The 72,089-nt window shown below is 42.1% G+C and overlaps 1 pseudogene; it reads left to right on the top strand.

Annotated features, from left to right (window-relative positions):
* Positions 1–35,848: 35,848 nt before the first annotated feature.
* Positions 35,849–35,966, top strand: LOC126163509 (5S ribosomal RNA; annotated as a pseudogene).
* The last annotated feature ends 36,123 nt before the right edge of the window (positions 35,967–72,089 follow it).

Here is a 72,089-nt window from a genome sequence, read left to right as displayed (position 1 = left end):
CAGATAAACTCAAGTGGAAGACTCTGAAGGAGAGACGCTCAATAGCTCAGTACGAGCTTTTGTTGAAGTTTCGAGAACATACCTTCACCGAGGAGTCAAGCAGTATACTGCTCCCTCCTACGTATATCTCGCGAAGAGACCATGAGGATAAAATCAGAGAGATTAGAGCCCACACAGAGGCATACCGACAATCCTTCTTTCCACGAACAATACGAGACTGGAATAGAAGGGAGAACCGATAGAGGTACTCAAGGTACCCTCCGCCACACATTGTCAGGTGGCTTGTGGAGTATGGATGTAGATGTAGACAAGAAATTTGTGGCACAGCTTGACCCAAAGAAGGGATCGGTTCATAAGACACGTTCTGAGACACTAAGGTATTACCAATTTAATACTGGAGGGAAGTGTGAGGGGTAAAAATCTTAAGAGAGAGGCCGAGAGATGAATTCAATAAACAGATTCAGAAACATGTAGGTTGCAGTAGTTATTCGGAGAAGATGAAGCTCGCTTCAACAAACCAGTCTTCGCACTGACGACAAGAACAACGAACAACAATGACGAATACTCTGTTCAAGAATCAGAAGATGGAAAAGAACCGGAGGTACAGGAAGATTCGAGCTATGTTTTATCATGGTCAACCAGGCACTCATAAATCAGACGGATGGTAAGGCCTACACAGGAGCACACGCAGACCTTAACGGTAATTTAGTAATCATGGAAAGTACACTGAAGTTAAAGAGAATAGTATGGAAGAGACAGTATGGTTCAAATGGCTCTGAGCACTATGGGACTTAACATCTGAGGTCCTCAGTACCGTAGAACTTAGAACTACTTAAAACTATCTAACCTAAGGACATCACACACATCCATGCCTGAAGCAGGATTCGAACCTGCGACCATAGCAGTCGCGCGGAGAGACAGTATGGGAGGAAGTGGCATACTGAAGTAGTGAATAAGGATGAGACGCGCTGAGGAAGTGGTTCTCTTGAAGAGGAGTAAACATCTGTAAAGAGGGCAATCACAGGCGTTCGACAGTCAGACATTAGCACAAGGAAGACAACAATGAAGAAACATTAGGTAACAACCAGCCTGTGTGGCCGAGCGGTTCTAGGCGCTTCAGTTTGGAACAGCGTGACAGCTACGGTCGTAGGTTCGAATACTGCTTCTAGCATGGATGTGTGTGATGTCCTTAGGTTAGTTAGGTTTAAGTAGTTCTAAATTCTAGGGGACTGATGACCTCAGAAGTTAAGTCCCATAGTGCTCAGAGCCATTTGAACCATTAGGTAACAGAAAAAATACTTCAACTGATAGACGAAAGAAGAAGGTACAAAAAATTTCAGGGAAGGATACAGCGAAGATAAATAAGATAAATCACTTTGGAATGAAATAAATAGGAGATGCAGGGCAGCCAAGTCCAAATGGCTGCGGAAAAAGTGTGAAGAAAGAGAGAAAGAAATGATCGTCGGAAGGACTGATCTAGCATATAGAAAGTCAAAACATCCTTTGATGAAACTAAAAGCAAGGATGCTAACATCAAGAGTGCAAAGCGTACGAGCAATCCACTGTTAAACGCACGGAACAGAGCGGACAGGTAAAAAGAGTACATTCAAGGCCTCTATGAAGGGGAGGACCAGAGGACCTGTCTGGTGAGATGACAGACGTTAGTTGGTTGCGTGTTCCATTGATCAATCACACGGTACGGTACCCGTTATGATGTGGAACGTGTCAAGCGCACAAGAAATGCACATATGAAATAAGATTTATATATATATATATATATATATATATATATATATATATATATATATGTGTGTGTGTGTGTGTGTGTGTGTGTGTGTGTGTGTGTGTGTGTGTGTACGGTACAGTGTTAAAGATTAATATTTCTTTTATTAACCCCATTCCCTTAAATGGTACAACATGCATATACTATATTTATAGATTTATTTATTGCTATTCAAGAATTCATCTGTGGTATAGAAGGAGTTGTCAATGAAATATGATTTCAATTTATTTTTGAAGCTATTACTGTTGTTTGTCAGAAATTTTATTTCATGTGGTAATTTGTCAAAAATTTTTGTAGCAGCATATTTTACCCCTTTCTGTGCCAAAGATATGTTGAGTAAGGGATAGTGTAAGTCTTTCTTTTTTCTGGAATTATACTGATGAATGTCACTTTTGTTTTTAAACTGGTCCAGGTTGTTGAGAACGAATTTCATTAGTGAGTAAATGTACTGTGAGGCAGTTGTAAGAATTCCCGATCTTTTAAAAAGATGCCTACAAGATGCGCGTCTATGAACCCCGCACATTATTCTAACCACTTTCTTTTGAGCAGTGAATACTTTTTACCTAAGTGTTGAGTTACCCCAAAATATTATTCCTTACGACATCCGAGAGTGAAAGTATGCGAAGTAGGTTCGCTTACTAATTTCAAAATTGGAAATTACTATGATTGCAAAAGTTGCTGAACCTTGTCGCTTTAGAATCTCCAAAATATGAATTTTCCAATTAAGATTCTCATCTATATTTACACCAAAAAAATGCCCTACCCTGTCTACTGACTTCCGTTGATGTGCTATATTTATTGAAGAAACTGTACTTTCTGCAGCAGAAAATTGGACGTACTGTGTTTTTTCAAAGTTTAAAGCAAGCCCATTTTCAGAAAACGAATTAATGACTTTTCCAAAGACCTTATTTGTATCATTTTCAATTGGAGTTTATTTTACTGGATTAATAATGATGCTTGTATCATCAGCAAACAGTGTCAGCTCAGCTTCTTGTTTCAGATAAGAAGGGAGGTCGTTCACATATATCAAGAGAAAACTGGTGTCGATAAGGAAGATTTCGGGGATTCAGTATTAGAATCACAATTTAAAAGAGCTCTAGAATACTTGAGACCAAATAATGCAGAACGGATAAATAACATTCCATCGAAGTTTTTGAAGTCACTGATGTAAGTGGAAACAAATGGACTGTTCACAGTGGTGTGTAAAATGTATCAAACTGGAAGTATACCACTAGACTTTCGGAAAAACTCATCTATACAGGAACCGACAAATGTGAGATTATCGTACAACAGGCTTAACAACTACCTCATTCAAGTTGGTGACGAGAATAATATACAGAAGAATGGGAAAAAATTGGTGATCTGCCAGATGACGACCCGTTCGGCTTTAGGAAATGTGGAGGTGTTTAATGATGGGAACATGACTGCAGAAAATCAAGATACACTCATACGAATTGTCGACCTAGTAACAACGTTCACCAGTGTAAAATGGTGCAAGCTGTTTGAAAACCTGAGAAAATCAGGGGTAAGCTGAAAGGGATCACGGAGATATGGAATATGCACCAGAAATAAACTGAAAATCCAAGCACGAAGAGCTCGGATTAAAAAAAGGTGTAGGAGAGGTATGTTGTCTTTCGCTCCTGCTGTTCAATATATACATCGAAGAAGCAATGACGGAAATAAAAGAAAAACTCCAGAGCGGGATTAAAGTTTAGGGTGAAAGGATATCACTGATTAGATTGGCTGATGACATTGCTATCATCTGTGCAAGTGAAGCAGAAGCACAGGACCTGTAGAACGGAATAAAGATTTTAACGAGCACAGAATATGAACTGAGAGTAATCCGGAAGAAGACAAAAGCAATGAGAAGTAGCAGATATACAAATAGCGAGAAATTTGACATCAAAATTGGTCGTCACAAAGCAGACGAAATTAAGGAGTTCTACTGAATTGGAAGCAAAGTAACCCATGGAGGATACAAAAAGCAGGATAGCACAGAAAAATATTGCATTCCTGGCCTAGAGAAGCCTACTGATAACAAACATTGCGTTTAATATGATGAAGAAATTTCCGAGAACATACGTTTGGAGCACAACAGACGCTGGGAAAACCAGAAAACAAGAGAAGTGAAGCGTCTGAGACGTGGTACTACAGACGAACGTTGTAAATTAGTTGGACTGGTAAGATACGGAATGAGGCGGCTCTCTGCAGAATGGGATAAGTAAGGAACATATGTAAAATACTTACACAAAAGAAGCGACAGGATGATAGCACGTGTTAAGACATTAGTGAATAACCTCCGTTATACTAGAGGGAACTGTAGGCGGTAGAAATCGTAGTGGGAGTCAGAGATTGGAAGACACCGAGCAAATTACTGAAGAACTGAGGTGCAACTGCTACTCTGAATTGGAAAGGCTAGCGCAGGAGGACCGCATCAAACCAGTCAGAAAACTGATTCGAAAAAGAAGGTTTTGTTCTAAATAACGCACATATTTAACGTTTGAAGATGTTGCTGCACTAGAGACAAATGGTTCAAATGGGTCTGAGCACTATGGGACTTAACATCTGTGGTCATCAGACCCCGAGAACTTAGAACTACTTAAACCTAACTAACCTAAGGACATCACACAACACCCAGTCATCACGAGGCAGAGAAAATCCCTGACCCCGCTGGGAATCGAACCCGGGAACCCGGGCGCGGGAAACGAGAACGCTACCGCACGACCACGAACTGCGGACACTAGAGACACAATGCGAGGGACAATAAACTTTGGCACTTCGCCTAACAACATCAGTTCAATTTAATCCTCTGTTCCTCTCCTCTTTATTTTTGGAGAAACGGTAATGAAGCGCTTCATGAAGAGTTGTCTGGTGTTAAACGAAGACCTGTTGACTCGGACGCAGTTGAAGAACAAGATAGTCAAAATTAAGAAAGACATTTACGACAACCTTCCGTCACTGTTTCTGCTCTCCACTTACCTGTAAATTCTGTTCGCACAACACACAAGACTATCACTTGAACATCTATAAAGAGGTACGCGAAACATAAAACCAAGTAGCAGTAGCCAAAATGCTACTGGGTTTCATTGTTAATATATTTCAACAGACTTAATGATACAAAAGTTTATTGTACACAGTCTAAATCGCAATTATTTCATATTTGTAAGGCTTTTGTTTTTCATAAACCATATTCAGATATGGTTAATACAGAAATTCACCAGCGCTTTATCTACGTAACTAAACATGTCTTTACTTTGGTCCGTCATAATTCTTAAACAGTTTATAATAAAAGTTTATTTTTATAAACAATTGTTATTGTTCCAAAAGACTTTATGTTTAAATCTATTACCGTTCAAGATAATTACAACAAGAAGAAATCGCGGATGTGAACGAAATTGCTACCACACACAGCTCAGCGGTCTAAGTAACAAATTTATGTGCGTTAAAGTGGCCATGTACCATGCTGCACTGGTGGTAGTCGTATTGCGGGAAATGTTAACCTTGTTTTCCCGAAACCGGAGAACTGGCTGAGCTATTTAAAGACTTGAAAAAGTTGGTTGCGATCATTGTGTGTGTAAAATGTTAAATTATACCTTCTCCCAGATTCCACATTATAGTCTACTCCAGTTTGCTGAGTGGCAAGAAAAGTTTCGAGGCTATTTAGAGTATAACACCAACTTTGAGATTTTCCCTCTCGTCCATCAAGACGATGGCATGAAATAAAAGTAGTCACGATTAAGTTAAAAATATCACTGTTAGTAAATACCTCTGCGCACTGTGGTAGCAGAAAATACAGTAGGCGGCTTCTAGCAAAACAGGCCAAGCCGCGCTCTGTAGAATTTCCAGGTAACGTCCGGCATTCAGCAAAACTTTTCCGTTGAACGAGTTCCTTGAACTGTCCACTGACCGGTGAATTCTCAGAAATCTTAATTGAGCGACACGCTTGGTAAATTGGTAGGCAAAGTAAGAGGCTTCTGTTGAGCTGTTACGTAGTCTTGAATATTTCTTGCTACACATGGACAAGCATTCTTGCCTTCCTACTCCAGGGGTCACGTTTGAGAAGCATTCGTAATCAAAAATGACAGCCAGTATGTGACAGGTTATCACGCAATATGTCTGCGCGAAATAACATTGTGTAACACGCAATGGACGATAGTGTTATCTTTAAAGCGTCTCAAAATTACTCGTCCCGTAAGTGACATGCACATAGAGGCCACCATTACTATTTCTACACTGCCGTCTGTTGCTAAATCACTTTAGCATCACGTTAGTGGTATCTTGGACAACGGCCTACAGTGCACATCAGAAAGCAGACCAGACTGGTGTATGCCAGTGCACACAGAGATCTACAACGTTGTGCCCTCACAGGGTTACGAATTAAGTATCTATAATCCTTGCTGACTTCATACTTCGTCGCCTACTGTCTTAGGCTCTTTAATTGTATCCCGTTTCTATGAAAAAGAGTAGATTTTCCTTCAATAATATCTTCTCAGAAAGAAGCCTACCATTTATTCTTTATCGTCACTGGAAATACATCTAAACTTTCTGAAATAATACGCTGGGTCTTCTTCTAACTTCTAAGTAATTAAGAACTGGCCACATAATTCATAAGTGACTGTACATTTCTAGAAATGTATGCACGGGAATACATCGCAAATTTGCAATTATTGATGAAGTCACTGACTGAGGGAACGCTATATTATTGTTCAGTTCCTTCGAAGTTTCTAATCTCAGCACAGGAATTGTGGCGAACACATGACTACTAAAGTTACTATTGTAAGGTAACAGGTTATTACTGAAGCTGTCATAGTTTCCTTTACATAACTGTCTCAGTTAAACATTATTAGATTATGAATGTTCGCCTGTGATTTTTCCTCTTAGTTCCGTTGCTCACAACAGACAAAAAAATGTTTTTTCTGAGTAATGATAGAATTTTACAGTTTAAAGCACTATTCCTATATCTGGCACGCGTCCATCCCACGGACGCTGACGTTTCACCTGACGAAGCCAACTGTGATTGTCAACAGACCAATAGTGCATGTTTCGGCGGTTTGCCTGGCCGTGATTGGTAAATGTGACTTCATCTCTAAACAAGATACATTATGCTTTATCACTACTAAACAGGATACATAATACATCTGGAGTACCCGGTCTTAATGACAATGTACAGAAGGTAATATGGTTCTTATAATCATTTCCAAGTAGCTCTTGATGGAGAGATATGTGACAGGGCTGGAACCTATGTCGATGGAGAATGCTTAGGACAATTTTCTGACTCATGCCACTTCCTCGTGCGACTGCGCGCTAGTTAAAGTGCGGATCAACTGCAGCAGCAGTAAGAACATCCATTTCCCTCTCATCTGTAGTCACTTGTTTCCCACCGTTACGTTGTCTACGTGTTATGCTGACACTTCTAATTAACTTGTTGAAGAGGTTGGTAAATAACTGCCGATATGGTTGACGCCTGTTGGGATATATTGCCGCATACACTGCACAGGAACGAACTCCACTCTTCGTACACGTTCCATACACCATGAGCAGGTCGGTTTCTTCTGCGTTGGTAGATCTCATCGTTCACTCACTGCCTACTGCTGGGACTGTTAGACACTGGTTAGCAAGTCGCAACGCATTCAAGGAACATCCAGGCACACTGTAAGCAAAGATAACGACATCGTACGTAGCAGCTACGAGGGCTGAAAGGCACAGAAAAGGGTCGGTGCGGAAACTTTTCAAAATACGAAACCTCGAATATGGCTGACACTAGAATCCTGCAATTAACGCCACTGACATTCTAATTTACCCTACGTTTACTTTACTAATGTAATTAGGCATTGTTGCACTTAAAAGTGTATGTTTTCTCAAAATAAACACCTTCTAATTATTATTACAATCTATTTATTGGCTAAAAATGCGGGTCCCTGACTGACAATCCACTCCGTGAAACCGCACATCAATAGCACTTTCCATCTCTGCAATATTTGCGGTGCAAGTATTAGGTGATTCACCCTGTATAATGGTCAACTCCCACGCATTTCTTCTCTACGTCCTGAAACCTTTTGCTTCCATCCGCTTTAACCACTTCTTGGTTCTCATCACAGTAACTTTGTGTGACTTCAAATTGTTGCCTTACAAAGATTCTAGCGTCTATACAGTGCTTGGCTAACTCTTTAGTCTTGTCATGACAATAATTGACGATCTCCTCTGTAACACAGGTTACTTTTTCTGTTGATGCCTTCAAAACATTCAAACATTCTTGAATCCGATCTGACAGTATTCAGCTCCATTTTAAAAGATTTCGTCTCATATTTAACTGAGTCCACACCGGTTTTCATACCAAATTAAACTGCATTTAATTCACATTTAACTGTACTTACTTCACATTTAACTCGAGGTGTCTGTTGCCCAATATTATCAAACAACTCTATCAACACTTGGGAATCACTTATACTTCCGCACCCTACACCCAGTTCTTCTCGTGCAATCGCTTAAACACTATCATCTCCATTACGCTCAAAACTGACATCTTTACAGATTCTTGTTTAATTACCTCTTTTCTTGGTCCGTCCTATCCGCACAAAAACTTTCAGATACATGTTCACCAGTTTCACGTCACAGATGCACCCAAAATACCTCTATGCTGCACTGTGTCTTCTCTATTGTTTGTTTACTGCCGACCCGTCGCATCAGCCAGCTAGTACAAACGACTGTAGTCGAGATGGAGGCAACAGACAAAAGCCGGCCGGACTTGCCGAGCGGTTCTAGGCGCATCAGTCTGGAACCGCGCGACCGCTGCAGTCGCAGGTTCAAATGCTGCCTCGGGCATGGATGTGTGTGTTGTCCTTAGGTTAATCATCATCATCAGTTATCTGCTATATTAGCAGGTCCTTTACCTCTCCATTTTCTGCGATCCATTGCTTCCTTCTTAAGGCTGCTGTATGTTATACCGACCATCACGTGATCCAGTATCTGGAATCTCTTCCTTCCTCTCTTCCTTTTCCCTTCTACATAACCTTCTAAAATTGTTTTTATCAGTCCGTCATTCTTTCTTAATATATGCCCAATCCAATTTCTTTTCCTTCTCTTTATTACATCTAGTAACTCTCTTTTCTCTCCCACTCTTCTCAGTACCTCTTCATTTTTTACTCTGTCCATCCAACTTATTCTTTCCATCCTCCGCCATGTCCAGATCTCAAAAGCCTCCAGCCTTTCTCTGTCTTTCTTCCCTCTTAGGTTAGTTAGGTTTAAGTAGTTCTAAGTTCTAGGGGACTGATGAGCTCAGATGTTAAGTCCCATAGTGCTCAGAGCCATTTGAAATGGCTTCGTCGTCGTGCGTGCACTGTCGACACACCCGTACTGCCTGACAAATTTCCAAGAGGGCTGCAAGCTTGTTCAGCGACTCTTGTGACGTCATTTGATGCCATCACAGTCTCTGGTCACGTAACTGGGCTGTATATCCCGTTTTTAAGTGATTTAATAAATCAAAGAGCTTCAGCCTGGACTTTCTGCACCAGACTTTACTAAAACTATCTTACATTCCTTTACATAGTAGTCGCAGTTCACACCGTTATTAGACGACAGAACGTTCGCTGCAATTTTGCTCCATCGGCCATTTGCTCGCACAGGATGACAAAGAAGTTTCTTCGCAGTAATGATGAATTTTTGCAGTTTAAAGTGATTTTGGCAGTCCTGTCACGCACTGATTCACCAATCACCACGTAGAACAATACTGAATGTATGAGCGCAATTTCAGATTACACTGTTTAACATGAACACTTTATTGGCTAGTTTCAGCAACACAAGGCCACATTTTGAAAGGCTCTCGGAATAACGTACTTTCTGACAAAAACTTTCCGTAACTGACCACGCCACGTGCAAGCTACAATTCTCTGTACTTTCACGCTAATCTGACAATAATACTCATGCGATGAAGGGGCACCAACGAAACAAAAGGACTGTTGAAACATATCGACTTCAAAGATACACTACTTAAAATAACCCTAGCGATGTTTGAGTGTGTAAAATCTTTGTGGGGACATATCATCGCTTTTTTGGAAAAAATGAAATGATCGTATAGCACTGTTGGCCGGAGGCCCCATTCGGGTTCGGCCGCCTAGTGTAAGTCTTATTTCAGTCGACGCCATATTGGGCGACTTGCGTGCCCATGATGAAGATGAAATGATGACTGTCGTTCACTCAATCCTGAGGGTTTCAAAGGCAAAATAACATGAGAACTGTCACACAATTACATTTTGGCCCATACATCCAAGTTGCGAACAAAATTAGTATACAGAAGAATGGTGCGATAGGATTTGTGAATTATTCGAAAACGTAAAACATTGAAAGATATTCTAAAATCTCAGGAATGTAGAAATAAGCTAAAGAGAAATATACAACACGTTCCGGAACCAAGAGGAAATAATAAGAGCGGAAGAACAAGAAAGTAGTGGTCACACTAAAAAAAGAGGCTTGAGGTAGGGGGCAGGCTTTCTGTCCCACCGTTCAACTTGACAATCGTAGAAGAGAAATTAAAAGAATCAGGAGTGGGATTAAGATTAATTGGTTAAATGATGTCACTGATCAGATTCACTGACAATATTGCTATCATTAGTGAAACTGTTGAATAACTACATGACCTATTGAATGGAACGAAATCTGTTAAGCACAAAAACGAACTGAGAGTAGACCACAGAAAAATTAATAAGGAGAAGGAAAAATTAGAACAGCGATAAACTTTACTGAAAAATCCGGTGCCAGGTACTAAACGAAATGAAGGAATTCTGCTACCTTGTAAGCTGAATAACGCATGGCAGACGAAGCAAGGATGACATGAGAAGCATACCAGCACACGAAAAGCGAGTATTCAGAGCTGAAAGAAGTATTCTGGTACTAAAATTCGAACTTAAATTGAGGAAAATTTTTGAGAATATGCGTTTGAAGCATAGCGTTGTATGGAACTGAATCAAAGTCTGAGAGAAATTTGGTCTTCTTCCTCACGAACAATAAGGGAATTAACTTACCCCACTACCTGTCAGACGATGGATGGCGCAATGTTCTTGCACCAAGCTGTAGAGCATTCGAATAACGAATTTTTAATAATTGAGGAAGTAAACCATTCAAATACTCCAACTCGTGTACTCCATTTAACTGCTTACAGAAATTTGCATCTATCTCCTGTTAAAATGTTGGATAATCCCCTAAAAATGAGAGTAAGTGTTCTAGAAAAAGACTGAGGCAGTCTTCAGAAAAACAAAATGAAAACAATGAAGAACGAAGACTGCAACTTCTTCGCTAAACCGGCAATATTTTCCAATGCAGATATTTTATGTTCAAAAAGGTAACAAATATATCTAGGTATACGAAAATGACCTAATAATGAAATTTTATTATAGTTCAAAAAAATTAGTGTTTCAGGTATTATAGTCACTTAAAAGATTCACACCAACTTCAGTCTCATGATCGAAGCAAATCAGCAAATCTTGTTGACCAAGAAGATAAAAACCTGGAAAGAAATCAAAACTGTAAAAGAAAAAGTGTCACCTACATCAGAACGATGTATCTGTTGATGAGAGTACCTTGGTAATGGAAACAAAGCGATTTGATGGGCTAGACGCCGATGTTGATTACATTTTTCTATCCTCAGATTCCACTGATTTTCGTATAGAAAGAAATTTAAGGATGAAAATATGCCTCCGGTGATAACGCTCTGGAAGCCATAGATATGTATTTTGCAGAACTTCCAGAACCGGTATTCTTTCGTGGAACCAAATCTGTGCAAAATAGCTGCACTAACTGCATTGACACAAAAAGCAGTTATGTTGGAAAATCCAAATAGTTCGTACCGGCAAATGATAATTTTTCACTCGGGCGCTGTTGAAAGACAGCTATTATTTATTCGAACACCTGCACCTGCCTGGAAACGGCAAAACCGATTTGATCGCTTTGCAGCACAGTTTCTCTAGAAACCTGTCTTTCAGATTCGCTTTAACACACAGACGGCAAGACATTGGCGGCAAAAGAAAGTCTGCGAGTCGGCTTTTTTGCCCTTTCCTCTCCGGCGACCACACGCCGAGGCGGCTAATTAAATTCCGCGGAATGTAGTCCCTGCCGGAGACCAGCACGCTGCCGATAGCGTATCCCGAGAGAGTAATTAGGCGGGCGCTGCCCAACAGGTGTTTGTTTGTGTCATTCATTAGGGGCCGATCGCCCGCCGCCTGCCGCCTTGTATTTGTGCTTCCCGCCACGCACCTCGCCTCCAGACAATGGCCGCGCCGCGCCAGGCCGTGCGAAGCAATCAAGCACCGGCTAAGTACCTGCATATTCTCGATTAGCGGTACGTCCAGCACAAAAGGCTGCTCCATTTCTTCCGACCGCTCCGGCTTCATTTTATTGCACTACGCTTCCAGAGAGCTTCCTGTTCTCTGTAGAAACAACAAAGACGAGTGGAGACTATAGTCTGACAAACTGCACAGTTCATGCCTTAACAAGAAGAAACTGTGAGTGACAACACTCGCACACACACACACAAACTGGCACAAACACACATACACACATACACACACACACACACTCAAAGAAAATACAGGCGCTAGAAAAAATTCGGAACCACCAGAAACAAAATACATTTCCGTCCCCAATAAGGTGTAGGAAAGTCGTTGCCAATCAAAGTGGCTTCCAGACGCCTCAGAATGGGTAAATATAGATCCTGCACGGTTTTCAGCGGAATCGTGTACTTTTGTCCCTGTAAAATAGTCCCAAGCTCTGGTAACGACGATGAAGGTGGACAACGATTACGTGCTCTACTCTCCGAAGTATACCTCAGAGATTCAGTAATATTGAGATCAGATGACGGTTTTGGCGAAGGGAAACACGGAAATTCATTCTCGTGAAGTCTAGTTTTGGGATTCCACGTCGCCCTGCAATGTTCAGCTTACGGAGCTCCCTTCGTGTTGTTTTGGTACTGACATTCAGTTCTGCAGTCATTTCAGCAGGTTTGTGACTTAGCGGATGATGCTTTTTTTTTCTTTACGTGTACCCGGCATAAACCTTCGATACAGCGCTTCTTGAAATACCAAACATTTCGGCTTCTTTCTTTACGGAAGGTCCCACCATACGGGCACCAACAATTTGTCCTCGTTAGAGTTCATTTAGCTCCGCCATGATGCACTCGCATTTACGTAGAACGCTGTTGTCAACACTACTTACACTTGCAACGTATTGATCACGACGCACAGTTTCCGTTCGTGGTCAAACACAACAGCACGACGTTAAGACTAGGCTAGCTCCTGTATTTCTGTTCAAGGATGCAATTCCCGTGGTGCTTCCGCGTTTTCGTCCAGCCCAGGTATATGTGGACCACTAAGTGACAATGTCTTCTTATTACTAAAAGATGGTATTGTCGTTGAGGCAGAGGGCAATTTCCCTTTTGTTTACTTGCATATTTGAGTTGTGAGCTTTTCCTTTTTTAGAATCAGTAAGTAAATCAAAGTTACAAGCACAACTAATAGCAAACAGAGCGTTTACTTGGAAATTATAACGGTTTCTCCGCCAGTTCTTACGAAACAAAATTATGTCTGTGAAAAAATTAGTATCTAACAGAGAGTTCTTTCGTGTGTGTTCACTCATTCTTATGAAACAGTATGATGTTGGAGGTGGACTTTTACTACAGACCCTTCTGTGGCAAATACCTAAGCACGACAGCGTTCTTCTAAATTTTTCTTTTGGCTGCGACGCGACGTGCCATTTTTCCTTCCTTTACCGCTATTTTACTCTCTGCCTGGCTGGCGTAATGCCTTTTTAATCACAAACCCAACAAACTACGGGACATGCCTTAGTGCATGGAGTGTAGTGACCGGGTAAATTACACTGCATGTTTTTCGCATAGGTCCTTGGTCTCTTTCTGAATACTACGACATCTAACACCAACATTAAAGGAAAACTAGGGAAAAGTCAAGCAAAAGGATGTACCCCACGAATGAAAATTAAAATAGAGGCTGCCACTTACATATCTTGTTGTCCTGATAATTCCTTAGCACCCTATCATCCTTCGGAAGCGTGCTGCTACAGAACCGCGGTAAAGGCTGCTGCCTCCTGGTTGCCTTTCTTCATCTCCATCTTCAGCACTCCTCCTGACGCATATTGTAACAGGAGAAAATTTGGAGGCCTTTGAGTGTGGTTCCAAGTCGAACATGGGATTGAAATGCACAGCAAAAGAAGGGGCTGGAGAGAACAGAATAATTTTTTTATTAATTTATGCAACCTGACTTCACCATGTACCTAGAGGTGGACAGGCACCAGGATAAATATAAACAATTCTTTACTTAATCACCTACTTTAACAATCATTCGTGTGCGTTGCTGTCGTCACATAATATTCTGGCGTTGTAGCAGCAGGCATAGCGATGGCCAAAGGCGCTGGGACGCAAGCTCCTTACACGGTGGTATGCCGACTCGAATGCTGACTTGGTGGCTACGGACCAGGGCAGCACACGTGACTCACCTATGGCGCGGGACGAGGCAGCCGGCAGCGTCTTCTGTCAACTGACACCCCTCTGCCTCCAGATGTGTCACTTAACATCCCTTTGAGCTTCATTAGTATCAGGTTTGGAATGACCCAAAACAATGTAATATAATTATTCTGTCCCATTTTTCATGTTTTAAATTACTCACACACATAGCTTCCATTGATTATACATACAATATAATAGAGTGGAACAGGCAAATGAATAAAGAATGTTACACAAAGAAGCATAAGTTTCGAAGCAAACTCTTAGCACATACATATAAAAATACTCTCATTTGGTTTTACTATAGGAAATATCTAAGCTGAGATCCGCATAGCATCATCAGAAGGTCGTGTGCCTGGCCCTCCACTTGCAACTGATGTCCTATAGGGCTTCGAAACAGGTTTTTCGTTTTGTGCTTTAGATTTGTATAGCGTGGATGGTAAGTTTGAGGCATAGAAGTCACTGGTGCAGATTATCATGTTACTTTTTTATGACAGCAAGTGACAGTACATTCAACTGTACTATCGTTGAGCTTAGGCATCCTGGGCTTGATCGTCAGTTGAATCATAGTTCATGTCACCATTGAGGGTAGACTTACAAAGTATTCCATCAGAAGGAGCCTGAAATCAGGAGCTTGTACTCAGTGGTCTTCAGTAAGATGTGATTTACCATATTAATCTACAATTTAATGACGCTTCTATTCTTGTTCTGGCCCTCTCCGTAGTCAGTAAAGGCAATGAGAGTGAATGTCATTACAGACTGAGGAAATTACAGTACATAGTTCAGCAGACTATAACTACACTCCTGGAAATGGAAAAAAGAACACATTGACACCGGTGTGTCAGACCCACCATACTTGCTCCGGACACTGCGAGAGGGCTGTACAAGCAATGATCACACGCACGGCACAGCGGACACACCAAGAACCACGGTGTTGGCCGTCGAATGGCGCTAGCTGCGCAGCATTTGTGCACCGCCGCCGTCAGTGTCAGCCAGTTTGCCGTGGCATACGGAGCTCCATCGCAGTCTTTAACACTGGTAGCATGCCGCGACAGCGTGGACGTGAACCGTATGTGCAGTTGACGGACTTTGAGCGAGGGCGTATAGTGGGCATGCGGGAGGCCGGGTGGACGTACCGCCGAATTGCTCAACACGTGGGGCGTGAGGTCTCCACAGTACATCGATGTTGTCGCCAGTGGTCGGCGGAAGGTGCACGTGCCCGTCGACCTGGGACCGGACCGCAGCGACGCACGGATGCACGCCAAGACCGTAGGATCCTACGCAGTGCCGTAGGGGACCGCACCGCCACTTCCCAGCAAATTAGGGACACTGTTGCTCCTGGGGTATCGGCGAGGACCATTCGCAACCGTCTCCATGAAGCTGGGCTACGGTCCCGCACACCGTTAGGCCGTCTTCCGCTCACGCCCCAACATCGTGCAGCCCGCCTCCAGTGGTGTCGCGACAGGCGTGAAGGGAGGGACGAATGGAGACGTGTCGTCTTCAGCGATGAGAGTCGCTTCTGCCTTGGTGCCAATGATGGTCGTATGCGTGTTTGGCGCCGTGCAGGTGAGCGCCACAATCAGGACTGCATACGACCGAGGCACACAGGGCCAACACCCGGCATCATGGTGTGAGGAGCGATCTCCTACACTGGCCGTACACCACTGGTGATCGTCGAGGGGACACTGAATAGTGCACGGTACATCCAAACCGTCATCGAACCCATCGTTCTACCATTCCTAGACCGGCAAGGGAACTTGCTGTTCCAACAGGACAATGCACGTCCGCATGTATCCTGTGCCACCCAACGTGCTCTGGAAGGTGTAAGTCAACTACCCTGGCCAGCAAGATCTCCGGATCTGTCCCCCGTTGAGCATGTTTGGGACTGGATGAAGCGTCGTCCCACGCGGTCTGCACGTCCAGCACGAACGCTGGTCCAACTGAGGCGCCAGGTGGAAATGGCATGGCAAGCCGTTCCACAGGACTACATCCAGCATCTCTACGATCGTCTCCATGGGAGAATAGCAGCCTGCATTGCTGCGAAAGGTGGATATACACTGTACTAGTGCCGACATTGTGCATGCTCTGTTGCCTGTGTCTATGTGCCTGTGGTTCTGTCAGTGTAATCATGTGATGTATCTGACCCCAGGAATGTGTCAATAAAGTTTCCCCTTCCTGGGACAATGAATTCACGGTGTTCTTATTTCAATTTCCAGGAGTGTATTACCATTTTCACTGCCTGTCTGTCTTCTTAATACGTTCACCTTCTTTCATCCTATTTTTCTGTTTTGAATGCAAAAACTGCTTCTAAACTGCACAATCCTAATTCACGAAGTCCCCTGATCACGACTGTTTACAAAACGTTTGGAACCAAAGAGATGTAAGCGCACTTGCATCTCTTTGCATCCAAAGAGAAAACACTGCCCGTTAAGCAGTTTTTCAAATAACTGCTAGGAAGCAGTTTAGAACAATATACACACTTTTATATCTTTCCGACCTAATATATTGGTTCTTAAACTACAATATGGTGCACATATGTCCAAATATTCAGTGTAACACTTACACTCTTTTGCTGCTAACAGTCACAGTTAAGATGGCACTAGGGTAACGTAAGGCGCTCTTCTGTTCACCTAATCTGAGAAATAAATGCGCTCTCGAACACTAGGATAGTCCATGGTTATTCTGAATCGGAAAATAAATCATCTCTCTGGGGAGTACCTTGCTTTCTGATAAGAAACTGAAGCGACACTATTTTTCTGTACAGTCTGCGGCTGCAATACGAGGGCAACCCTCATAGGAAGCCCCATATGGCGGACACACATGCTGCCGATGTTGTTTCGGGTACGCTGTAGAAGATTCGCTGGGAAGCCCTCACACATTCTCCGTGGAATCCCGATCTCTCCCTACGCGATTTCCTTGTTTTTGATGCCATGAAGAGAGACATTAGTGGGCTATCGTTTGCTTCGGACAAATATATGCACGCCTGGTAGAGTCATGGTTCCGTAGGCAGCCGGAAACTTTTTTCTATGTACGCGTTGTTCGTATTTTCTCACAATGGGATACATGCGATTGCTTTTGATATAATAAACAGTGTGCTTATTTTTTTTTCTTTCCGTCTCGTTTTATTTGACGACCCCTTATAGAAAGGTCAGCAAATCAAGATCCGTTACCTTAAAAGGAATCAACGAAAGGAAAGCGTTCAGCAATATTCGTATAAACCGAGTAGATCAGGTCTCTAAAGCTGTCCACTGCAGCGTTAATATACGCAAATGCTGTTCTTTCGTTCTTAAAATTAGTTCCGTAGTTGAGGTCACTTTCCCGTTGTGTGCGGACCAGCAATTTACTGATTGGGCCGATATTTGACCTCACCTGCAGCGGTCTGCAGCGGTGTTCATGCACCGTGGAACGCCCCACAGGCCTAACTGTCTGCTAATAATCACTGTGCAAGGCGTCCGGCTGCTGGGGCGGAACGATCTCCGGACGCAGTTTCACCTCGACCTGTGGCCGCGCTCCTTCTCAGACGAGCCGTGACGAGATCGGGTAACACTTGAGCCCACCACGAGCTACTGCACGTCGTCCTGTGTGGACCGAAGCTTTTTTCTGTTTAATACCAGTTGAGTATAAAATTATAACCAAGAGGAGACCAAACTTGGCTTGATTCTTCGCGGTTAACAATTTCGGTTGGCCGTCTCAGGCAAAATCACTAGCTCTTAATGCTCACGTAACCAGATAGAATTTCAGTCCCTGCTCAGACAGTAAACGTTGGTAACAATTCGGACATTCCGGAGGGCCGTCTTGAGTAATTTCGCAGAGGAGATGGCTTCCCACTGCAGTCCTGCAGCCTGTAATGAGGCGTATCTTGTTGTCAGTATCTTTATGTAGGAGTATAGAGAGAAGACCAGAGATAGTGTGAAACACAATGGCAACGCCTACTCTAGTCCCCCAGAATGGTGCGAAGCAGTGAGTCCACTTTATGTATCCATCAACCTTACACATTGTCATCTCTCCCTAGTTAGGGAGGCAGAGATGAGGGCCCTTTTCTTGCCAGTTAAGCACTAGTGCGGAATATCTCTCCTGCCACCAGTATTCAACCAGGAATCGAGAGCCATCGCACCAACGTACATTGGCGGTCACACCTACTGAGGCTAAAACGAAAATAATTTTTATCGGCGGAATTCGGCCACCGAGCAAGGAACTCCTGATCATAGAATACTTCGTATGTGAAACTTCCTAGCAGATGAAAACAATGTGCCGAATTGGGATTTGAACCTGAGACCTCTGCCTTTCGCAGGCAAGTGTTTCGTCAAGTGTGTTGGCCGAGCACGACTGATGCCCCCCCCCCCCTCCCCTGAGAGCTGTCTTTTCGCAAGTACCTTATCTCATACCTTCCAAACTTCACAGAAGGCACAAGGTCTTCTGCATATCTTTCGGAACTAGCACCCCTGGAAGAAAAGATAATCCGGGTACGCTGATTAATCACAGCCTTGGGGAATGTTTCCAGAATGAATCCGGCACACAGTTTTAATATGGCAGAGGTTCCATTATCAGTGCACAATTCACTACAAAGTGAAAATTCATTCTGAGGATTACATATGTATCCACATCTATTCATAGGTATATACAGAAAGCCAGGTGTACAGGTATCGCGAAGGATACTTCATTCCAAACCTAACAACATACGCCCTACTTCGTCCATGTATGGTACGAAGGAAAATTCTCCACGGCCGGTACGCGAGATTTTCCACGGAGCCGGTCATGGCAAACCGAACACCACAGCGTTTCGTGTGAGCAACTCGTCTTTGTTGTCAGGGCCGGTTCAAGGTCATGGGGAGGCCGCGGCATTGGTGGACTACGGGGCCCCGGCTGGGGTGGCCGAGCGGTTCTAGGCGCTGCAGTCTGGAACCGCGCGATCGCTACGGTCGCAGGTTCGAATCCTGCCTCGGGCATGGATGTGTGTGATGTCCTTAGGTTAGTTAGGTTTAAGTAGTTCTAAGTTCTAGGGGACTGATGACCTCAGAAGTTAAGTTCCATAGTGCTCAGAGCCATTTTGAACAGAAAGAGAAATATAGAAAAGAAATTATTGACGATGTCGATTCTTGGACATTAAGCTGGAAGGTCTTTTGGAACCAACTGAAGTGGAAGGGGGCATGTATGACGGTAAGACAATTCACTACCTCTCTTCCTTTCAGTTTTGAATTACCTTCGTGAACAACACAGAGGAATAATTTAGCAGTAAGAGTCCTCGTTTAGCGGTGTATCGGTCAATACACTTATGTCGCCATGTTGTATGTTTTCGGTTTGTTTATTTGTGTTTCCTAGAAGCAATTTTATTAGGAATTCCAAATTTGTGCTGTTTGGTAGTATCTACATTTTCATGACGTTGTAAACTTTTGGTAAGTGGAAGATTTAAAATGACTGTAATAAATTCCAAAAGACTTCCGTCAGTTCGTTGTGTTTACAAGAAATGTTTGCTACACGGATTATTTTCACGCCATCATTGGCGCTCACATAGTTTTATGCAGTATGATTATTGTAACAGATTAGATGGGAGCCAGGTGGCAGATGGAGTTGTTACTGGAAGACATGTATAGTGAAAAACCGAAATAAACGTCATATTTGCTGAGAATTTAACTAAAAACTATTCTTACTACTTGTATCGAAAATATAAACACATCCTGATACAATGATTTTGCAAAGAATCCGAGGTATCTAAGGAGTGTGCTCAACAACTTTGCAACGTACAGAGTTATTTAGGGTAACAAATAAGTCAACTAAATTAATCGTCAAATGGAACTAATTTGTTGCTCCCTAACCACCGGAGGGCGAGACTCAAACATACGTTAAATTAATGACTCTACTGCTAAAATAGGGGATTTGGTTGTGTGCTATTTCATTATGCCCTAGTAGAACGTTTGAAATCATGAGAGCCCTGCCTAAGGAAAATCAATGAATAAGTTGAAAAGCAGAAATCAACAAGATGGTATTAAACAAGATGATATAGTAATTGTCCGTTTGGACAAGGAAGTATCCTGACGACAGTATTAAGATGTACTCTCAGTTATATTTAGCTCAATGAAGTTTCACACCGGCCGGTATTATACACAGTGAAAACCAGATACGATTTGAGGTAAATGACCGAGAGCTGAGCAAGCAGGTAACGACTAAGGTGTCCCAAAGGGATTGTTCACGGCACCTGGACAATTTCTTGACAATTAACCAGGTTCAAAATGGTTCAAATGGCTCCGAGCACTATGGGACTTAACATCTACGGTCATCAGTCCCCTAGAACTTAGAACTACTTAAACCTAACTAACTTAAGGACATCACACAACACCCAGTCATCACAAGGCAGAGAAAATCCCTGACCCCGCCGGGAACCGAACCCGAGAACCCGGGCGCTGGAAGCGAGAACGCTACCGCACGACCACGAGATGCAGACAATTAACCAGGTAACTCAAGTCTATTCACAGTCACAAATTCTTTATAATACAGTTGAGTAACAATCTTCTATACTGGCTCTTAGTGATTACACATTCCCAAAGCACGAAAGTATGGACCTGAAAATGAAATGCCCACCACGGAGGAGGAGGAGATTAGTGTTTAACGTCCCGTCGACAACGAGGTCATTAGAGACGGAGCGCAAGCTCGGGTGAGGGAAGGATGGGGAAGGAAATCGGCCGTGCCCTTTCAAAGGAACCGTCCCGGGATTTGCCTGAAGCGATTTAGGGAAATCACGGAAAACCTAAATCAGGATGGCCGGAGACGGGATTGAACCGTCGTCCTCCCGAATGCGAGTGCCCACCACGATATGACTTACACGACACATGCAGATCACAGCTGCACAGTGCCTTACTAACCTCAACCTGTCAGCTACGAAAAGAAGAAGCCCCTTAAACCTACTCTGCTTATTCCACCCACCAGTTTACCACGTGATCGACTATGCAGGTAAAAATAATATCTGCATGCATGACCACCATTCTCTTAGACATACGTTCTTACAACTTTTAAAATACTACTAATAAGTGCATGATGTACGTCTGGATAACTGCACTTGAATATCATTTCATTGCAAATATTAACATGTAATTAATTTCCCATTGGATTTTGTACACTGTGTGAATCGGAACAGCAATGCAACTCCATTCTCTCTTGCCTGTACCTCACTATATTTCGAGAAACATACACATTAATTCGCAAATTTCTGATTAAATACACATAAACAATTAGAACCTAAACAATTCATATGGAGGATAACATTTTCGTGTAACTGTTTTGGCACTCAGTAATAATGCGGTAATATTTTATTTATAACTAATTATTGGTCTGTTTATGAGTATGTCAAACACACGGTCCAGTAACACTCATGTGAGAGGCTGTCGAAAGCCTTTCGCAGCGCGGAGAGTGAGTGAGGTTCTGGAAGGTACCGAAAGGGTTGTGGGGTCGTTCACTTGGCCAGGCCAGCTGCGGTGGGCTTCGCGCTTGAGGATCCAAGGCGCTAACAGCCCACAGATTCTCGATTGGGTTTAAATCCGGTGAGTTTGGTGGCTAGGAGTCTTCGGTAAAATCGTCGTGCTGCTCTTCGAACGATACATGTGAAATCTTCCCGTCTCCTCTATACCTCTTTTGTTATTACGCAATAACCGTCTCCTCTATATCTCTCTTGTTACGAAACCTTCCCTTTTACAATAACCTATGTAACCTGCCCTTAGGATTTCTATCTTTTGCTTAGTAATAACAAATGAAATCTTCCCTTTGAAATTTATTCTCTTTCTGAATCTTCGCATACAAATTTAATTGCTGCTTATTAAAAGTGATTTTCTGATTATTTCGACGAAACATAGAATGTGTCGTCGTCGCGGCCCTCAGTCATTATCTGCAATAACCCAAAACTGTTCCTTACCTTTTTTTTTTTTTTACTGTTACTGGAAAATCTGACTGCTACATCTAACTGCGAGATGAATATACTTACTCTGGTTTACTATACTCTATTAACTTCTGGTGGGCTGTCATAATAAGTGGCTGTATTTATTACCAAAGCTGACGTTATTCTTTAATAGCAAAGCTGACGTTATTCTTTAATTAATTTGACTGAAGTTACGTAATTCGTAGTTACACTTTTTCTTGACAGTAATAAAATTTTTGCAAAGTTTTATGTTGATGGTTTTTGGGATGGTTTATAATCAGTAATGCAACATTGCTGGCAAAAATTAATTATATTCTGAAAACGTTTCTTCAAATATTTACTGCTGGTAATGAAATGATTTTACAAACGTTCAAATGGGACATACTTTTTAGAATAATCTTACGACTAGCATTGCGCAAACATACCTTCAGTAGTCTTGAGTTTCTCAAAAAAATAATTCAATAATATTAGTTCCTCTTATGATAATAGTTAGCTGATGTCTCTGTACATCCGTTTATAATCTCTTGTAAATCATAGCTGGTGGCTGGCAGGCACACCGCTTCTCTCAACCTCTCGCTTCAGACCTGCTACCGACTCGCTTCACTTGAAGCTTACTACTGACTTCTTACGAACGCTAAAGTGCGGTCTCTCCTGCCAGCAATGGGTTCTGGTGCAGACAGTCCCTGCTACCATTACAAAATGTATCAATGCGCGGTCTTTCCCGCTCTTTTCTTAAAATGTATCCATACGCGGGTTCTCCCATCCTTTTTAAAATTATATCAATTTTCGGTCTCTCTCTTGTCAACAATCCTTTGGTGCAGACATTCCCTGCTACCACAATTATTTGCAACGTGACAAATATTAATTATTCCTACTTAATCCTATTAATAAAATATAAACATCTGTCATAAATTGTGGTTTGACAATAGACAATAGAAATATACACGTCTTACACATGCACAGTGTCAGACCGACCAAATTACCCAGGGAATGCCACGAAAACGTTCCCCACACCGTGACGCTCCTTCTCCGGCCTGGACCGTTCCGCCGACGATTGTTCCAGGACCGAACGCGCCAGCGGCGACTGTCTGACGGAGCACAGAACGTGACACATGTCGCCTCTCGGTGGACTTCCAGTTGCGGAGTTGGGGTGCAAATCCCAGCCTCCATCGCCGGTGAACAGCAGTCAGCGTGGATGACTCAACAACGCGCCTGCTGCGGAGGCCCATATACGTCAACATTGTGCTGAACGGTCGTTGAGGAGACACTCCCGGTGCCCCTTCGTTCACCTGGGCGGTCAGTTGTTCAACAGCTGCGCGTCTGTTCGCCCGTACGCGTTTTCGCAGCCATCGTTCACCGCTGTCACCTGTGGCTCAGGATGCACCACAGTCGCCTCGGCACTGGTTTTGGACAGGGCACTTCTGCCAAGCAAGTTTCACTTAGACTCGCTTAATCCTAAAACATGAGCATATAAGTTGAACAATGCAATAAACTTTTCATATTAATTTCCTCGGCTAGTCAGTTCACTTTAAAGCAAAAAATCTTTAGTTATTAATTTTAATTGCGGCCCACACAAGCGCGAGTGAATTTTGTTACCTCCATTAACGATTGTATTCTAGTCGGAGTCCTGGCTCTGGTTCTCGGCTATGGTACTGAAAATAAGAATCTTAAAGCTACGTATTTTCTGCAACGTCGGGCGGCTGTGGAGAAAAATTAATATTATGTTAATAGCGGGCGAGTATTTCGCTTCCGCTAATTTCTCATAAGTTAATATCGCCACGTAATGGCGTCGTTGGCTGCATCGGCCGCTGCGATTGTTGAACTGTAAATTACTGGAATTCAGGATAATTCAAGTACGGCGGACATGAAATCGGGATCACCTCTTACAAATTAAAAGTGCACAGTAATATTAAATCAGTATATTATCTGCTTAATTCATAGAGCTTACATTTGCCAGCACTCGCAAGATGTCCGTCTACACGCAATCAAGACAAGAGAAGAAGTGAAGACGACTAAAAAATTAACAAGACAGAGTATCTTGTCGTCTCTTTAGATCATTTTCTTATATTTCTTTGCCCTTACTTACACAGAGAAATTATTATAATACGGATAAATGAGTAAATGTATATTACCCAATTTTTAAATGTCTCTTCTTTATAAATACTGTCTTTTAATTCTTTTATTATTGTTATTTCGCTGAGGACGCTATATTGTCTTCGAGTTTTGTGAGCTGTATTTACTACTATTATCACAAGTGTAAGGCATTTATGTTTACGGTAACATTAAAAAATTAGCTAAAATTTAAAGACGTCTGTATTACCATTTTACTTTCTTTCCTGGTGAAACAAATGTATGGTAGACGTATTTCGCAGTTCCTTGACCGGTGGTGCCAATTATATGTGCTTAGGGACTCTAAAGGTACATTTGTTTCGGACCATCTGTCTTTCTGTCAATCTGCTTTCCAACACTAACATTTTCGCGCCGGTACTAAACACACAGAACTTCTGAAATTTGAGAAAAACTGCCATGAAACGACAAATTCGGCAAGTACTTGCAACAAGCTGAAAGAAACTAGAACGAATTTTCACGCTGCAGTGCGCTCTAATCTGAAACTTCCTGACAAATTAAAGCTGTGTGCCCGACCGAGATCCGAACCTGGAAACCCGGTCTGGCACACAGTTCCAGGCAAGAAGTTGTTTCCACCAACATGCGACCTTCTTGAAGTTGATGAAACTAGTGGACGTCGACGGGAAGGAGAGGGATGGAGGGGGGGAGGGGGGGGAGGAAGGGGTTGTAGGTATTCTGCTTCCTAATATTCCGTCCAATTCTGTGATTGTATGGATAATGCGCCACACTACAGCATGATTTTCTTGATTGCAAGATTACAGTGTTAGAGTGGTTGCGAGACAGGCAAATAAATTGCTACAACTGATTGAGGAAGACTGAAGTGTTGATCAAAATACAGGAAAAACAAACAAGCCGTCAGAGTGTACGTCGTGGATAAAATCAGTGTGAGCAGACACAACGCAGAGTCCGTTTACCGCGCTACAACTGCGATCTACATCCGACAGAACTGAGATGGGCCAAAATAAAACACAGTTCAAATGGTTCAAATGGCTCTGAGCACTGTAGGACTTAACTGCTGAGGTCATCAGTCCCCTAGCACTTAGAACTACTTAAACCTAACTAACCTAAAGACATCACACACATCCATGCCCGAGGCAGGAGTCGAAACTGCCACTGTAGCGGTCGAGTGGTTCCAGATTGTAGCGCCTAGAAACGCTCGGTCACGCCGGCCGGCCACAGTTCCAGGGGGAACAAGTCACTGATGACATGTCGAAGGAATGATCTACATCTACTACGTCTACAGCTATACTCCGCAAGCCACCCAACGGTGTGTGGCGGAGGGCACTTTACGTGCCACTGTCATTACCTCCCTTTCCTGTTCCAGTCGCGTATGGTTCGCGGGAAGAACGACTGCCGAAAAACCTCCGTGCGCACTCGAATCTCTCTAATTTTACATTCGTGATCTCCTCGGGAGTTATAAGTAGGGGGAAGCAATATATTCGATACCTCATCCAGAAACGCACACTCTCGAAACCTGGCGAGCAAGCTACACCGCGATGCAGAGCGCCTCTCTTGCAGAGTCTGCCACTTGAGTTTGCTAAACATCTCCGTGACGCTATCACGCTTACCAAATAATCCTGTGACGAAACGCGCCGCTCTTCTTTGGATCTTCTCTACCTCCTCCGACAACCCGATCTGGTACGGATCCCACACTGATGAGCAATACTCAAGTATAGGTCGAACGAGTGTTTTGTAAGCCACCTCCTTTGTTGATGGTCTACATTTTCTAAGGACTCTCCCAATGATACTCAACCTGGCACCCGCCTTACCAACAATTAATTTTATATAATCATTCCACTTCAAATCGTTCCGTACGCATACTCGCAGATATTTTACAGAAGTGACTGCTACCAGTGTTTGTTGCGCTATCGTATAATCATACAGTAAAGGATCCTTTTTTCTATGTATTCGCAATACATTACATTTGTCTATGTCAAGGGTCAGTAACCACTCCCTGCACCAAGTGCCTATCCGTTGCAGATCTTCCTGCTTTTCGCTGCAATTTACTAATACTGCAACTTCTCTGTATACTACAGCATCATCCGCGAAAAGCCGCATGAAACTTCCGACATTGCACGAAATGCTCGTTTTCTTTCAGTTTCTCCAGAGGACTGGTATGGTAAGTGCAGCAACGTGCAGCAGTTGGAACAAGGGTACTGGACATGAGATGGAGTAACGATTATGGCCATCGATGAATTTATGATCAATATTACACTGTCCAACGAAGGTAATGATTATCTTGAATCGAGCAGAAATGCCAGTGTCCTTTCGTGAACATCGTTTTGACAATTATTTCAGGCAGAGCTAATAACACTTTGTAAACATTTCTGCTGTGCTGTGTTTAATAACTTTTATTTTCCATTATTTTAGATGAATATATAATACACAAGCTGTAGGTAAAAGTCTCGAACATGAATATGTTAACAAATTGGGTGATTTCCGATCTGCCGGAAATGTCACTTAGGCAGGCAATACCCACGAGTGCCGCCTCTGATATTGTGTTAAGCACAAAACGAGAGTAGTGGCGCCAGCACTGCTGGAAGCCCTCGCCTCTGCTGTCCCTTGGGAGCAGAAATACGGGGCCACGGCCGTTCCCAACAGCCACCTCGCCAATCGTCAACTTATGGCAGACAAACAGTACTGTCAAGGAATATGTGATCATTTTAGCCGATCAAAAATGCACGCCCTTGGTACAATGTTTGTTCCTAACTGATGACGCCCTGTTCGAAGGCGACAGGGCGCCTCAGCTCTCATTGTGCAGGCTTAGTTTTGTGGGCATGAGGATGAATTGTCGCATCCCACCATAGTACCAGATCTCAATATTATTGAGCCTTCGCGGTCTACTTTGGAGAGAAGTGTATGCTGCTCCACCATCGTTACCTTCACTTTGCACTTTTTGGAAGTAGGAAAATGTAAAATTCACTAGCAAACCATAAAGGACCTGCATTTATCGATTTCGAGACGACTAGAAGCTTTTCCTACACCGTATTAGGTTGGTTAGTTTTTGGCGATGGAAGGGGGTAATTATCGAGGTCATCAGTCGCCAGTTCCAAACAGACATACGTGTAAAAGGCCTATACAGTAAAAGCGTAACCTCTGCACCCAGAGGGGGGGGGGGGGGGTGAACACCAAGGGGTACAGAGCTAAAATGAACACTGCAATAGCCGGCCTGTGTGGCTGAGCGGTTCTAGGCGCTTCAGTCTGGAACCGCGCGGTCGCTACAGTCGCAGGTTGGAATCCTGCCTCGGGCATGGCTGTGTGTGATGTCCTTAGGTTAGTTAGGTTTAAGTAGTTCTAAGTTCTAGGGGACTGATGATCTCAGATGTTAAGTCCCATAGTGCTCAGAGCCATTTGAACCATTTGAACACTGCAATAACACAAGATACAGGACACTTAGAAGGAGCAGAGAGACTAGAGAGACTAGAGTAAAACAGACTACAGTGGTTGATGGATCAGGTGGAAAGTCAACCACCCAACTACAAACGAAGAACCTCCAGCTGGAAAGCGTTGATAGAGGTACCAACACCACTTGTTACCATAAAAGAACTATTTTGGTATCCAAGTCACAATTAAAAGTCGCTGGAGTGGGTGTAGCCTGAGAAATGATGCGAGCGCCCACACTAGAGCGAGTGATAAAACCCAGCTGCACGGATAAAACGTAAAGCTCACCGCATTAGGCATGGTAACGTGTTATGGTTCTGGCGTTGCCTAAACTCTGCAGCTCTTGTCAGATCTTCCTGGGAGACTTTCACATATGAGACGTTATTCATTATCTGAGGTATGTAAGGCAGACGTATCTTTACTACGAACTATTTGAAATGCACATCGTTGTTACGCTGTGGCCGTCCTGCAGGACATAGGCACACAGCGGTAGTTACCTATGTATTGTAACGGTAGAAGCAGTCAAGAACGGTGGCAAACAGAAGCCTCCGCAAGCAAGTCGCCAACTTTCGTTTTCTTAAATAGATGCAGATACTATTCCAGCGCACTTTACTTTATGGTCGGATCGTGAGGCGACAACAATTATGTTGTTAGACGTAAAGCGACTCGCCGGCCGAAAGACGGAATTAATGCGGGGGCGCGCGGCCGGCGGCTGCGATGCATTACTTTCGCTGCGCCCGCGGGCCGCGCCGGCCGTGCAGTGCCACTGTGGAGCGCGACCCCTGGAGGCGGGCGTGGGGCGCGGGGCATGCAAATGGCTTCCGCGCCAGATAGCATCGGCCGTCATTAGCATCGATATACATGCAAATGCGCTGCACCGACAGCGTCCGGCTTCCCGACGCCTCGGCCGCCAGGCCTCGCAGGCTCCTCCTCGCTTCGACGTTTCTCTGACTGACACGCGGTTCTTCGGAAGTAAATGTGGTAAGCGACTAGCTCCTCGTCTGGACAACGTTGACGTACGAGGGCAAGGTGGTCATGTTGTCAGCCCAGCACAGAGAACATGTACATATGAATGACTTCATTTTTCTAATGCCAGGACCATACTCTACTAAGCATTATCCCAGCTTATTCTTTTGTATGCAATAGATTGTAGGCAGTTGATTTAATAGAGGTATTTGATTGTGTGGACCATGTAACAATTTTGCATAAGTTGGAAGTTATGGAATTAGGGAAATAGCTCAAAGCTCAACATTGAAACCATATACACGGTGGTCCACTGATCGTGACCGGGCCAAATATCTCACGAAATAAACGTCAAACGGAAAACCTACAACGAACGAAACTCGTCTACCTTGAAGGGGGAAACCAGATGGCGCTATGGTTGGCCCGCTGGATGACGCTGCCATAGGTCAAACGAATATCAACTGCGTTTTTTTAAATAGGAACCACCATTTTTATTACATATTCGTGTAGTACGTACAGAAATATGAACGTTTAAGTTGGACCACTTTTTTCGCTTTGTGATAGATGGCGCTGTAATAGTCGCAAACGTATAACTACGTGGCATCACGTAACATTCCGCCAGTGCGGACTTTATTTGCTTCGTGATACATTACCCGTGTTAAAATGGACCGTTTACCAATTGTGGAAAAGGTCGATATCGTGTTGCTGTATGGATATTGTCATCAAACTGCCCAACGGGCGTGTGCTATGTGTGCGGCTCGGTATCCTGGACGACATCATCCATGTGTCCGGACCGTTCGCCGGATAGTTACGTTATTTGAGGAACCAGGAAGTGTTCAGCCGCATGTGAAACGTCAACCACGACCTGCAACAAATGATGACGCCAAAGTACGTGTTTTAGCTGTTGTCGCGGTTAATCCGCACATCAGTAGCAGACAAATTGCGCGAGAATCGGGAATCTCAAAAACGTCGGTGTTGAGAATGCTACATCCACATCGATTGCACCGGTTCCATATTTCTATGCACCAGGAATTCCATGGCGACGACTTTGAACGTCGTGTACAGTTCTGCCACTGGGCACGAGAGAAATTATGGGACGATGACAGATTTTCTGCACGCGTTCTATTTAGCAACGAAGCGTCATTCACCAACAGCGGTAACGTAATCCGGCATAATATGCACTATTGGGCAACGGAAAATCCACTATGGCTGCGACAAGTGGAACATCAGCAACCTTGGAGGGTTGATGTATGGTGCGGCATTATGGGAGGAAGGATAATTGGCCCTCATTTTATCGATGCCAATCTAAATGCTGCTGTGTATCCTAATTTCGTACGTAATGTTCTACCGATGTTATTACAAGATGTTTCACTGCATGACAGAATGGCGATGTACTTCCAACATGATGGAAGTCCGGCGGCACGTAGCTCACGTGCCTTTGAAGCGGTATTGAATAGCATGTTTCATGACAGGTCTGTTGGCCGTCGAAGCACCATACCATGGCCCCCAAGTTCACCGGATCTCACGTCCCCGGATATCTTTCTGTGGGGAAAGCTGAAGGATATTTGCTATCGTGATCCACCGACAACGCATGCGTCAGCGCATTGTCAATGCATGTGCGAAAATTACGAAAGGCCAACTACTCGCTCTTAACAAGAATGTCGTTATACATATTTCCAAATGCACTGAGATTGACGGAAATCATTTTGAGCATTTATTGCATTAATGTGGTATTTACAGGTAATCAAGCTGTAACAGCATGCATTCCCAGAAATAATAAGTTTACAAAGGTGCATGTATCACATTGGAACAACCGAAATAAAATGTTCAAACGTACCTACGTTCTGTATTTTAATTTAAAAAACCTACCTGTTACCAACTAATCGTCTAAAATTGTGAGCCATATGTTTGTGACTATTAGAGCGACATCTATCACAGAGCGAAAAAAGTGGTCCAACTAAAACATTCATATTTCTTTACGTACTACATGAATATGTAATAAAATGGGGTTTCCTATTTAAAGAAAACGCAGTTGATATGCGTTTGACCTATGGCAGCGCCATCTAGCGGGCCAACCATAGCGCCATCTGGTTTCCCCCTTCAAGCTAGACAAGTTTCGTTCGTTGTAGGTTTTCCGTTTGACGTTTATTTCGTGAGATATTTGACCCGGTCACGATCAATGGACCACCCTGTATATCTGTAGAGTAAGAAGCAGAAAGGTGCCCCATTGTGTCAAAGAAGAGGGAAGAAATATAAATGTGAATCGGTTACTGTAAAGAAGGATGACGTCATGAGAGATGGGAAAGAGGCTAGCCACAGGGTTTTGCTGTAGGTCTGTGCCTCTTCTTGATATACGAAAGGCGTTCAATAAGTAATGCAACACTTTTTTCGTCAGCCAGTTTAGGTTGAAAAAATTTGCAACATGTTGTGGGATGTCGTGGAATATTGCTGCTTCAACCCATAGCTGGTGGTGCTACACGTAGCCTCCAAAATGATGTCTGTGACGGAGGTGGGATCCAAGCAGGGAGCTGTCACTGAGTTTCTTTCGGCGACAAACCGGAGCATCGCAGATACTCATAGGCGCTTCCAGAATATCTACGGAGACCTGGCGGTGAAAAAAAAGCACGGTGTGTCGTTGGGCGAGGCGCCTGTCACCATCTCAAAAAGGTCGCGCAAACCTCTAGGACCTTCCGCGTGTCGGCCGCCCTCACAGAGTTGTGACTCCAGCAATGCTAGAACGTGCGGACACTCTCATTAGAGGTGATCGCCGAATCACGATCAGACTCCCCGCTGCACAATCTGACTTGCTACTGCCGACGCAATCGTCCAACAGTACTCAAAGGTGTGTACACTGGTTTCCTAGCTGCCTGACGTAAGACAATAAAAGGAACGAAGCACCATCTGTGCGGAATTTCTTGCACTTTACAGTATTTGTTTGGTCGAACATCATCACAGGCGATGATAAACAGGTTCATCACTTCGAACCGAAAACAAACCGGCAGTCTGTAGGGTTGTGTCACACCACCCCTCCTCCGAACAGAAAGTTCAAACCTTCACCCTTACCCGGTAAAGTAATGGCGACGGTCTTGTCGGATTCTGCAGGGGTTATTCTGTTTGATGTCCTCCCTCATGGTGCAACGAGCAACTACCCTCGGGAAACTGAAGAAACAGCTTCAGTGGGTTCGTCGCCACAAAAATGCAAACGATCTCCTTTTCCCTGACAACGCAAGGCCTCACACAATTCCGCACACCCGAGTGGAGTACACAAAATTTCACTGGACTGTCCTTCCTCATCCACACTACAACCCGAATCTCGCACCCTCCGACTTCCTCAGTGTTGTCCAAAGAAGGCTGTACTCCGCGACGAGCAGTACGTGGGTGATGGGGAGGTTCCTGGTGCAGCACGACGCTACTCCGACATCGACCAGTAGGGTGGTGCCATGCTGGCATATGGGCCCTTCTGGTAATGTTGCTTAACGCCGCCGCAGTGAACGGAGATTATGTTGAAAAATAGGGTTTTGTAACCAAAAGAGTGTTAAAATCCTCAATAAATCCAGGCTGCTTTCAGAAGAATTGCGTTGCATTACGTGTTGAAAGCCACTGGTACATGTACAGAGTCTAACGGTTGTAAGTGCACATAATTTTATATGAAGTACCTTAATGTGCACATATATCACTGCGCTGGTTGCTTTTCTTTACGTCGAAGAAGCTTCCACGAACACGTAACACGTCACAAACTTTGTGAGCTGCTGTTTTCTGCATGGTCGTAACTGCACCACTAAGTGAATTGCACTTGCCAGTACAATGTAACCGTTTTGCGTCCAATCTTTTAACAACGGACCTGTGAACCAAGGGAAGTATTAGGATACTACTTGTAATATCTGTAATTATTAGTATGGAAATGACGTAAATAATGCGTCCTCAGTAACCAATAAAAATATCTGCACTCATACCCTTTGCGGCATGTATACGTATAGCAATGATGTACCTGTAAATTTGACAGACGCTACAAATTTTTTAAGTTTCCAAATTATACTAGTATTGTTGTGAAAAACGTGAAACATAATGTAAATGATCTGGCTTACAAAATACACGTTCTACTAACACTTGAATACTGCTCGTCAATCTGCGATCTGTACTACATAGGATCAATAGAGGAAATAGACAAGATTTAAAGAAGGTCAGCTCGTTACGTTACAGGTTTATTCAGTACGCGCGAAAGCGTCACGGAGGTTCAAAAATGGTTCAAATGACTCTGAGCACTATGCGACTTAACTTCTGAGATCATCAGTCGCCTTGAACTTAGGACTAATTGAACCTAACTTACCTAAGGACATAAAACACATCCATGCCCGAGGCAGGATTCGAACCTGCGACCGTAGCGGTCGCTCCGTAACGAAGGTGCTCAAACAACTCCAGTGGCAAGACGCTGCAAGAGAGATATTCTGGATTGCGATATGTTGTACTATTAAAGTACCGAAAGCGTATGTTCCTAGAAGTTCAACCAGTGTATTGCTTCGTCCTACGTATATCTCCTGGAGAGACCGTGAAGATTAAATTTGAGAAATGCAAGCCCACACAGACGCTTACCCGCAACCGTTCTTCCCGCGAATCATTCGCGATTGGAACAAGAAAAAGGCGGAAGTAACACAAGTACACAAGGCACCCTCAGCCTCACACCGTAAGCTGGCGTGCGAAGTATAGATGTAGGATGCAGATGTGAACAGCGTAATTGGTAGCTTTCAGAGAACAGCCTAACGGTTAACTGCAACAAAACGCAAAGCATACAGTTTTCGTTCCGTTCGCTTCTGTAGTGAGAAAATGCTTAAACGCTTCAGAGCCCGCAGTAATCGCCGGCCGGTGTGGCCGAGCGGTTGTAGGCGCTTCAGTCTGGAACCGCGCGACTGCTACGGTCGCAGGTTTGAATCCTGCCTCGGGCATGGATGTGTGTGATGTCCTTAGGTTAGTTAGGTTTAAGTAGTTCTAGTTTCTAGGGGACTGATGAGCTCAGATGTTATGTCCCATAGTGGTCAGAGCCATTTGAACCCCCTGTAATCAGCCTGCTATTGTCATTACATTCGCTAAGGATCCGATACGTGCAGGACAGCAGTATATTTATATATTTCACGTTTTATATTGGTTCTTGAAATCTTGTTAGTAGGCTTTCGCAGGATAACCATGTACACTCTCAAGTGTCTGCCAATTCAACTGTGTCGGCGTTCCCTTCACGCTCTCCTGTTGAGTCGAATAAGTCACGATTCGTGCAGCCCTTCTTTGAATACATTCAATAATTTAGCATACACATAAATTGTCACGCCAAGGTATTTGTGTAGGTTCACCAATTCCATTTGTGACTCATATCCACTGTAGTAGTAGGATACATCTCTGAGATTTATGAAGTGCACGTAATTACATTTCTGAACACTTAAAGCATGTTTATAATCTTTGCCCAACTTTGAAAGTGCATCAAGCTATAACTTCATATTTCTGTATTTTTTTCAGATAGTAGTTCAACTACATCAATTGCGAAAGGTCAGAGGTGAATGTTTCATGAAAACAACTATCTGTCAGCTTCATCTGGGGTACAGCTTTGTTTCCACGGCTATTTAAAGGGATTGTTTATGTTTTGTTGAAAAGGGTAAGCTGGTGTAGAGTATCATCATAAAATTACATATTTTATCGCCAGCCGATATTCAGTAAAGATAGTAAGGGATTGTTAGAGGCTTATTCTTCAATTTCATCAGTTAACAATTAGTTTTCTGAATTGAAATATGGTGTTACCTATCTTCAAAACCATCTACGTCAAGAACATACTAAAACTAGCATCAGAAATGAATACGTAAATAAAGAACAAATTGTAGGATTAGTTTATCAACAGTTAATGTTCTGTGAAACAAATGACATCATACGTCTATTTCAAGGAGAACTGTATAGCATTTTACATGAGATCTTAGTTACCTCGCTAATTTAGAATATCTCCAGAATCAATCTCAGAGACAGACGTCGATTTCATACAATTATTCGTTGTAGTTTCTTGTGCAGGATGGTTAGAAAGAGTCTGAATAGCTTGCAAGGGTGTTGCGGGGTAGGTTGTACTGAAAAACAATTGTTAAGAAGAAACTGGATACCTCGTGGCGTTTCCGTGTTAATTAGCATTGAAGTTAACCAATCAGGCCGTTGCGGACGCAAATTTAAGCGGCCCTATAGGTACGTTAAGTGTCACTTGTTCTCAAACTACAGATGTTATCGGACGGAACTGGTTAGCGTTTGTCATGGGTTCGATCTTTACCACCGTACCATGTACAATTTTTGTATCGATCTCTTGTTTGGCTTTATGAAACCAAACGAAGAGCATGTTTGGCGTCAGCGTCTCTGACAGGACGATTGAATTTGCACGCGCAAAGGCCTGATTGGCTAATTTCAATGCCAATCAACTCGGAAACAGAGCAACGTATCGAATTTTTTCTTAATAATTGTCTTTCTGCACAACCGAAACTCCAACGCCCTCGCAAGCTTTAGAGACTGTTTCAGACCACCATTTATTGCATTTGTCGTTATGCTCCGTGACACACAAGAGTTCCTTTGTCTTTGGTTATAAAATTTCTTGGGAGTGGTTGCATCCATTTCCTGTCAGTCTGAAAGTGTCTGAATCAGATGTAAACTCCCAGACAAATACGCTTCATATATATATGACACAGTGTGATGCTTCTCGATGTATATCCGCAAGGGTATGTGCAAGCACTTGCGCATAACGATACGTTGATGTTTAGACAGAGTTAATCCGCTACAGCCTTTCCAGTCACACTGTACGTCGTAGCCTGCGTGAGGGATGATGTAAAACTGGAGACTCTCTGTGTGCTGAAAACATCTTTTGGTAATTCACTTGTAAACGAGCCGTCAGTCGTCTGTAAACTAAGGATAACTACGCGTCTACACTGTGTGAGTTACGTCTCACGGGAAGAGTTTCATTCTGCAGCAGCTGATAAACACATTACATTAGAAATATTGTTAGGATAAGTGCATACAGACAGCGACTGTTGGTCTAAGTGTGTTTTCCTCCTACGTGTTCTGAAAGTTTCTTGAAGGTATTAACGATCTCTTGCAAGTCTTGACAAGGCACTCCTTGTTCTTCTATTCCCAAATAAGTAGGGGTCGCTTCAGTAAAATATGATCTTGTGTGTTCACGTATGCCAACGGCCTTGCCGCAGTGGTAACACCGGTTCCCGTCAGATCACCGAAGTTAAGCGCTGACGGGCTGGGCTAGCACTCGGATGGGTGACCATCCAGTCTGCCGAGCGTTGTCGGCAAGCGGGGTTCACTCATCCCTTGTAAGGCAAACTGAGGAGCTACTTGATTGAGAAGTAGCGACTCAGGTCTCGTAAACTGACATACGGCCGGGAGAGCGGTGTGCTGACCACAAGTCCCTCCATATCCGCATCCAATGACGCCTGTGGGCTGAGGGTGACACGGCGGCCGGTCGGTATCGTTGGGCCTTCCAAGGCCTGTTCGGACGGAGTTTTATATTCTCATTTACGCTTTATTAAAATGCTGCGTTTTCTTTCTCCTGTAGATGTAAGATTTGAGGTTTTACTAACCAAATAATGTAACTGGATGTAAACGAATGTGCTTTCTAGTTATCCTTCTCTTCTACAATTTGTTTTGTTAATCTTGTAGCAGAAAATACTAATAAAGCTTGTATCTCTAAGACAACTCCTCAGATGTTTTCACTGTACAGAGGAAGATGTCAGTGTAGAAAGTCATCTGGAATAACTTTTCAGTCCGTCTCGATTCACTCGAGTACCAGAGCTCCCCTCAAAATTATTGACGCTCTGTGGCAGAGCCGCTATGTGCCACAGTGAGCTAGTGTACAGGGGCGTCACTGCAGGCCTATTTGCTGGCAGTACAGGTGGAAACCCGAACGTAGCTGCGTTTGATAGACCAGCCCAGTTCATCACCATTCCATTGGCGGCCGATGGCACGCCCCGACTGAGAACTTGTTAATCGGGAATGGGCTCTAATTAATAAACCCGCTTCTGACAGCCACTTCTTCAGTAATTGAGCGGGTTTGATGTCATAATTGCCGAATGACGGACGGCTTAGCAGGCGTGCACAGTTAAAATTAAAACGACAAGAGATCTATCTTACACTGTGACAGGCAAAGCTCTTGGCTAGAGGAAGACAATAAGTATCTCACGGTTGACGTCCGTTAAAATCCACAAGTGTCGCATTCTTAACTTGTAAATCTACTGACGCTCCCAGTTACATACAACAGGTCCCGCACTACACTGAAGTCGGGTATTTCCACCTGTCTCAGCGGCTGTCAAAGTGCAGTACTTTTCCACTTTCATCACGGCCTCCACTGTAAAAAGCTAAATGCATTCGGCAGCACTTGATACCTGCCACGTACTGTACTTGGAACGATGTATTACGTGCCCCGCCATGATTTAAATACATAGATTGACAAGTTTTTCGACCTCAGAAGAATGAGGCCCAGTGAAAACTTATAAAAGAGCAAATGGATGCAATTTAAACCAATTTCTGTCAGAGCAAACTCCCCACAAAACTCATGGTACTTTAGGCGGCGTAGCCGAGTGATGCCTGCCAATAAACGGACAAGGTCGAAATCTGTAGTAAAGTAGTATCGTGTCTTGTACATTTGTTTAGAAACCCCAATGCAGTTATTAAACCTCGTAACACGAGAGATTCGGGGGAAAAGTTAGTGTTCTTACATTTCTTTTCGAGCAAGCATCCGTTTAAAAGAACTACATTTTTTTTGTTCTATCCACAAAGATTAAATCATTTTACTTTTAATATTGCACTTAAATGTACAGGTACAACAAAGTATTCCCTGTTGCATTTTTGAAACTATTACTTCTACATTTTTGTTTGTAGTAGAAAGCACCACTGCTCATTCAGTAATGTAACTGTTCGGTAACTATTTATTAACAATTTAATCCTGCTCCTCACAGGACAGGGACTGAAGGCTGTCATATTGCTGCTTTTCATTCTAATATTATGTAAAACATAAAATTGTAGGTTCTAATCGAATAAAGTAAGGAACTTTTATTCAGATCATATGCTACTTCTGCTAATGAGATTTCTATGTACAATTCATGTGACTACAGTTTGTTTTTCGGCCTTGCTGAAGCCGATGATGCCAATTCTTGACATTATGCATAAGCAAAACACTACTCAGTTTTATCGCTTAGTTAGCAACAGATGGCACTGTGTAAACTGGATGGGCCGCTTTCAACAAATAACGTAACACTTCTTCACTGCCATTACTTTTCGTTGCGTGGTACATGCAGGCATTGTGCGCTGTACTGCCTTTCTCTTTGACGGCTCGGCATTCGTACCGCAGAATGTGGTTTTACTACTTCAACGCAGAGGAGTATACAAACATAAATCGTCAAGCAAAAACTGTGTTTTATAACCAGTTGTGCTCCGTTTTTTAAAGTATGTATGTATCGTCTCTGTACAAGTTCGGAAGGAATAACTCAACGGATGACATTCGCTCCATTCAAATTTCAAGCAGACACAATGAATATTTCATTATTAAAGCAATCAAAACAGTGAGGCACCACAACTGTAACAAGTGACTGAGGAATACGAGTACCTCATAGAAATAATTTCACAATAAAACAGAAAATAGCTCAAATTGTGGGGTCTTTGCTTCTTCGTCCATTCATGCATGTGACCTTCAGAATCATTTCGATCTGTCTGAGCAGAAAAGTACGTTGTGCTTTCCAGATCACATGCACACTGGCGAGCCAGAATATTATAACCACTGTCCACTGCCAAGTTGAAGGCCCTCTGATGGTACTGCATGTCCGTAATGCGATGCTGACCGCACAGCACGTGCTGCAGGCCGCTGACATCAAGCATACTGCAGGTGTTGGAGATCTCATCTGAACAGCACATTGCAAGGCATCCCAGATATGCTCAATTATGTTCACGTCTGGGGAGTTTGGTGGCCAGCGGAAGAGTTTAAACTCAGAAGAGTGTTCCTGGCGCCATTCTCTAGCAATTCTAGACGTGTAGGGTGTCGTATTGTTCTCCTGGAGTTGCCCAAGTCCGTCGGAATGCACAATGGACGTGAATGGATGCAGGTGATCAGACAGGATACTTAAGCACGTCTCACCTGTCAGAGTCGTATCTAGGTGTATCAGGGGTCCCACATCATTTCAACTGCACACTTCTCAAACCATTACAGAGCCTCCACCATCTTGAACAGCCCCTGCTGACATGCAGAGTCCATGGATTCATGAAGTTGTCTCCTTACCCGTACACGTCCTTCCACTCGATACAATTTGAAACGAGACTCGCCCGACCAGGCAACATGTTTCCAGCTATCAATTTTCCAATTTCGGTGTTGACGTGCCCAGGCGAGGTGTAAAGTTTTGTGTCGTGCAGTCATCAAGGCCTCCGAAAGCCCATGTCGATGCTCACACTTGTTGATGGCCCAGCACTGAAATCCGCAGCAATTTGCGGAAGGTTTGCACTTTTGTCACGTTGAAAGATTCTCTCCAGTCGTTGTTGGTCTATTTCTTCCAGGATCTTTTTCCGGCGGCATCGATGATTTTATGTTTTACCGGATTCGTGATATTCACGGTACACTCGTGAAATGGTCGTACGGGAAAGTCGCAACTTCATCGCTAACTCGGAAATACTGTTCCCCATCGTTCGTGCGCCGACTATAACAGAAATCTTGATATCCTGTCATTGTATTATCGCGAAATATGGGAGAGAGAGTCACAGAAATGATACAGGATCTGGGCTGGACACCATTAAAAGAAAGGCGTTTTTCGTTGCAACGGAATCTTCTCACTAAATTTCAATCACCAACTTTCTCCTTCGAATGCGAAAATATTTTCTTGACACAAACTGTAAGTAGGCTGTTTATGTTTTCTTTATGTAAGTAGGCTGTTTAGGTTCTTATATTGGTAACGCCGCCGCCACGTAGCGCTCTCTGTATGAAATCACTGGCTGTGCTGTGTGCAGTCTGTGGCTAGTTTGCATTGTTGTCTGCCATTGTAGAGGGGCAGCTGCATGTTAACAGTGCGTAGCGTTGCGCAGTTAGAGGTGAGCCGCCAGCAGTGGTGGATGTGAGGAGAGAGATGGCGGAGTTTTGAAATTACATATATTATGACTTGTGATGATAATAAGGTAAATACATTGTTTGTTCTCTATTAAAATCTTTCGTTTGCAAACTATCCCTATCAGTAGTTAGTGCCTTCCGTAGTTTGAATCTTTTATTTAGCTGGCAGTAGTGGTGCTCGCTGTATTGCAGTAGTTCGAGTAATGAAGATTTTTGTGAGGTAAGTGATTTTTGAAAGGTACAGGTTAATGTTAGTCAGGGCCATTCCTTTGTAGGGATTTTTGATAGATTGCGTTGCGCTAAAATTATTGTGTGTCAGTTTAAGCACAGTCGTGTATAAATTGTTCTAAGGGGACGTTTCAAAACCTACATAGGGAGAAACGATCACCACGATAAAATAAGGGAAATCAGAGCTCGTCCGGAAAGATACAAATGGTTCAAATGGCTCTGAGCACTATGGGACTTAACATCTTAGGTCATCAGTCCCCTAGAACTTGGAACTACTTAAACCTAACTAACCTAAGGACATCACACACATCGATGCCCGAGGCAGGATTCGAACCTGCGACCATAGCTGTCCCGCGGCTCCGGACTGCAGCGCCTAGAACCGCACGGCCACCGCGGCCGGCGGAAAGATACAGGTGTTCATTCTTTCCGCGCGCTATACGAGATTGGAATAATAGACAATTGTGAAGATGGTTCGATAAACCCTCTGCGAGGCACTTAAATGTGATTTGCAGAGTATCTATGTAGATGCAGATGTAGATGTAGCAGCAGTACTAACAATTGCGCCAGACATTTTTTCTTATGCAGGCGTTGCCAACCACAGAGCAGTATTTTGCCTGTATACATATCTCTGTATTTGAATACGCATGCCTACACCAGTTCCTTTGGCGCTTCAGTGTCCATCCACCCGATAATCAAACTCCACCCATACTTTAGTGACCACTCACTGGTGTTCCTATACGCCATCGCAATTCATCCAAAATTGTTGAAAAGTGAGGCACATATACTGAGTCTTTCAAGAACACCCACAAAGTAACAAAAACACGTACCGTCAGATTACGTGACCTTGTAGACCAGTGGTGCAATGCGAGATCTGTACGCACCATATGCTGTAGGATGTACAGTGCCCACTAGCGACGAAAATCACAGTTATAGCTGAAGTGCCCTGTTGGAACGCAAGGTTCTACTTTCATTCAGGTGGAAGGGATAGTCTTCCGAAATCGGTTCAGTCTACTGAAACACCCCTTATTCTGTATCCTGTCATATTTATCTCTGCAGTTAGTAAATACTGGTCTTCGAATGCAATGATATACTTATTTTGAGCTATAATTATGAACTAGATGGCTTGTACAAATGTGTGACTCCGGGCAAGAGAGTATGGCGTGAATTAACCCAGATTTTAATATCTGCAGACCAATTTAGTATTTGACTAATGTGTGTGCTATATAAGAGTGAGTAACCATATCAAACCAGACAAAGTTTTTGGTGCATTCGTGTAAATGGAGCCAGGCGCGGTGGCCGAACGGTTCTTGGCGCTTCAGTCTGGAACCGCTCGACTGCTACGGTCGCAGGTTCTTTCTGCTTAAATATATTGTAAGTAACTTTATTATTGTCTAAAATTTGCAATCCTAACGAAAGTACTGATTATATGTACCTTATTTGTAACGAAAAGAAACTCTAAACGGTCAAGTGGCTACATGCAGCAAACAAAAACGTAATATAATCCATTGATCCACCTGAAGACAGAGCACGTAAGCCCTCGAACGCGTCGTAACGGTAAACAAAAAGTGACTCACAAAGATAATTGTTCAACTTCATCTTTAACAAGTGTGTCATTCAGATATTTCTGTTTCGCTCGGCGTCGTACATAATTTCTACCATTTTCTATCATACATCATGTTGTTGAGAATCAGCAGAGACAGCAACAGCCATCTGCTTAAAATAATAACGGGATGCGGAGTACTAAACATGTCGTTTTAATTGACTGATGAAGCAACTTGCCCGAAATAACAGCGGGGAAACCAGTTGTGAGAAAGGCAAACCGCCAGAGTGGAGGTCACGAAACGGGCAGCCGGGTTTGATTCCATCGTTCGCGAAGACTCGCTGCTATTAATTAAATTTACTCCCACTTCCGCCGAACAAGAAAATAAGAAGAGGCTCTTGGTCAGAGCCGCCAACGGGTGGTTCGGTTTGAGTGCCTTTAGGTTCTGGTGTAATACGCATTTACAAAGTAACAGTTAAACAGCGTTTCATGACATTCGTTCGGAGAACTAACTGATTTATCCAGGAGGCGTATTTCGTACTGTCAGACAACCCATTAATTGTTATAGTACTGTATTAACATTGTAATAAACTACGAGTGTTTTTGCACGGAAAATTTAGCAGTCACAAACATGACGTCGCATTGCATCGTGGTTCTTGATGCGGCCGTGGACAATTCGCTATGCTGACAGAATCAATCAGCAGTTTTATACTTGTAGAGCCTACGACGTTTAACGAAAGAGGCGGATCTCTGAAACATTTCAACATTTTTTGACCAAACATCAATATGTACTGCATTTATGTTACCAGAATGACTTACTCTGTAGCGGATTGTGCGCTTATTTCAAACTTCCTATAGTTGATTCGGCGTAAGTTGATACCTGACAGTCACATTGGGCTGGGTATTATTACACCAGGCTGTGTTTGAAATATTTAATTTGTACTAAAAAAATAAAATATTTTAAACACGGACAGGTGGAATAACGTCCTTCTTCAAATTTATTGCGACTGTGAGGGTCACGCAGACGAAAATGAATAAGGAAATGTTGGATACCGAGCTAAGTGTGATATTTAATGGTTGGACTGCAGAGTTGTATCACCGAGGGCAATCAACACACGGAGAGTTTTTATAAGAAATTTACACACATCAAACAAAGTTTTGCATCACCCCGGTTCCCAGAACTCCTGAGGAAAGACCTTGACTATGGATATTGTACCACAGAGACAGCCCCTTTCACTTTTCAGATATGTCACTAAACTATGCCAAAGATGTAAACAACCATGCATGAGCAAGGCCTTTTAGACAGAGGGGGTCCGATAGCCGACCAGTTCCAGTCATTCCACCAGGAAAGAGGTACATGGTGTAACGTCCCCTTAGAAAAATTATACATGACTGTGTTTAAACTGACACACAATATTTTTAGCGCAACGCAATCTGACTTTCACAAATCCCTACAAAAGAATGGCCCTGACTAACATTAACCTATACCTTTCACAAATCACTTACCTCACCAAAAATCTTCGTTACTCGTACTACTGCAATACAGCGAGCGCCACTACTGCCAGCTAAATAAAAGATTCAAACTACTGAAGGCACTAACTACTAATAGGCATAGTTAGCAAATGAAAGATTTTGATAGAGAACAAACAATGTATTTACCTTACTAGTGTTCAAAAGTCATAATATATATAGCAGTTCATGACATCCAGTCTCACAAAATTCAAAACTCCGCCATATCTCTCCCCGCATCCACCACTGCTGGCGGCTCACCTCCAACTGCGCAACGCTTCACGTTGTTCACATCCAGCTGCCCAACACTACAATGGCAGACAACAATGCAAACTAGCCACAGACTGCACGCAGCACAGCCAGTGATTTTTCATACAGAGTGCTACGTGGCGTTACCAATAAGAAAACCTAAACAGCCTACTTACATAGCCCCCATGCTGGTTCAAATGGCTCTGAGCACTATGGGACTTAACATCTATGGTCATCAGTCCCCTAGAACTTAGAACTACTTAAACCTAACTAACCTAAGGACAGCACACAACACCGAGTCATCATGAGGCAGAGAAAATCCCTGACCCCGCCGGGAATCGAACCCGGGAACCCGGGCGTGGGAAGCGAGAACGCTACCGCACTATCACGAGCTGCGGACTAGCCCCCATGCTCCCCACAAAAAATTTTACAAATAGTTTTGGGCACTGGCCAATACAGATTTGAAAAAATTTTTCATAATTACAGTAAGAAAGATATCAAATGCACACACTTATTAATACAATGTTGGTCAAAAGCTAAAATTTTCTCACAGTCCATAAAGACAGTCCTGATCATTCATCACAGTAAAACTGCCGTTTCTTTTCTCAAAGTCTGAGCAGTAAAAGACAATGCACACGGAAGTAGTGGATTTCCATGCAGTCTTGAAGAAGTAGTGTTGTCCTTCCAACGGAAAGACAGTGCTGACTCTCGTCATGCAAACAGGTAATAGTGTTGTGGATTGACAAGAGAGCCAACCCACTATGAGAGAAAGCCGAAAGGCACGCCTTTTAGCTCACGCAGTCTGGCGTGAGGTCTGGAACAGGTGAAGGAAATGAGTCTAGCAAAAAAGGACGTAGCTGTGGAATACTTAACTTTAATCCATAATTGGTGAACATCGCTCTTGACGGTACATGTTTTACAGTATCAATAGTAACTGGTAATGGTGCCTTGCTAGGTCGTAGCAAATGACGTAGCTGAAGGCTATACTAACTATCGTCTCGGCAAATGAGAGCGCAATTTGTCAGTGAACCATCGATAGCAAAGTCGGCTGTACAACTGGGGCGAGTGCTAGGAAGTCTCTCTAGACCTGCCGTGTGGCGGCGTTCGGTCTGCAATCACTGATAGTGGCGACACGCGGGTCCGACGTATACTAACGGACCGCGGCCGATTTAAAGGCTACCACCTAGCAAGTGTGGTGTCTGGCGGTGACACCACAAATAGGCCACAACAGGGCAAACCCACAGCAGAGTCATTCGACGTTTTGAAGAATATTGGTAGGTAGGTCATCACAGAGCAGACCCACTATAGTCTTGGTAGAGAGTATGGAATTGGTGGGCCACCAAAGGTGCAGACCCACTGCAGTCCTTGTAGAAATAATGGTATTGATGGATCACCAAAGGTGTAGACCCACTGTAGTCCTTGTAGAGAAGGCCAGCAGCCATCTGCTGCGACTGTGCAGGTGCATAATCACCATCGAAGAGTCTTGTGGACAATATAGCAAGTCCATAACCACCACTTGTGCACTCACAAAGTTTTTGGAATTGTCCTTAGAACCAGCAGTGCTGTTATCCAGTCCCTTGCTGAATTATTTACACATGTGCAAACACTAACAGTCCCTTCTTCTCACATATTGTCCATATACTATGACCAACAGAAACGTGTGCAGTGAAATGGAACTTACAAATTAATAATATGATGAACTGGTGTCAATTACAATTTTATAACATAAGAATACAATTACAAAGGAACAAAGAAAATTATTAAACAACATAACAATACAGATAACATTTGTAGTACAAGCTTTACAAAAGAATAGAAATAACATATACATCAGTGTTACAGGAATTATGACATGAGTACATACATAAAAGATCAGAATAACTTTCGAAATATCAACTTCACACATGAGCATTAAAACAGAACAGAATAAATAATGTCTAAACATCTTTACAAAGAAAATAACATATTATCAGAAAAATTCTACAACATAACTCTTATTAGCTAAACACATTAAGACGGGAAAAACACAAATTCACATAGTGTAATAACACAAAAATACAGGACAGTGTTTGTTTTCAGTGTGACATTTGGTACTGCAGTCCACCCAATAACTTCATTCCATATATCTTTCCTCTTATTTCAACATTTGTTTCCACCAAAAAAATTCTATCCAAGCATGCTTTCTGTATTTATATGTTCACACATTTCTTACCTCATTACTTATTTTCCATTATCTTACCTCATCTTTATTTCCAAGAAAATCCTACCTAAACCTGTTGACCCTAAAGCCTACTTTTTTGGTTCATATCCTCTTTAAAATACTTTTTTGGCCAAACGATTTTCTTATAGCTTCTCAATGCATTTCTTCCAATTCATCACAACTTGTTCTCTTATATGGCCTACCCCATCTTAAACTAACTTAAATCTATTGAGCTCCGATGCTAAACTAAGGGACGAGGCAATGCAGCAGCACAAAACAATTAACACAAATAGCTATGAAAAAAAAATGCAAATTGGCAAAGCAAGCAGCAATATTACAACTAATATAAGGCAATGAGCAGCAAACAAGAAAAATAAATCAGTAGTAAAACTGGCTTAACAGAGTAATGTAAAGTGAAATTTAGTAGCACTATGCCTGGCAAATAGCAGCAGCAAATCCAATAACTTACATCTAAACATGACATAGCTCAAGCAGAAAAAATACAACAGTAAAAATGGCCATGTTTAATACCTATGTCACATCTTAACACTACAGTGATGCATCACAAAAACTTACTATGCAAGAAAGTCACCAAGTCATTAAAAAATTCCTGTGAAGGTAAATGTCTATTTGTGCTCTCTTTTATACAAAAGTACATCATAAAATTATTCTTAACTGGGTCTGTAGACAGAAAATAGTGATATTAGCACATCTATTAAATGTTATTTTAACCAATGCTGCAGTGCAGCTAGAAACTAGATATTAAACAAAATGAGTAAATAAATACATAAAGCAACATATGAAACGTCATTCACTAGGAAAATGGCCTCTCGCAAGGCAAAAAAAATCTCTCAACTAGAAAGATAATAGATGTAAAATGTTTCTCATCATTTCCTTAGGCATTTTAGTAAATATCATAAATTAAGAGCTCCACAGTGTAATCATACGTTTTCAAGTTTCAGCGTGTCGCATTTGCAATGCTTTCTACAAAGGAATGTCAATAGCGAGGATAATGGCCCCTTTTTTTTCCACCTGTGCCACTGAAAGGCACACACTAATGGCTTTTTTCCAGGCGACTGTCGCGCAGCTGGGTGCCCACGACTCATTACGTGAAGGTGGTCACTTAACTTTCTTACTGAAATATTTACGACACCAGTTTGCATTACAGTGACAGTCTCATATAAAAAATTTCACAGGTCGAGAATTTGCGTTGCAAATGTGTAGAAACAAAATCCTATGAATATAACAGTGTTCAAAAAGTTTTCGTCAGTATTGTGATACATTTGCGCATTTAGACACATTTCATAACTCTTAAAGTACGATTCTTGGTTTCCAACATCCTTTTCCACAAATCAGAGTCCCTAACCACTACTCATTATTCATATATGTATTCGTCGACACTTCTTCAATATTTCATCATAATAAATATGTAGCATAATCAAATTCCTCATATACGGTAGCATCATCTTATTGGTCATAAACATACCTCAACAGCATAATACACATCGTCATCATAACATCATAAAACCTCAGCCAAATCTCAAAATCATCGTAGCTTCCTTCAATAATTTCAAAACCTAAAAAAATTCTCTGCTCATGTCAAAAGTGTCATCTACCTCAAACGTACTTTAAAAATCGTGATCCCATACCAAATACATCATTCAAAGCTCTCGTAGTATCACAATGGCTCAAAAAAAAAAAATGAACAGTTCACAAAGTACAGACAAAATACAGTTTCATAAGTGTGAAGTTATTCAACTGTGTAATTATGTAAACATCTGTCACTGATGTAGTAAAATAAATGTTTGTCTCTTCCAGTTAAATGATCAGATAGCTGTGTAATTTATGTGTTAGAGAAATATGGTACCGATGTGTAAAGTGGTACAAGCCAATACCATATTAGCTAGGGCTCCTTGTGCTTGCCAAACACATGGTACACAAAGTAGGCGTGTACCCCCTTGAGGATTAATGTAATTATACCCTCAGGTGTTACAGATTACTGCAATGGAATGAAATGTATCACGGAAAACCTTTGTATCATTGTACTTCAAATATCTTTAAAAATAAATGTTTTAAGTACAAAATTAATCACTCAAATACGTGTACTCGTCCTCCGAAAGCTAAGTTCTGCAGAAGTCAATGTACTGACCTCATGATAAACAAAAGTGAAATGCTTTGCGTATAGATATCTTAGTTATTACGCTTATTGCCGTAATGAAGAAAGTACTGTGCTGTAACGTATTGTTGTGCTACGGAAAAGGCTGTCTCCTTGTAGCTATACCACAAAAGTTACTACTAAAACATGTTTTACTTTCCAGAAGAATTCAGAAAAACTGTGCAGATATAAAACAGATACATCGCAAAAGCAACATTGTACATTGTCACTCATTAGTAGCGTCGTGATAAAATCGTGTAGGTGTCACATAAACTAACCACTGTGTCATCTGGTATCTCACAGAAAGTACTTTAAATCCAAAATGTATTTTCAAGTAAACCAAAATGTTGCATTAAAATCTCATTAGCAATACTGGTAAATGTTCTAAGTATGTGAGCCTTATAGTCGTTACGTAATCGTGCAACTAACAAGCAAGAATGTACACACACAATAACACTGTGTCGTCTGTTCACAATAACAATGCATTTGTAATTTCTGTTTAAATGAGTTCTCTTGGTTCTTGTTGCATGTTAACAGATTGTAAGTCTGACAAAGCATACTAGCAATGTAAAGTGAAAAGTTATACGGCAAAGACAAAGTTAAAAAGCAGATTCTCTCTCAATAAACGGTTTTACATGTGAAATGTGGTGCAATCCTTTACTCTTCCTAGTACACAGAGGTTCAACTTGAACGGAATTATCATGCGGTGAGGAATGCTAAAATTTTTCTTAAGGTTAGCGTCTATGTTATTTTTCTCTGAGCCAGCCGGCGCACGCGGCTGCCTGCGGTGTGAGTCATTGTCTGTTCCTTTGTTGGCGCGCGTCGTTATTGGGATTAGGAGACATAACTTCTACAAATTCACCTTGTCGAGAGTGCCCTGCTCTGTTTGAATCTCGCCAGTTCTGATGCCATTCAAGTCTGTCGTTACGATTATATCGTCTGTCGTCATGTCGGTAGTTCCTGTAGTTTCTTTCTTGTCGGTTAAGTGGTGGAGAATTTCTCCCTGAATTATCACTGCACGGTGAACCGTTGCGTCTGACGTTATTCTGTCTCCCGTGATAATAATAGTTCTGGTTGCCATATTGTCTGTTTCTATGATTGTTATCTGTTATATTCATCACTACGGAAATGCGATCTTTCTCTGTAATTATTACTACTCTGCCAACGGTTGTCATACGGGTGGTGTCTGTTTTGGTCACGGTTTGTGTTGTGATAATAGCCTTGTCGTGTCCAGTTATTATTTCTTTCATCGCGGAAATGCGACGGTTGTGACCTGTAATTATTGTGTTCCTGTTATCGAGTTCCGCGATTGTCGGTGTCAATTTGTAATTCTTGTAAGAGTCCCTGAAAAGCTTCAATGTCGTCTTTGCAACGTCCTGCCAAAATAATATGTCGTAAATGTTCAGGTAATTTGATTAAGCAAATGCGGATGAGTTCTGAGGGGCTGTATGGGTTTGACAGGTACTGATTCTTGTGCAACATGTCTTCAAAATATTTCACAAGACTGGAAAATTCAGATTGTTCGAAATGTTTCATCATTATGATGCTATGTTTTACTCGGTCTTGTGTAGCTTGAGACCAATATGCTGAGAGGAACGCATGGTAAAATTCTCCCCCTCACTGTGACAATCGTGAATGACCGATCGCATTCTTCCAGCTGGTTCATTCTCCAAGTAGCCACCCATAAATTCTAACCTGTGCTCCAATGACCAGTTGGGAGGAAAACAATGAGAGAATTGATGAAACCATGCTTGTGGATGAATGTCGTTGTCAGAAATCTTAAATGTTTTGAATTTACGTGTAGTAATGAACAGCTTATAGTCAAAATCATCGTGTCGGCGAGTCGCACATCGCTCATTGTTACTTCGTTTCGGCGGTTCCATCTCAAAATCCAATGGGCCTTATCAATTTCTTTCATAACTTCCGAAGTGTTCTGTGTTATTATTTTGTGGTTGTTCCGTATTTCTATGTCCCTCTTCCCGTACTGGAGCGCGAGTGTCCTCTGAAATATGTAATTCTTGTGCCAACTGATCTTGTACTTACCGGATTTCTCTTTTGTACTGTGTATTGATTTGATTTTGATTTTGTTTGAATTTTCTAAATTGTTCATACGATTCAGTGTCCGTGAAGGCTACAGGTCTTGTGTCGTTCAGATCATCATCTACCTTTGTAGATAAGTTAGTGAACTGATCTGAAAGTTCGGCTACTTTATCCGATAGTGAAATTATTTCCTCTGTGTGTTTTTCTGAGGCAAGTTTCAGAGTGTCCATTTGTGTTGAAGTCGTATCTACTGTGTCCTTTAAGTTTTCCTGAGTTTTTGCAAGTTGCGTAACCGAATCGGTAGATGCAACTGAGTCAATTTTAGCTTGCAAGGTGTCGTGATTTTCATGAACAATAGTTTGCAGTTCTTTTATGGCTGCTTCGTGATTCTGTAATGCATTTTCATGACGCGAAAAAATAGGTTGGAAATGCTCACAAATTTGTGTTTTTTCGTCATTACAAACTTTTTGACATTTCGATTCAATGTTATGTAATTCAGTAGTTAAATCTTCACGTGTTTGTTCTAGTGTGGTGTCTAACTTCCGAAGATTTTGTTCCATTGTGTCTAACTGTTGTTGTGTTTGTCTCTGGTGTTGTTCCATTGTATCTAACTTTTGAAGATTTTGTTCCATTGTGTCTAACTTTTGAAGATTTTGTCCCATTTGTTTCTGATTTTGTTCAAGTGTTGTGTCTAACTTTTGTAGCCTTTCTCCCATTTGTTGCATTAACTGTAATAACAGTGCACTTGTGTCTGAAACATGTTCCTCAGTGCTATTCGGCAGTGCATTTCAACCGGCAATATTCGCATTTTGAAAAGCATAAAATGTGTCTTGATTTATTTGAGAAAACGGTGAGGACGCAAAACCTGAATCTACAGTATTTGCAAGATTGTGTCCTGTCATTTCGGAATCCTGAGGCGAACTGTTGCCGACCGATCGATCTATAATGCTTCCCTGTTCACTAATTGTTTCACTGTCTACACCATTATTTGCCACCTGCTCCATTTCCCTATGCACAATTACCAAATTACTAGTTTGAACATTAGTTAATTCATTACACAGTAGCGCTAACACACTGCTTTCGTCTTCTCTGTCATTTCTCATTTTACTTTGGAGCCTAGTATTACGTTTTTCACACGCCATTATTGTCACAATATTACACATGACAACACAGAAAAGCACAATTTGAAGAGCAAAATAAGAAAACACATTAACATAGCACTGAAAATAATATCTAGTTAATTGCAAGCGCAGCTGCGAAATACTTGGTGCAAATCTACATGCATGCCACAACTGTTTTACTGTACCGCAATGAAAGACTGCAACTACAAAGGAGATTCTCTCTACAATTACGCGCTAGCAATAAACAATAGCTACACTAATTACACAAACTACAAGACAAAATTCAGAAGATTCCAGTGAGGTACCTTCGGCTAAGCGTCGACATATGAAACGTCCCCTTAGAAAAATTTGTGAATTACTGTGCTGATAAACCTCTTATATTATTGGCTTTTCAAACAGCTGAGCAAAACTGAACGTACTCAAACATTCACTAAAGTGACACACAATATTTTTAGCGCAACGCAATCTGACTTTCAAAAATCCCTACAAAAGAATGGCCCTGACTGACATTAACCTATACCTTTCACAAATCACTTACCTCACCAAAAATCTTCGTTACTCGTACTACTGCAATGAAGCGAGCGCCACTACTGTCAGCTAAATAAAAGATTCAAACTACTGAAGGCACTAACTACTAATAGGCATAGTTAGCAAATGAAAGATTTTGATAGAGAACAAACAGTGTATTTACCTTACTCTCTCCCGACATCCACCACTGCTGGCGGCTCACCTCCAACTGCGCAACGCTACACGCTGTTCACATCCAGCTGCCCAACACTACAATGGCAGACAACAATGCAAACTAGCCACAAACTGCACACAGCACAGCCAGTGATTTTTCATACAGAGTGCTACGTGGCGTTACCAATAAGAAAACCTAAACAGCCTACTTACAATGGCTTGTGATGTCTGTAGTTCAACCATGCCGTCTTACTACTGTAGTGGATGACCGCTACCTACGGATGATGGCACGGAAGAAATCAGACAGCAATGTCATCATATTAAATAATGCGTTTCGTGAAGCCACAGAACGTCGTGTTACGACTCAAACTGTGCGCAATAGGCTGCATGATGCGCAACTTCACTCACGACGTCCATGGCGAGGTCCAGCTTTGCAACCACGACACCATGCAGCGCGGTACAGATGGGTCCAACAACATGACGAATGGACCGCTCAGGATTGGCAGCACGTTCCCTTCACCGATGAGTGCCGCAACCACACAATCGTCGGAGACGTGTTTGGGGGCAACCCGGTCAGGCTGAACGCCTTAGTCACACTGTACAGTGAGTGCAGCAAGGTGGAGGTTCCCTGCTGTTTTGGGGTGGCTTTATGTGGGGCCGACGTACGCCGCTGGTGGTCATGGATGGCGCCGTAACGACTGTACGATACGTGAATGCCATCCTCCGACCGACAGCGCAACAATATCGGCAGCATATTGGCGAGGCCTTCATGGACGACAATTCGCGCTCCCATTGTGCACGTCTTGTGAATGACTTCCTTCAGGATAACGACTTCGTTCGACTAGAGTGGCCAGCATGTTCTCCAGACATGAACCCTATCGAACATGCGTGGACTAGATTGCAAAGGGCTGTTTATGAACGACGTGACCCACCAACCAGAGATATCTACGCCGAATCGCCGTTGAGGAGTGGGACAATCTGGATCAACAGTGCATTGATGAACTTGTGGATAGTGTGCCACGATGAATGCAGGCATGCATCAATGCAAGAGGACGTGCTAATGGGTATTAGAAGTACCGGTGTGTACAGAAATCTGGACCACATCCACTGAAGGTCTTGCTGTATGGTGGTACAACATGCAATGTGTGGTTTTCATTAGCAATAACAAGGGCGGAAATGATATTTATGTTGATATATATTCCAGTTCGATGTACAGGTTCCGCAACACTCGGAACCGAGGTGATGCAAAACATTTTTTGTTGTATGTATTAACCATATTGAGCATTAACTCACATTTCTTCTGGCACTAAGATTGAAAATGACATTGTGAAAGCCAAAATACTGAACTGAACGGTAGTTCGTAAGACGGAGACTCCCTTTAGAATCGCCGAAATAGCATGCATTGAGATACGACGGCCATTCGGAAAGTAAGGTCTGATCGGTAGAGAAATGGAAACGATAGTGAAAATCAGTTGACACTTTGCACAGATGTGTTGCGCAGTGTCTTTACTATGCACGTCGATCGTGTCACGTAGTTCTTTTCAGTTTTGAGTGCACAGTGATCACGAAAATATGACGAGAAAAAAGTGTCTTCCCGCATGTGTGAGGGCCTGGTGACCGATTTTCTCTCAAGCCATTTAGACCACATAACGTGTCTGTCATGCATTTCCTTCTTCGTGACAATTCTCGCCCGTACTCTGCAGGGGCAATGAAGATGCCCCTGCAACGTTTTCGATGGGATATGTTTGCTTACCTCCCCCCATGAACCATGGACCTTGCCGTTGGTGGGGAGGCTTGCGTGCCTCAGCGATACAGATAGGCGTACTGTAGGTGCAACCACTACGGAGGGGTATCTGTTGAGAGGCCAGACAAACGTGTGGTTCCTGAAGAGGGGCAGCGGCCTTTTCAGTAGTTGCAGGGGCAACAGTCTGGATGATTGACTGATCTGGCCTTGTAACAATAACCAAAACGTCCTCTCTGTGCTGGTACTGCGAACGGTTGAAAGCAAGGGGAAATTATACACGTTATTTTTCCCGAGGGCAAGCAGCTTTACTGTACGGTTAAATGATGATGGCGTCCTCTTGGGTAAAATATTCCGGAGGTAAAATAGTCCCCCATTCGGATCTCCGGGCGGGGACTACTCAAGAGGATGTCGATATCAGGAGAAAGAAAACTGGCATTCTACGGATCAGAGCGTGGAATGTCAGATCCCTTAATCGGGCAGGTAGGTTAGAAAATTCAAAAAGGGAAATGGATAGGTTAAAGTTAGATATAGTGGGAAGTTCGGTGGCAGGAGGAACAAGACTTTTGGTCAGGTGAATACAGGGTTATAAATACAAAATCAAATAGGGGTAATGCAGGAGTAAGTTTAATAATGAATAAAAAAAATATGAGTGCGGGTAAGCTACTACAAACAGCATAGTGAATGTATTATAGTGACCAAGATAGACACGAAGCCCACGCCTACTACAGTAGTACTAGTTTATATGCCAACTAGCTATGCAGACGACGAAGAAATTGCAGAAATGTATGATGAGATAAAAGAAATTATTCAGATAGTGAAGGGAGACGAAAATTTAATAGTCATAAGTGACTGGAATTCGACAGTAGGAAAAGGGTGAGAAGGAAACATAGTAGGTGAATATGGATTGGGGCTAAGAAATGAAAGAGGAAGCCGTCTGGTAGAATTTTGCACAGAGCATAATTTAATCATAGCTAACACTTGGTTCAAGAATCATGAAAGAAGGTTGTATACATGGAAGAAGCCTGGAGATACTAAAAGGTATCAGATAGATTATATAATGGTAAGACAGAGATTTAGGAATCAGGTTTTAAATTGTAGGACATTTCCAGGGTCAGATGTGGACTCTGACCACAATCTATTGGTTATGACCTGTAGATTAAAACTGAAGAAATTGCAAAAAGGTGGGAATTTAAGGAGATGGGACCTGGATAAACTGACTAAACCAGAGGTTGTACAGAGTTTCAGGGAGAGCATAAGAGAACAATTGACAGGAATGGGGGAAAGAAATACAGTAGAAGACGAATGGCAGCTCTGAGGGATGAAGTAGTGAAGGAGGCAGAGGATCAAGTAGGTAAAAGACGAGGGCTAGTAGAAATCCTCAGGTAACAGAAGAAATATTGAATTTAATTGATGAAAGGAGAAAATATAAAAATGCAGTAAATGAAGCAGGCAAAAAGGAATACAAACGTCTCAAAAATGAGATCGACAGGAAGTGCAAAATGGCTCAGCAGGCATGGCTAGAGGACAAATGTAAGGATGTAGAGGCTTATCTCACTAGGGGTAGGATAGATACAGCCTACAGGAAAATGAAAGAGACCTTTCAAGAAAAGAGAGCCACTTGTATGAATATCAAGAGCTCAGATGGAAACCCAGTTCTAAGAAAGAGGGGAAAGCAGAAAGTTGGAAGGAGTTTATAGAGGGTCTATGCAAGGGCGATGTACTTGAGGACAATATTATGGAAGTGGAAGAGGATGTAGATGAAGATGAAATGGGAGATACGATACTGCATGAAGAGTTTGACAGAGCACTGAATGACCTGAGTCGAAACAAGGCCCCAGGAGTAGACAACATTCCATCGGAACTACTGACAGCCTTGGGAGAGCCAGTCCTGACAAAAGTCTACCATCTGGTGAGCAAGATGTACGAGACAGGCGAAATACCCTCAGACTTCAAGAAGAATATAAAAATTCCAATTCCAAAGAAAGCAGGTGTTGACAGATGTGAAAATTACCGAACTATCAGTTTAATAAGCCACAGCTGCAAAATACTAACGCGAATTATTAACAGACGAATGGAAAAACTGGTAGAAGCCGACCTGGGGGAAGATCAGTTTGGATTCCGTAGAAATGTTGGAACACGTGAGGCAATACTGCCCTTAAGACTTATCTTACAAGAAAGATTAAAGAAAGGCAAACCTACGTTTCTAGCATTTGTAGACTTAGAGAAAGCTTTTGACAGTGTTGACTGGAACACTCTTTCAAATTCTAAAGGTGGCAGGGGTAAAAAACAGGGAGCGAAAGGCTATTTACAATTTGTACAGAAACCAGATGGCAGTTATAAGAGTCGAGGGACATGAAAGGGATGCAGCGGTTGGGAAGTGAGTGAGACAGGGTTGTAGCCTGTCCCCGATGTTATTCAATCTGTATATTGAGCAAGCAGTGAAGGAAACAAAAGAAAAATTCGGAGTAGGTATTAAAATCCAGGGAGAAGAAACAAAAACTTTGAGGTTCGCCGATGACATTGTAATTGTGTCAGAGACAGCAAAGGACTTGGAAGAGCAGTTGAACGGAATGGACAGTGTGTTGAAAGGAGGATATAAGATGAACATCAACAAAATGAAAACGAGGATAATGGAATGTAGTCGAATTAAGTCGGGTGATGCTGAGGGAATTAGATTAGGAAACGAGACACTTAATGTAGTAAAGGAGGTTTGCTATTTGTGGAGAAAAATAGCTGATGATGGTCGAAGTAGAGAGGATATAAAATGTAGACTGGCAATGGCAAGGAAAGCGTTTCTGAAGAAGAGAAATTTGTTATCATCGAGTATAGATTTAAGTGTCAGGAAGTCGTTTCTGAAAGTATTTGTATGGAGTGTAGCCATGTATGGAAGTGAAACATAGTTTGGACAAGAAGTAAATAGAAGCTTTCGAAATGTGGTGCTATAGAAAAATGTTGAAGATTAGATTGGTAGATCACATAACTAATGAGGAGGTATTGAATAGGATTGGGGAGAAGTTTGTGGCACAACTTGACTAGAAGAAGGGATCGGTTGGTAGGACATGTTCTGAGGCATCAAGGGATCACCAATTTAGTATTGGAGGTCAGCGTGGAGGGAAAAAATCGTAGAGGGAGACCAAGAGATGAATACACTAAGCAGATTCAGAAGGATGTAGGTTGGAGTAGGTAGTGGGAGATGAAGGTGCTTGCACAGGATAGATTAGCATGGAGAGCTGCATCAAACCAGTCTCAGGACTGAAGACCACAACAACAACAACAACATGTTTGCTTACCAACAATACGGCCCGTAATCGGCTCCCACTGAGTTTCGTTTCTGCTAACATGAACCGGTGGGTATGAAGACAACATTTTGGCACAGACAACGAGCTGTAGACCAGCGTAGAGATTTGGCGGAAAGCACAGTCGGCAGACTTCTATGACGTGTGCATTGGAGAATTGGTACAACGCTACGACAAATGTCTGAGTCTGAGCGGCGAGTATATAGAGAAGTAGCTGGAAGGTGTAGCTAACTGCTGCAAATAAAACATTTCTGATTTTCACTGTGATTCACATTTCGCGACAAATCGGACGTTAATAATCGAACAGCCCTCGTAATTGACCGCGGAACAGACTTCAGCATAAATCACTCAACAAATGAAACATCGCAGAACCTGCTGAGATACCCGTATTGTGTTTAAAAGTTTATTAAACGAAATTTCTCCTCTTCTACAAGCAGTTCATTGTAGGCTGTGGGAGCAACGAAGGGCTCCAACCGTTTGGAAACAGGTGCAGGTCCTTCCCATTCTTAGGGCGATCGTCGTGACAGGTACCATAATTATAGGTTGTATCACTGGTATCAGTCTATATCAGAACTGCGGTACATGTTTCATGTTCGGCTATTATGATGTTTTCGCTGAATGAGAATCACCTCTGTAGGAATCAGCAAGCATTATGAAAGCTTTACCCTTTTCAAGTCACTCTGTCTGTCCACGAGATCCAGAAGGTAGTAAACAGTGGTGCCTAACTTGATGCCGTGTTCCATGTCTTGCATAAGGCATTTAATTCAGTTGAGTATTGTTGACTGATGAAAAGAAAGATGCGAACTTACTGCGTCTTCAGCTTTCTGACTTGACTCCGGATTTCCTACTAGACTTTTCTCTTTTATTTGCTACTTCTTTTTATTTTATTATCTATATAAATGAATAGACCGAATGTGGCACATGAGCTGACATGAATATACCATATAATATTTTAGCATCATATCAAATGTTTTAGTAATAACTAAGCATTATGCTGTTTAAGAAGAGAAACTCTGCATAGGATATCTACATAACAAGAATAAGAATAAAGCCAACTAAAAAAGTCTACATGCCACCATTTGGCCCCCTTAAGCACAGATGTCTGTTAATCCCGTACCCAGAAGACGCACGTTACTGATCTGCTGCTATGAGCGCCGGCCGGGGTGGCCGAGCGGTTCTAGGCGCTACAGTCTGGAACCGCGCGACCGCTATGGTCACAGGGTCGAATCCTCCCTCGGGCATGGATGTGTGTGATGTCCTCAGGTTAGTTAGGTTTAAGTAGTTCTAAGTTCTAGGGGGACTGATGACCTCAATTGTTAAGTCCCATAGTGCTCAGAGCTATTTGAATTTTTTTGGAACTGGTAGGATCTCCTCCCTGTTTTTGCTCTGTCCCAGCCTTCTTACCCTTCTCTATCAACGCATGTGTTCATTCCTTATTCCTTCTAGACAGGACTCAATATATCGTTATTAACGGGGCGAAATAATTTGATGTAAAATTAATTTCGAAAATAGTCCAAGGGGCCACTGTTCACGAAATGTATAGATGCAATGGAGGATACCAAGCAAGCTGCGTAAAGCCGTTAGCAGATGGTGCAGTTGTACATAACAAACTCACAACGCCATGAAATTGTAGCGAATTGTGCGAAAGCTACTGGGGATGGGCGCTTGATTACAAGATTGGCCATAAATCACTTAAAATAAATTACTGGAAACAGTAAAATGTCTGGGTGTAACCGTTAGAAGGGACCTGAAGTGGAACGGTCAAATAAAACGAATGGTAGGAAAGGCAGATGCCAGACTGAGATTATATGTGTGTGTCTGTATGTGCATGTGTGTGAGTTTGCAGTGAGCTGTTGTTCATGTAAGTTTTGAAATCTATCATTCGCTTGCTGTTCGCTGTGCGTTAATGGGTATGAGAGTGCTCTTGCAATGTGATTTACATTGAGAGTTCCTTCATATTGCTCTATATTTGTGGCGTTATGGCTACGCCGTTTTAAAACTGCACATGTGGAACATTATCTGATTTAAGCAGCTAATATGTTGTTTAGTAACCTTTCCCCAAATTTCAGATGATTACGTCTGCATATTCCGTATTCCAACATTTGTGTAGAAACTGGTGTGCTTCTGCTCTTTGCTTAAATTTGCTTTCATGATGTTTCTTATTTCACACTCCATAAGGCATTGTTTCTAGAGAATACAAATAATGCTAACTGCTAAATGAGTGCGTATATCAATGATTACTGGATCCTTGTCTTGTGTTGTCTAGTCAGTTGCAAAATAGAAAGGGACACCGGAAAAAATGCAAATATGACACATTTAATAAAGAAGTAATATAAAAAATTTTAGTTCAAAGAGTGGCACCATAGGGCCCACATAAGCTGTTGTAATGATATTTTTTTCACAGACAAGAAGATTCCGTGAAGTGGACATCTTCAGATTCCTGAATAACACCACATTAAATATGAGGAAGGTTCCTTAGCAACATATACTGAACTAGTTTTAGTAGCAATATTTTCTGCAGATACTTGTATCCATTATGTTACACATTTTTCATTAGACTTCGCGTGCAAAAATCAGCAGTTCATTACAGCATTACAGTCCGGCAAAAATCGATCCATAAACTAATCGATATGGTCAGTACGAGAGCGTTACGAAGATGATTGTGGAACACGGCAGTCACTGGCGCAAAGAAAGCAACTAGCAGTATAGCGTAAATTTTGAGAGATCGATGTTTCAGATAAGGAAAGTAAAGTTATTATACCGATTCCATCAAACGTTTCGTCATGGACCTTAACTGGCTTAGAGAACGTAAAATTTCTCTTATAATTGACGGATCGTTTTCTACCCTTAAGGTGGCATACATCGTAGACAGAAATTTATGTGCTAGACTTTAACTGCAGTGAGATACTGAGCACGGCAAGCGGTAATTAGGAGGGGCGTGGGTTAGACTAAGGGCCGTGCGAGATCTCTCGGATTGCCGGAGGCCTTTCTGAGATGTAGCACTTCCAGGTACTGAACTCTGGGAGCAGATTATGAAATTCTCGCTAAATATTGGTACGAAGGCTATTAAACTAATTAATAAGCATGAGATGCTATGCGGCAATGAAAACACAAAATTAGTTACCTTTTTTTGTAGAAGAGATATGTTTACGGTAAATAACAGAGTCAAGCAATGTTGAATTTAAAAGTTAAAAAACATCGAGTCTTCGTTGTAAAGTTCTGAACGCATAGTGGTAGGTACTATTCAAACAACAAGGTAATTGTCTGAACCTAAAATTGACTGCATTTTTTCCGTTACCATTAACTCTTGACTCGTTATCTTTTGTTAGCGATTAGAGATTAGTAACATTCTATGCAACAAATGGATCAGAAATTAGTTGTTTTCTGTTACGTTATATTAAATGGGGTATGATATCAGGGATGAGAGCAGTTCTGGCGTTTCACTTTTCAATATTAGCAAGGTTAGTCACCCTATAAAACGTCGACCGATGTCCAGTTAGATTGAAACAAATGACAGCTGCCTCTCAATGAACAGCGATGTAAAGTTTACACGAAACGGATACAAGCTATTCAGTGAGTAGCTACTAGACTCAGTCATACCATAAAAACCCACGAATATCAACGTGCAAAGAAATGAAGTGTAACGATGACATTAAATTAGTTATTGTAAAAAAGCGGAGGTTTCTATTTATTTGGAGGACGTTGGGAAGATACAATTTGTATACGACAGAGTTCGCTTGCAAAATCTCTGTACGGCCTATACTGGAATATTGCTCCAATTTGTTGGACGTACACGGAAGCGCCAAAGAAACAGGTATAAGCATGCGCATTCAAATACAGAGATTTGTAAACAGGCACAATACGGCGCTCCGGTCGGCAACGCCTATATATGGAAAGTGTCTGGCGTAGTTGTTACATCGGTTACTGCTGCTACAATGGCAGGCTATCAAGGTTTAAGTGAGTTTTAACGTGGTGTTACAGTCGGCGCACGAGCGACGGGATACAGCATCTCCGAGGTAGCGATTAAGTATGGATTTTCCCGTACGACCATTTCGAGAGTGTACTGTGAATATCAGGAATCAGGTGAAACATCAACTCTCCGACATCGCTGCGGCCGGAAAAAGATCCTGCAAGAAAGGGACCAACGACGACTGGAGAGAATCGTTCAATGTGACAGAAGTGCAACCCTTCCCAAACTGCTGCGGATTTCAGTGCTGGGCCATCGACAAGTGGCAGCGTGCGAACCATTCGACGAAACATCATCGATACGGGCTTTCGAAGCCGAAGGCCCACTCGTTGACGCTTGATGACTGCACTACACAAAGCTTTACGCCTCGCCTGGGCCTGTCAACACCAACACTGGACTGTTGAAGACTGGAAACAGTTGCCTGGTCTTGCTTCAAATTGTATCGAGCGGATGGGCGTGTACGGGTATGGAGGCAACCTCATCAATCCATGAACCCTGCATGTCAGCAGGGGACTGTTACAGCTGGTGGAGGCTGTAATGGTGTGGGGCGTGTACTGTTGGAGTGATATGGGACCCCTGACACGCCTAGATACGACTCTGACAGGTGACACGTACATAAGCATCCTGCCTGATCACCTGCATCCATTCACGTCCATTGTGCATTCCGACGGACTTGGGCAATTCCAGCAGTACAATGCGACATCCCACACGTCCAGAATTGAAACGGAGTGGCTCCAAGAACACTCTTCTGAGTTTAAACATTTCTGCTGGCCACAAAGCTCCCCAGACAAGAACATTATTGAGCATATTCGGGATGCCTTGCAATGGGCTGTTCCGAAGGTATCTCCACCCCCTTGTACTCTTACGGATTTATGGACAGCCCTGCAGGATTCATGGTGTCAGTTTCCTTCTGCACTCCTTTAGACATTAGTCGAGTCCATGCCACGTCGTGTTACAGCACTTCTGCGTGCTCGCCGGGGCCCTACACGATATTAGGCAAGTGTACCGCTTTCTTTGGCTCTTCAGTGTATTTCAAGCCCAGGTAACAAAGGGCATCGAGAAGGGTAATCCGAACGGTCCTCGGCTTCTTTGACTGATTGGAGAGAGTAGCAGAAATGCTGGGAAGTGTTAACTGGCAATAACTCGAAGAGAGAGACAAACTTCCAACAATTAACTTTCAGTGCAATTCTCTACGTGCTCATCCCATAGAGACAGCGTAGTGTAACGCCCTAAGGACAGAAAACCGCAATTAACGAACGTTGTGGAAACTTAAAGTAGGGAAGTGAGTCATGTTGACAGTGACAGCAACTATTGACGATAAAATCTACACTGGTAATATTTTGATCAACACCTACATTATTCGAATACTGAGAATAGCATACAAAAATGGGAGATAAAAGGAAAGGATTACCATAAGATTCTTTATCAAACATCTACAGAATAAATTCAAAATCATACGAACGAAGGTTAAATCCAATAAAGTAATTCAGTCGAAGGTAACACTTACCATGGAAGAGAGTTCTAGCCGCATCGAAAAGGAAATTCAATGCGACTACAATGCAACTCGGATATGGATATGTTCTGTTAGTTAGTTGCTCTTGAGTCGCTCTAGAGTACTTTTGGCGATAGTTGTCTGGACGCAAATGCTACTACATTGTTTCAGTTTTGGAAGTTTGATAATTTGTGAGGTAGAGACAAGTATTGATCAGTCATTCGACTGATGAAAGTTAATCTTCGAGTGTTAGACTTCAATTTAGTGATATTGGTTTATCGGACTTATCCTTCGTACTAATGAACAGTTACAAACCTTGAGAGCAATGGATCAACGATAGAAAAACGATTCGTAGTCTTGAGTAGGACACAATAAAACGAAGACACGAAGGAAGACAAGTACGCCCATTAGTCAAAAGTTGTCGTCAGGGTCACGATTACTGAACTGAACAGAAGTTAATCTTGAATGACATCGGTGTGCGTGTCTTGTAGGGACAAACAGTTAATTACAGAAAGGACAATAAAATCTGAGTCAAAAGGTAAATCTTACGTGTCGCCTAACTCTTTAAACATCTTAAGTGACTAAGTGAGTACATGAATAATGGACAGTGAAGAGTGTTTAGTTTAAACCAGTATTACGGCGTATTAAAAAAAAAAACATTTACTCTAACCAAAGTTATCTCTGGAGTTACGTGGGAACGTTGTTAATAACTTGACGTAGCAACGGCATAGTAACGGAATAGTAGACAGCAAATTTTCATCCTCGCTATGTATGATGTGAAAAACGACCGCAATGATGAAATCAAGAATCAAGATTTTATTTCATCACGGAACCAACCGGGCATAAAAATAAAAATAAACTATTACAGTTTACCAGTTCGCACAAACTGAGAAGACTGTTGCGGACAGATAACAGTATATTTCTAAACCAAGCGAGACGTTGTGTTCTCCACGTGAGTTACAGGTGCTGTTCCAAGTCACACCGGCGGGCACGAACATCGTTACGAGTCGCGTATCCTCCCTGCGAGTGAAGAAGGAGGGAAGGGACGTCACAGTAGGTAAAAGTAGGCACAGGCTACTATTCCCATTGTGCTGCATCCATGACTGGAACAAGAACAAAAATGAAACGTACCCTCTACCACACGAATTATACTCATTCGCACAGTACATGTATAGAGTACTAGCATCATTGCGAAAATCGAATTAAAGCACTTTTGCATAGAACCTTCAATAAACTATACCGGGTTAAGTGTTACATGGCACATTACTTCCCGCTAGAGCTACCGTTTTGAAAATTCCAAATTAGAGTTGTTACATGTTTTGATAGACCACTCTTTAGTACTTCTCTGTTTTTGTAAGTTAATTTGCGGCAGATACGTTATGTCTGTTTTCGCTGTAAATTTTGTGTGATTCTGTACTATCTCCTTTTCTTTTGTTAGTTTTTTTTCAGATTGGGATCTCCTGCAGTTGCGGGATTTTAACCTGCTGATAACAGAAGACGTTGGCTATAAACAATGGAAAGGGAAAATTTCGTTGTTTTGAGAAATTGTGCAGTAAAGATTCAGTAAACTCTCATAAATAAGATCTTTCAAGTACATCCACAGTGAATTTTTAATTCAGTTAAGTCTTTGTGTTCTAGAGTAACGACGTTATTTTTTAAGTAGTGAATTCTGTCCAATATTTTGTTCTTAAAACTTCATTAAAGTGTACTCACCATAGTTTATTTACAAGCTGAGTGGACGTAACATGGGTCGCACTAACGTATCACTGTTTACTTGCTGCATGAGGTAACGAAAAATGACTGTTTAATCTGTCAAAAACCTAAGACTCGAGGTACCAATTTCTGCAATAATAAAGTATAAAACTAGCCTGTGATTCAGCGTAGTGTAAGATCAATTTTATTGTCGCCTTACTACAGCAGGTAGAGGTTTGTTGCTGCCGATGGGCCTCTTAAAGAAGATGTGTAATAACATCTTCGGATACCTTAATAAATATTTTATTTTCACTGTAACTAGAAAATTATATTTTAAATTTCATTACAGCAGACACACAAGTCATAAATATTCACTGTTTATGAAATATTTGAAAAATAGAAACACATGTCATCGGCCCAATCAAAGGGACTGATGTCCTTCTTTGGGCCAGACAGTTTCCGTAGCTGTTAAATACTACACATATCTAAATAAGTGACAACATCTTTTGTATTTTGTATTCTTAGGAGATTTTTACTAGCATATGAAACCGAGTAAAATGTATTCGAAACCAAGGAGGCCAAAAGTAGCAATGTCGCCTGCGAAGGTAAAAAAAAGGAAAAAACTTTATTTTATCAAAACACTAACTACTAGAAAACATATAATGAAAACCATTACCTAAATTTTTTTCATAGTGAACTATTTAGGTATAAGACCGGACAAAATTCTAGGTGGCTCATTCAAGGCAACTCGCACTGCATCGTTTAACAACACATAGTCTCCATCCACAGTACGTAACTACATACTGTGAATGAGACAAAATGATTTAAACTACTCGTACTTGCCAATGATGATTGCACAAATACTAATACTAATGAATGGCAAGAAAATACTGCAAATCTTACATTTTTTCATTGTTATTTTGTATTTTCGTGGGACAACTCGCCACTAAAAATGGCGAGTCTTTGGTAACACAGGATACACTTAACTGACCGCTAGCATGGGCCTACTTCGATATCCACAGAAAAATCGTGCCAGCCCATCGATGGAGCCGGTCCATCGATAGCAACCCTGCCCTAAACAATGTTAAAGATGGCTCTCGACATTTCTGCCATCACACCTTCACGTGAACAATGGTAAGGCATTCGCTTAAATAGTTGTTCGCATATACTTGATTGGCAACAACTAGCGAATTTTTTTTCGTTCAGAAAGATATTTAGGATATTTATCTGAGTAATAGTCATCCAAATTACACTCGGATTTGTACAATTTGACCTTTAAAAAGCATTTCCCTAGCACGAACACCGCACACGTTACTACTATTCGCAGCTTGCCAAATTTGCCACTAGTAGAGACAGAGCTGCCATTTCTTGGCTTATCAATTAATATGAACAAAGCACACAACGTACTATGTTTTACGTGCAATAACTATGTTTCCCATCGACTGTCGTCTACCATTGCTTATGATCGAGGTCATCAGTTCACTCAAGACTGAGGAAGGAATAAAAAAAGGAAATTGGTGGCAGCTTTGTTTATAAACCACCGACGTGTTTATTTGCTACGCTTCTCGAAAACCTCTGGCTGCTTAACGTGGGACGGTCAAGCAAAAATTAACCTTCCAGGTCGCTAGAGTTTCGCACTGTCACTTCCCACTAGTAGGTAGGTAGGCGCGTGGGGCTGGCGTGCGCTAATGGCATTTGACCGAAGCCTTCAGTGATCTTTTTTTGGATCTGCATGAAAGCGGCCTGTCCCTTTACACTGGCCGAACCAGTTCCATTTGTCTTTGTGGCAAAAAGCCGAGCTGGCCGCTGCTACGCGCTCTTATTAACCTGGTTTACTTTGATGGGACAGCTATCTTCTTCCGCTCTCCTACACGCCCTCTCGCCTTTCGAGCGGGAGAGAACTCGACAAATGAGAGATAAGCGGTTTTAGAGAGGTGCTTCCCTGACGAATGTTTGCGGTGCATTATATCACACTTAAAGCCGTAATTTATTGCCGTCCAAAACATTAGGAGTGATTTGTGTCGACATTTATTCGAAGCAGCTGGACCAACATGTCAGCTCTACGTGATATTGCTTTTTTCTTTGGTAGCATTTAATAACGTACAGATCAGATCCCACGGATGGAGTTACAGATAACAAAAGATGTCAAGCGAAAATTATTAATTGGCTGGTACATGGCTAACAAATAAAAATGAATTGTTACGTCCATTCTTCTTTGTCTCACGCTCTGCGACGGAGGTTACATATATAATGAAATCGCGTGTATAGTTAATTTTTTATTTTTTTATCGTCAGTAGATGTAAAACAGTTTCAAATATAACGTTGCTTAATAATCCTCAGAACTCGTGACGCGGTAAGGTCGAAGGAGACAAGAAGAAATTAGGATTTAACGTTCTGTCGATGACAATGCCTTTAGAGACGGTGGCATAATCATGGAACGAGGAATATCGGGAACAAACTGGACCCCCCCCCCCCCCTTTCAAAGTAACCGTCAGGAATTCGCCGTAAGTGATTTCGGTCGAGGAAATTTCCCAAGACACTAGTTAGTTCCACGGTTAATTTGGCACGATAAATCGTAATGATGTGGAAGTCAATAACCATTCACAATGCAAATGAGATGAATTTGTAAATATTTCAACACGCAGACATTGATGTCTTTTTTCTTTTTTAAAATACAGTTATGATTTAGTAGTTCCTACCCGCTACCTATTACACATTGAAATAATGGGAATTCGTCTATGGAACAAAAGGAGTTATTAAGGGGAGTCTTCTTCAGTTTGATTAAAATAAGGAAAAACTGCACCAGTTATTTATCTTTTCGTGCTTTGCAAAACGCATTTCGAGAATTTACTTTCAGGTGCATTTGTTTACCAAAATATTTTCGGTGAAGTTTTCATGTGTGATTTTCTGCCTCTCTTGCATTATAGGTATCTTTTGAAAGTTAAATTGCAATCGGAAAATCGAGTAAAACGAATCTTGGTATGTTTTTATACATTAATATTGGACATAGTATTTTTGTTTGTCCGCTTACAAGTATTGTGCTTTTTCCACTACACAGAATACCATACAGAGCCAAATCGTCACTACGCTGATTCCTTTTGTAATCAGAACATGTAACAAAGATATTACAAAACTACAGTTTCACAACGAGTTTGTGCATAGTCATAGTTGCTACATTTTCTGTGGATTATGTTATATATACAGGGTGTTACAAAAAGGTACGGACAAACTTACAGGAAACATTCCTCACACACAAAGAAAGACAATATGTTATGTGGACATGTGTCCGGAAACACACAGCAACAGAACGCACCAGCGTGACTTCAAACACTTTGTTACAGGAAATGTTCAAAATGTCCTCCGTTAGCGAGGATACATGCATCCATCCTCCGTCGCATGGAATCCCTTATGCGCTGATGCAGCCCTGGAGAATGGCGTATTGTATCACAGCCGTCCACAATACGAGCACGAAGAGTCTCTACATTTGGTACCGGGGTTGCTAGACAAGAGCTTTCAAATGCCCCCATAAATGAAAGTCAAGAGGGCTGAGGTCAGGAGAGCGTGGGGGCCATGGAATTGGTCCGCCTCTACCAATCCATCGGTCACCGTATCTGTTGTTGAGGAGCGTACGAACACTTCGACTGAAATGTGCAGGAGCTCCATCGTGCGTGAACTACATGTTGTGTCGTGCTTGTAAAGGCACATGTTCTAGCAGCACAGGTAGAGTATTCCGTATGAATTCATGATAACGTGCTCCATTGAGCGTAGGTGGAAGAACCTAAAATGAGCTCTAACATGGAAATTAAGCGTTTCCGGACACATGTCCACATAACATCTTTTCTTTATTTTTGTGTGAGGAATGTTTCCTGAAAATTTGGCCGTACCTTTCTGTAACACCCTGTATATACCCTGCTGTCAATTATAAAATTTATTTTACCACTACCGACTGCTAAATTATCGGTAACATTCTCTCTCTTCTTTTTATTCTCTCTCTCTCAAGATACTGTTGTTGTGTTTCTTCTTGTTGTTGTGGTCTTCATTCTTGAGACCGGTTTGATGTAGCTCTCCATGTTACTCTATCCTGTCCAAGCTTCTTCATCTCCCAGTACCTACTACAAGCTACATCCTTCTGAATCTGCTTAGTGTATTCATCTCTTGGTCTCCCTCTACGATTTTTACCCTCCACGCTGCCCTCCAATAGTAAACTGGCGATCCCTTGATGTCTCGGAACATGTCCTACAAACCGATTCCTTCTTCTAGTCAAGCTGTGCCACAAACTTCTCTTCTCCCCAATTCTACTCAATACCTCCTCGTTAGTTATGTGATCTACCCATCCAATCTTCAGCATTCTTCTGCAGCACCACGTTTCAAAAGCTTCTGTTCTCCTCTTGTCCAAAATATAACTCTTTATGAACCATACTGAAGAAATCACAATTTTACGGTCTTGGGTAATTACGATTCTTTTGGTGACTTGAAGAAAGACAATCATGGGCAGCAATTTGGAAGAAAGAAGACGAAATTCAATTCAGAAATTGGCAAAAGATGCTGTGCATTGGGAGAGATAGTCAATAATATTCCCTGTATGTGGAAAGGTTCCACTAGACAAAATCTCAAGTTCATGGTAAATGTGAATCAATGGCATTAGTGCATGAAGGTCAGTTTGGAGTTAGGGGTTCCAGCACCTATTTCCTAGACATCAGCTTACACGTAAAAAATAGCACCGAAAAATTTAAAATTTATCAAAAGTTTCCTTTACTGAGACATGCATCACAGTTTCCTCTCAATATCCTACAGCCTACAAACATCGTCTCTTCTCAATCCCCTTGTCCCAAGAAGACGATAATCAGAACTCAATACAACGAAAACAATAGCAACAATTGATTCCAAAATTAGTAACAAAATTCTCGGTGATAAACTGCTGAAGCAGTCCGCATTCCTGCCATACCCAGTAACAGATAAACAGACATAAAAGGAAGAACGCAGTTTACCTTTCATAGGTAAAACTGCCAACAGGATAAGAAACATTTTAAAAGCAAAATTTGGTTTTGTTCTCATCTTTGGGATCAGTTGTGTACTAGTAGTCTGAATTCATCGTTTGAGACAAAAAACTGCCACTAACTCGAGTAATATACAAAGCCGTATTCATCTGGATAGTTCAGTTACTCATTCCTTTGTGGTTACCTACTATGTTAATATACATCTGTTAAGCGAGTTCAGCTTGAACAAAATAGAAATTTGATTTAAATTTCGGGAATTCAAAGAAATTGCCTCAAGGCGAAACAATTTAGGATTTAAAAGTCACGAGATAACTAAAAAAAAAATGTTTCGAATGTGTTGAAACGTATCCAAATTATAGAATACGACCTCTTAAACTAGGAGTCCCAAAAACATTTTTTTTGGGGGGGAGGGCAGGGGAGCTTCTCGTAATGATGGAAAAAATGTACAGAATTGCAATGATGGTTATTAGATTACAGTTTTCACATTTTATTGCAAATTGTCACCAATCATTAATAATGATAAACGTTCAAAATCGTTTTGGTGGTGTTTGGCCAGTCTGTTGCCTCTACTTTTGCCAATAAATTGTAGTTTGTGTGTGTGTGTGTGTGTGTGTGTGTGTGTGTGTGTAATAAGCATAAAAGCTATGCTGAATTTATATCACGCTATAGTAATTGGTGATCTAGGAAGCTGTTCAGTTCGTCACACTGTCTGCTTGTTTAGAAGAACATTCAGTATACAGAATGCTGTATAACGAAGTCCATCGTTTCTGCCGTGCTTCAGTGTCAAAAGTAAAAAACAAACTAGTTAATTGTATCGATTCATGGACTGGCATTATTACAGAGCCAAAAAAAATTCAGAACATCTTAGAAATGGATACATGATTAAATCTTTCAAAGACCAAAGCAACAGATAATGCCGAAGCTATAGACACTGCACCATACGGATCATCCAGCTTTTAAGAGATATATTCGTATAGATAAAACTGTGGAAATTGTACCTTCGCACGCAAAAACTGAGAAAACGCAAGGAAGCGTCTGCATTATGAATTTGCTTTTATTTCCGCAAATACTGGATACATAGCTGTGTGCCTCATTTGGAAAAATACAAATGTACTGTCAGGCGGCTGTGTATTCTTTCAAAATAATGATGATAATAGTAATAAAAATCGTTTGGGTGGATTCAGTAGTCTTTTACCATATGAATGCAACATGTGAAGTATCTCACACTAAACTTTCATGGTGACTTTACGAGAACTGCCCTGTGACTGAAACCACCATCTTGAATTTTCAAGAAAAATCTTGAAGAGCTTATCGCTTCATATTACGGCAGAATTGCTGACACTGTCGAATTGAACAGTTTGCTACCAGCTAAATATGGAACTCCTCATTTTCAACAGTGGTGGTCACTGAATCTTCAGAACATCGAGATTACTATGAAACCAGGGGCCACTCATCGAGCTATCGGTACCGCGTCAAACAAGCAGTCGCATTCATCGCATTAAAAGTAATTGCATCTCTTCCAGCTCTCAGTAAAATGTCCTTTGTTATTGTTATACTAAAATTGCATGTGATGAATGAAATAACAGTACTTTTTGAATTTTATTACCTGTTTCTATTTGTTGGTTTCGTTGTTGTTTGTTTCCATTGTTGACATCGATGTTAGTTTCAGCAAATAGTATCGTTAGGGTAGCGTTCATGTAGAAATACACGTGTTGTAAATAGTACGTTTGTTGAATATATACGCTGTCAATACTACTTTCATTTATAAAATTGAGCTGGGATCGCTAAGAAACGCGCATGTAAGAAAGGGTTGCTGAAGAAACTGTTTGGGAAGCCCTGTCGTAGAACAGTCATCAGATAACCAATATATGGAAACAATATTCCAGAAAGTAATACCGCTTGGACTATTCGTCAGTTACACAAAAAGAGACGTGTCAGAAAAAAAAAACACGTAACGTCAACGAAAACTGTGACAGAAAAGTGGGAGGCTCTTAATGATGTGTAAGTACTTCATAGGAAATGCGTAACATTCTTCTTGTGAAATTGCTCCCTCTTCTGTGTCGTGATATTTTACTTCCTGTCCCTGTAGCAGGGGCAGACCGTAGTTATGATCGGATCGGTTCAAATGGCTCTGAGCACTATGGGACTTAACTTCTGAGGTCATCAGTCCCCTAGAACTTAGAACTACTTAAACCTAACTAACCTAAGGACATCACACACATCCATGCCCGAGGCAGGATTCGAACCTGCGACCGTAGGATCGGATCGGAATGCCATTCTTCCCCTCATCGAGGCATGTGGTAGCTCTTCGCCAGTCCTGAATATATCCGTCTCAGTACTGGATCTAAGTTTTAAAACGAATGCCACGTAGGGCCGAGTGTACAAACGTCGCTGACTGGAGATATAAGATTTTATGTTAGTTCAGAAACTGAACTCTGTTCAAGGCTTCGACCCATTCTGTAAATTTGGACGCACCGAAAGAGCTGGAGTGTTGGTCTCATTTAGAATGAAATATGCTTCGCAGCACCGCTAAAATCGGCTATCGATACGTTTATCGCAATTCGATCGCTTATATTAATCATTGTTGATGCACAGTAATTACTATCGAGGCTGTCGTTTTATAAAGGTAAAGGAAACTAAACAGAGAACGGTTTTTGTTGGAAATCGTATTGGGTCAGTATAAAGACATAAAGCACCCAAAAAAAGTAACACGTGGTAAAGCTGCTACCGTCAACAAGGAAAAAGCGCATCTGTTTTAATGTAAATACATTGTAATAAATTCCACACTCATTGCATTTTGACTTCTCTTAGTTTCATTTTGTGTTGGTACTGGAATTTCTTCGTAAACAGATTTTCATTACAAAGTTGTATTACGTTAGGAACACCCAGCGTGATGTTAATTAAGAATGCCTTTGCTTGGTGTTTTAGGTGTTTTTGACTACACGTCAACCCCATGAAATCTCCTGGTGGCGGGAGTGCAGAAATACACTCCTGGAAATGGAAAAAAGAACACATTGACACCGGTGTGTCAGACCCACCATACTTGCTCCGGACACTGCGAGAGGGCTGTACAAGCAATGATCACACGCACGGCACAGCGGACACACCAGGAACCGCGGTGTTGGCCGTCGAATGGCGCTAGCTGCGCAGCATTTGTGCACCGCCGCCGTCAGTGTCAGCCAGTTTGCCGTGGCATACGGAGCTCCATCACAGTCTTTAACACTGGTAGCATGCCGCGACAGCGTGGACGTGAACCGTATGTGCAGTTGACGGACTTTGAGCGAGGGCGTATAGTGGGCATGCGGGAGGCCGGGTGGACGTACCGCCGAATTGCTCAACACGTGGGGCGTGAGGTCTCCACAGTACATCGATGTTGTCGCCAGTGGTCGGCGGAAGGTGCACGTGCCTGTCGACCTGGGAC

This window comes from Schistocerca cancellata, chromosome 2, assembly GCF_023864275.1.
Source record: "Schistocerca cancellata isolate TAMUIC-IGC-003103 chromosome 2, iqSchCanc2.1, whole genome shotgun sequence".
Classification (NCBI taxonomy): Eukaryota; Metazoa; Arthropoda; class Insecta; order Orthoptera; family Acrididae; genus Schistocerca; species Schistocerca cancellata.
The sequence above is the reverse complement of the archived record's forward strand: the minus strand, read 5'-3'. Positions and strand labels throughout refer to the sequence as shown.